The 67,300-nt window shown below is 41.4% G+C and overlaps 1 protein-coding gene and 4 non-coding genes across 9 annotated transcripts; 3 read left to right on the plus strand and 2 right to left on the minus strand.

The window, feature by feature from the left end:
* Positions 1-7,055: 7,055 nt before the first annotated feature.
* On the minus strand, positions 7,056-17,270 carry LOC139042023 (high affinity immunoglobulin gamma Fc receptor I-like). Of its 5 annotated transcripts, none has more exons than XM_070497533.1 (6): positions 17,169-17,270; positions 16,744-16,764; positions 15,705-15,962; positions 11,255-11,506; positions 10,031-10,264; positions 7,056-9,152 (listed from the first exon to the last, which is right to left on the minus strand). In XM_070497533.1, the coding sequence occupies exons 1-6, from the start codon at positions 17,197-17,199 to the stop codon at positions 8,929-8,931; spliced, it is 1,020 nt and encodes a 339-aa protein (XP_070353634.1). In that variant the 5' UTR covers positions 17,200-17,270; the 3' UTR covers positions 7,056-8,928. The 5 variants fall into 5 exon arrangements, with proteins under 5 accessions (XP_070353634.1, XP_070353636.1, XP_070353635.1 ...); XM_070497534.1 differs by having other exon boundaries at positions 7,249-9,152; positions 15,705-15,959; XM_070497531.1 differs by having other exon boundaries at positions 7,251-9,152; positions 10,031-10,315.
* A 20,737-nt stretch (positions 17,271-38,007) lies between these two features.
* On the plus strand, positions 38,008-38,078 carry TRNAG-CCC (transfer RNA glycine (anticodon CCC)). Its single transcript has one exon. It is a non-coding gene; the product is annotated as a tRNA-Gly (tRNA).
* Positions 38,079-43,388: 5,310 nt separating this feature from the next.
* TRNAE-UUC (transfer RNA glutamic acid (anticodon UUC)) lies at positions 43,389-43,460 on the minus strand. Its single transcript has one exon. It is a non-coding gene; the product is annotated as a tRNA-Glu (tRNA).
* Positions 43,461-49,870: 6,410 nt separating this feature from the next.
* On the plus strand, positions 49,871-49,944 carry TRNAN-GUU (transfer RNA asparagine (anticodon GUU)). Its single transcript has one exon. It is a non-coding gene; the product is annotated as a tRNA-Asn (tRNA).
* A 7,172-nt stretch (positions 49,945-57,116) lies between these two features.
* TRNAV-CAC (transfer RNA valine (anticodon CAC)) lies at positions 57,117-57,189 on the plus strand. The gene has a single exon. It is a non-coding gene; the product is annotated as a tRNA-Val (tRNA).
* Positions 57,190-67,300: the final 10,111 nt, after the last annotated feature.

Here is a 67,300-nt window from a genome sequence, read left to right on the forward strand (position 1 = left end):
AGTTAGTCATACTAGCCATATTTCAAGTGCTCAATAACCACATGTGGCTGTGGCTACTGTATTGGGTGGCTCAGATACAAGATATTTCTATCATTGCAGAAAGTTCTATTGGACAATGCTGCTTTAGATCTTTAGGGATGTCATTAATCTCTGTCATCAACCTCAGTATACAGTATTGGTTTTGATTCGCTCTCTTGTTTGGGGTTGGGGGGTAGTTTCAGAAGCTTCCACTTGGCCTTCCCTCCTGTGATGGCTCTTATCCCACAGATCAAGGACCCAGTGTGGTAACTGTATCAACTACCAAGTATGTCAATCCCAATTATACATTCAGGGACCAGGGAAATGACCACTGGGGAGACCTACTGTAAGCTAGACCTTGGCCAGGACTCTATTTATTGCCTGGACTCTATATGCCTCCACTCTAACAAGAAGAATGCCTCCACTCTAACAAGAAGAAGTCCGTGATGATACATTGGTTCTCCAGGTATCATTGTCAGCTCAAAGTCTGGGTTCAGTAGTTCACAAAATGTTTGGGCATTTCTCTTTCTCCAGTGCAGCGTTACATGAGTAAATGACTTTTTATACTTGCCATGCTGTTGCAGGGTCTTTTATCCTGGGGATCCGGACATCTCTTCAATTAATGGGTTCTGGATATGAAAACTGACCTCAGCCTCCCGGTTGTTCGGTCTTGATTTCTTCTGTTGGTAGAAACTCAGTGATATCCTTGTGAAGTGCCAATCAACAGGGGCTTATAGGGATATTGGGCTTATAGGGATACCATGCCCTATTAATCATTTCTTTAACTCTCTGTAGGTCAGGCTTTCTCAGATGCCACTCTGACCTTGTTGGTCATTACAATAACGGTGGTTCTCTGGTTTCTGGTTGTTAGGCACTACCACCTGGTCTTTATTGTTTTGGAGTCTTATCATCTCCATTGCTATCAGTGAGCCAGATTCCATGACTTTCTCTCCTACCCTCAGCACTGCCCATAGGAGTTCGTAGGAGAGCCTCTACTGAACTTTTAAGAGATTTCTTATATCCTGCTCACCAGATGTTCCATATTGCCTTGGTAAATGGTGTTTCCTTTGGGCTCTTCCATGGAACATAATCATCAGGTAGATCTCTGGCCATAAAAAGTATACCCAGTCCAGCATGCCCACTTTCTTAAGCCATTTAATCTCTTCCTTCACTATTTTCCCTTACCAAACTGACATTTCAACTTCTCTCAGCATGGGCCATAACTTTTTGCAAACTTCTAGGTGCTGTCCTAGTAATGAGTTAGCATGGACTCCTGGGGTCTTTGTGATGGTGTTAAACACTGTAACTTAGGAGAGAGCTCCCAAGTCAATAAACTTTTTCCTATCCAATTTTATGTCCTGGTCCCCTTGGTGAAGTACCCTTAGAATCCAGTCCCCTGCATTTCTCCAGGCTTCTGCGGGTAAATAGAGGCTGGGCTTTGTAGCTCTTTCTTTTTCTCTTGGGCTCCAGCTGCATTATTCTGTGACTTAACCCTTTATGTAGCCTTAGTGGCTAGGGGGAGAGATGGGGACAGATCCTGAGGGGGGCATCTGTTGCCTTGTTGGAGAGAAGTCTCTGCATTTTATTCTAGCTGGGGGAGTGCTGGCTCTTACTAGAGCAGTGTGGGCCACTTTTTCAGGCTCAAAAGGGTTAGGACCGTTGCGGGGGGCAGGGTCAAAATTTTTGGAGGCATCTGCCAAGAGGTCTCATGTATCAGGGTCCCAGGTTCTCCCAACCAGGGCCTTGACCAGAGACCTTTGAAGTTTCCCCCTTGGACTTACACCTGGCCTCAGTCCTGGTGTTTCTTTGGCATTCCACTTTCCAGGAGATGAGAGCTTCTTCGTAGGCAGCCAAAGAGGTCCTCTGGTTTTCACCTGCTTGTTACCCTCAGCTGTTCATTATCTTTCTGCAGAGCATCAATGGTGCTTTGCTATAGTCATCCAATTCCATTAACCTTACGTCTACTATTTTCTCCAGAGGCTTCCAACAACTGATACATTGCAACTACTATTGCATTTCCTCCAATTCCCAATTCATCACCACTGTCAGTTTTAGCAACTGAACTGCCACTTTGTGCCAAGGGTTTTCTGTGCTCCATCTACTATCTGTGCTGGGGTCCTCAATGTCAGGCGGGGTGAATTTTTCATCTCTAAAACCCTATCTTACCACCTGCTTTCTCAGACCACTCAGAGTATAAAGAATTGCATATTGGGGTTTCAGGAAACAGACACTGAGGTGGAGTTTAGGGTGCAAGATTTTTATTAGGGATCATCATCTATGAAGAGAAAGAATCGGAAAGGGATGGGGAAGGGAAGGAAGCATGACTGGGCAGTAGAAGTTGAATTGCAACTCAGGTCCAACAAAACCTTAGCCAACCCAGTGGGGTTCTCTGGAATGAGGTTGTATGTCAGAGCATCCCACATCTGGCTGAAATGCCTTGTACCCCTGCTTTGCTCAGGCACCACATGTGGGCTGCCTTGGGAGGGGCACTTGGGTGAGGCTGCTCTCTGTAGCTGCGGCAGGCCCTGCCGGACATGTTAGCTAGAGACTGCCTGCTAACCACACTCCCTGCAGCTGGCAGCAAGTCTTGTCTTGGGATAGGGGGCAGTGGATCTCTGTGTTTATCACAGAAAATAACCTTTAAAGAGAAACACGAAATTCCAATTTATTGTCTTAATAGATAATTTGTTGCCTTGGGAATAATGCCAAAAATAACATTTGAGTTCTCAATGTAAATTCCTGTAAATTATGTGAGTCAAATCAGAATTAGATCATTTTATTCTTCTCTCTTTTAGGCACGATAGAAAAACAAAAGCCAGTGACTGCTAGAGTATTTAACAAATAATTTAGGAGAATACTGTTTCATTTAAATTAACAGGAAGGCTCTGGGCCCTTGATCTGTCAACCCTACGTCTGTTGTAGAAGAAACCTCCCTCCCTATTTTTTTTTTTTTTAACTTTTTCAAAATGAAGCTCCTTTTATCTATAGGAAAATTAATATTATTGTTCTTCAATCAGGCTTTGCTTAAGAAAATTGTGGTACATGCAGCCACATATTTTTAGCTAAAAATAGTAGAAGCTCTTTGCTTTTATCTCCTGATATATTCTTTGAAAAAGACAAGGTGCAGTGGCATGTATATTATGCTACCATTTGTGTACAAAGGGAGAGGGAGGGAAGGATGTCTCTATTTGCCTATAAAAGCATAAAAATCTCTGAGATGACAGAAAACAGCCAATATTAATTATCTTTTGGAAAGGACATGAGAAGGTGCTGTAGACTGAATGTTTGTGTCCCCTCAGAATTCAGATTTTGGAATATAATCCCCAAAGTGATGGTATTAGGAAGTGGGGCCTTTGGGAGGTGGTTAGATCATGAGGGTAGAGTCCTCATGAGTGGGATTAGTGCCTTTATAAAAGAGACCTCAGAAAAGTCCTTTACCCCTTCTGCATGTGAGGACATAGAAAGAAGATAGCCACCTATGAACCAGGAAGCGGGCTCTCACCAGACACCAAATCAGTGAGTGTCTTGACCTTGGACTTCCCAGCCTCCAGAACTGTGAGAAACAAATTTCTGTTATTTATATGGTCTTCTGTTATAGCAGCCCAAATGGACTAAGACAGAGGGCTAGGAGTCTGGGAGGGAAGGAGATTTTTAACTGTATATCTTTTTGTGCATTTTGGATTTGACCATATATTCCAAAACAAAAAAAGTACTAAAAGTAGACAACTTAATGTTAAATGTTCGAGAAATGTTCTCAGCTATTCTAAAAAGAGCATTGTGTTGAAAACATATAAGAGCTTGATTTGTGCTGATGATGTTAAGATTATGGATATTTTTGTTTAAATATTAAGTTTTGAAAGATTTAAGTAATATTATTGGAACTTTTGTTCTTATGAATGGAAAATACCAGTTGGGTTTGTTTAACAAGATACATCTGATTATCCATCTTGAACGTGTAACATGCATTAAGTTATTATTAATGGACAAAATGATGGTCAAACAACTCTGTTGTACATGATCTGGAGCTTTAACTTGGTTTTTAATTTATTTTCTAAAGGGGATTGGTAAAACAGGTTTCCCATATCCTCCAGTAAGTAAAAGCTGCTACCAGGTAAGTGTTCCAACAGCTACCCCATGTAGTTTCCTGGGGAAAGAGCAGGCATAGGTACCATATCCACTAGTGGTTGATGCTTATGACACTCTTGGGGCAGCTAGCACCTTAGGGAATGACTAAGAGAGGTACTGAAAACACTGGGCACCAAGAACAGCATCCTAAGCTGATTGTGGTAGCAAGACATGGAGTCATCTTTGTAGTCTCTTTCTTTCATATAACTGTGCTATCCAGTGCCAGAATCTGGGTGAGCGAGACGTCTGTGCACAGATCATGAGGAAACAATAGCAGAAATCATGACTTGTCGGATTAGATACCAGGACTCTTCCTCTTGAGTGTGGAAATGAGTTTAAAATTCTTTTGAACGCATAATTACCAAGAATTCTTTGATGAACCAAGAGGAGGGAAGAAGCGCCAAGATGATGATTCTTTACTTCCTGCCAATCTTGTATTAAGGGCTTGAGCTGATTGTTTTAATTTGGAAAATAAAAGAGTCACCATATTTGTACCCCAAACATCAGAGAGCAGTTTATACCAGTCATGTGTAAAAGTCACTTACTCCTAGCTATTGTACATATGAACTTGAAGTCATCCGTATTTACTCAAGAGGCCAAACACAATCATGGGAAGGCAGGCCATGAAAGTGCTAGTAATTATGAAAACTGAAACATAATTAATTATATTCACTTCAGTTTCTGGTCAAAATTTTAAAACTTTCTTTTTAGCTACTGTCAATGCACCTCTAGTCAAAGACCAGCAGGAGCACATCTGTGGTTGAATAGGTTGGGCTTATTGCTCCCTGTAGTGAGGGAGAGCACACACCATGGAGAGCCATGGTGGGTCTGAGCATGAGATGGTTTGATTTCTGCTGGTCTTGCACTTCTCACCCATCTGGGAAGATCCCCACTGCCCAGAAGGAGGCTTAGCCTCCCCAACCCTTCCAGCTGCTCGGAGAGCCAGGACAGGTTTCAGTAACTTGTACTTTCTGTTTTGTCTCTTTGGTCCTTGTTCCTGAGGAAGCATTTTGGATGAAATATTTATGGAAGCATATAGATGCAGACCTATTCATTTATTTTTCTCTTCAGGTCAGAACACTTTTGGGGGCAGTAGTACTAGATTTAGTTAAAGAACTGATGGGGGTAGCTTAAGTTGAAGAGATTTTGGAAGTAAATGCAGAATAAGAATAGAATGTAATTATATATTAAAGTACCTGGTATAGCAGGCTACAGAATCTGATTTAAAGGTTGTTATACTAGTATGCAGAGCAAAGGGATACTGGGACAATGAAAAGGGAGAGATAAGTCCTTCCTGGGAGGTTCAGAAAAGTTTGAAAGAAGAGATATTTAAAGAATGAGCAGGAATTCACTAGCTAAAGATGACCACCCATTTGTCTCATTTTTTTACCAGACAAGACTGATACTTAGGGCATAAAAGTGGACGTTACATGAAAGCAACAGACAAAAGATGACTTAAAAACCAGTCATTGGTATCCCTGATTTGGCTCAGTTAAAACAACCAAGCTGTCTTAGTTTAGGTTCCCCAAAAAGAGGACCCTGAGACCAAGATTTGGATGCAAATAGCTTATTTGGGAGGTAATCTCAGGAATCACAGTGATGGGAGTGGAGAAATGAGGCAAAGAAGGGAGGAAACTCAGTAAAGGAGGCACTGATGGACAGGTTGCCACTGAGGGAACTGGGGCTCACTCCCACAGGGGGCCCTCTGAGACACCACAGTTCCATCGAGGGATGATGAAGTGGGGCATATTTGTCTGCTAGCTTCCATCCCTCATTAGTAGAGAATCCATTCTGGGTCTTTAACTCTTTGGCACTCTGAGCTTTCCCCGAATGCCAGTTTGCATAGCAGAGCAGCCTTCAAGAATCAGCGGCATTTTGGAGAAGTGCCTTCAGATGACCTCTGGAGTATGCAGAGGGGGTGTGGGACTGGCCAATGGTGGCACACAAACCACAAGAAACAGAATGGCTTTTTCCCAGTGATAACGCCAAAAGTCCTGCTCCAAAGGTTGGGCTGAGCAACCATCTCTCTGACTCTTTTCAGCAGGTGTCCCTCCCTACAAACTGAAAAACTGGCATGAGGAATCAAATGAATCAGTGCATTTATCCCTATGTCTGAAACAAAATAGATTTAGTAATTCAAAGACTGAGACTATGAGGTAAAGTTTCCCTATAGGTGCCTGTTAATTTGTCTCTAGAGAAGACCTAGAGAACATTTCATGTTCCTTCCCATGGTTTTCTGGTCCCCAAATGGAGTTATTAACCACACCCACCCTCTGCCTACACATACAGGTTTTCCCCAAGAATGGAGGATGGTGAGCAAGGAAGGGATCGGGGTCCTTTGGGCCTCTCTCCCCAGTGGGATCCAGTGATTTCTGTTTGTGTTTCCAGGAGAGGATGGGATAAAAATGAAGAGGAGTGAGCTCTTAGATAGATAGGGGCAAGTGCCAGAGAGGCATCCAACCCCTGTAGGGAAATTGGAGGCTGAGCACCTGCCAGGAGAAGTATGAGGTGTTACCAGGCCTTGACCAGACCCAGCACCAAAGCTAGAGTGATAAGCAGGTAGGCCTTAATTTGGGGGACCCAAGAACCTATTCCTGGCAAGCTGTAAGCCAGAAATCAGGGTAGACTGAAGTACAACTTACTCAATTATGAAATTGATTTAGTCAACTCAATTATTTAAGCATTAACGTACTTATGAGAAAAAATTATGACAAAGATATACGCATGGAAAAATCTGGAGAGAAAGCACAAAAGAAGAGAGTGGGGAAGGAGGAAGCACTTTGTGATGCTTCAGCAATGACTGGTTCCATTCCAGCTTCACCTCAGTGCTCTGCCTACGTCCATGTCTGCCCACGTCCATGTCTGCCCCCACCTTTTGTCCCCAGGGAGCACTTTCCCTGAAATTCTGTCCACCCTGTGAGGGTAGGCAGAGCTTTCTCCTCTGAGTGGGAATGCCACTTCCTGCTTCAATTCCCCATTCCTCAGGCTAGAGTCTTCTACAGGCAGTCCTTCCACAGAGGGGCTTTGGGCCTCTTTCCTGTGGGATTCGTCCCCTGCAATTCTCATTTCCCTGTTTCCCCAGTCCATAAGACCAAACATTATGTGCAAGCAATGAAACTCCTGCTATTATATATGGTGATTTCCTTTAATACAAATGTTGGAGTTATTGCACTTCTATTAAGATGATAATTGTTGTACTTTTTTTTGAAGGTGAAGGGGAGAAGAACATTCTCACTGTCCGCAGACTAGGGAAGCAGCGGGCTAAGGTGCTCTTCCATCTACTTCAAGTTCCAAGTTGCTTGAGGGTGCTTGTAGGTGGTGGGTACTAAAGGTGAGCCCTGCCATGTGGAGCCAGGACAGAGGCTAGGCAGGGATGCATCCTTGTTTGGAAGATAAGCTGCATTTTTTAAGCCAAATAATCTAGAATCATGTTGCTAGGTTAGTGTATACCCCTTTTTGTTTTTTCTAAGCTTTAGTAAAGTCTTATTCACCTATTTCAGTTTTATCTCAGCTGTGTTATAGAGTAGCAGAAAAATATTTTGTTTCCAAAGTAGAGCCCAAGGGGGACAGTAGCGTATCTTGAAGCTAGTTAGTAATCATTCAGAAAATCAGAAAGGTAAAGTAAACCTCTGGAGGTAAGAGCTGCGGCTTTATGATATCACTGCTCCTCCCTACTTGAAACTTCTCCTTGCTGTGCTGTGCTCAGAGATCTGGGTTTGATTTATCAAGGAAAGCAGTAGTTACATTCCGCCTTCCTATAGGGCAAGGGACAGGGACAGACAAGCAGGACCCCTGGTGTCTCTGCACACAGAAATGTTATGAGAAAGCCTCAAATGAAAGGGCAAAAATGAGAAAAAAAATTTCTCATCGTGAGTTACTCCCTTGTATCTCTGTAAGATGCATGGATGTGTTCCCTGCACGTGTATTAAAAGAGAAAAGCCGTGGGGGCTGGCCCCGTGGCCGAGTGGTTAAGTTCGCGCGCTCCGCTGCAGGCGGCCCAGTGTTTCGTTGGTTCAAATCCTGGGCGCGGACATGGCACTGCTCATCAGACCACGCTGAGGCAGCGTCCCACATGCCACAACTAAAAGAACCCACAACGAAGAATACACAACTATGTACCGGGGGGCTTTGGGGAGAAAAAGGAAAAAATTAAAAATCTTTAAAAAAAAAAAAAAAGAGAAAAGCCGTGAGGTAACCCTCCTGAGCACCGCTAAGGTGTGAGTCCTCTCATTCTCATGGTCTCTCAGAATTCATTTGTAAGTGATATTTCCTTCTTTTTGGTCTACACTATTCCCTCTTGTCTGCCTCATAGCCTCTCTTTCTCTTTCTCTGTCTCCTCGTACTCCCTCCCATTCTCTCTCTCTTTCTCTGTCTTAATTTCTTACACATATGCATACACTTATCTTTTAACCCTGTCCCCCAAAATATATTACTCAAACTACCTAATAGGATAATTAGGTTAGACTCGACTTCGAAGTTTTTAAAGATTTCTTTAGAGTAAGTCTCACTTCAAATCACCCTTGCTTACCAAATTTCCAAGTTTGTCTTCAGTGAAGTCAGCTCATTTATTTGCTTTATTTAAGAGTTAGATGACATGGGACTCACAGTTCTAGTGTCTTTCAACTTGTGGATGTTTGTGCCCCAGTGCTTACCCAGAGAGGAAGGGGGAGGGACTGGCTAGATGCCTGGGCACCCACTAAGCTGCCGCTTCTTCTTTCCCTCCGGGGCCTTCTTCTTTCCCCACTGGGGCTTCTTCTGGAGTGTCCTTTCCTGCAGCTGTTCTTCTTATTGCTGACATTTCAGCTCTTCTTCTGACTGTATTTCTTTTTGAAGGTAGGAAGTTACCTTCTTCTCATGACCAGAGCCCAAAGAGATTTCTAAATTCCACTTTTTCTGTCTTTGAAGTTCCTTATGTATTATTGTACAGAAAATAGTGTCCACCAAAAATATTACTCCCACTGCCAGATAGAAAAGGACATGAAACCAGACAGAAGTTGGTGACTGGAGGCCTGAAACAGAAAATGACAAAGAGAAGAAATGCTTTTTAGAAGCCGGAAGGATGTGTTTGAGTTATATTTGGAAGAGGAGGTTGGCTGGGACCTGATATGCCAGCTCCCAGTGGAGACACTGGTAATTTCAGGGGGCAGGAAGGAGCTGGAGGTAGGTCTAGCTGGGCTATAGTGTACGGACTGGGGGCAGGCTCCTCATAAGAGCCTAACTGTCAGGGCCCTGTCAGCGGCCTTACTCCTTAGTCTCAGACAACTGCTATTTCTATGCCATTTAATGCTTGAAATAAATCTGGGTTAAAGATAAGCTTTTTTCCTAAACAGTTTTTTTTTTTTCTGGAGCTTACAATACTTCCACCTCAGCCAGATATAGACACTTGGACAAGTACTTATGTGCAACCCACAAAATCTCTGTCTCACCAATCTACAACGGGAGCTCCTTGAAGTAAGAACTGCACCCCAGGGTCTTTGTATCCCCATACCTGTGACAGTAGATAGGAGGAATTCAATATATTGTTGATTAGATTGTTGGTGAGAAAGAGGGAGAGAAGGAGGGAGGTAAGGAAGGAGGAAGGCGGTGGGTAGAGAGAGACTGGAAAAAATAGAAAATAAAGAAGAGAAGAAAAGAAAAGAAGGAAGGAAGGACAAAAAGAGGGAAATAAATGGAGGAAAGAAAGGAAAAGAAATGAAAGAAAAAGAAAGGAAAGCAAATTTAATGAAGTTTATGAGGAGAATAGTGAAGTTCTGAATGAAGAGCGGAAAGGCCTGTTGATGGTTTTTTCCTAGGCGGGCCACGAAATCCCCTTGAACAGATCTCAGTCTGATAGGAGAAAACAGAGCATCCTCTCTTGTGCCAGTCAATTCCCATCATGCTCACTCACCAAGCACTTGAAGCTCCAACTCAGAGCTGCGCTTGATGACATTTCCATCTTCTGTGGTAGCCTCACACCAGTATAGCCCAGAATCTTCTCTTTTAGCAGTTAGTCTCTGGTATTCAGAGGATGTGTTCCTGCTCATCAGGGTCTTGCTGCCCACGTAGAAGGAGAAGTAAAGCTGCAAATCAGGCCTCTGTAGGAGCAACTTGGTTTCACAACTCAGGTTGACCAGATTCCCCTCTAGGAGCGGGAATGACAAGGAGGCTCTCAGCACTGGGGCTGGAAATAGCTCTAAAGAAAAAGTTGACACGGACAGGGTTGGCTGCCTCAGTGTCAAGGTTCTTTTACAGAGGATATATCCCCTCTCCCTTCAGGAAATCTGCTCTTAGAGAATGCATCCATAACATACATTTTTTCCCACTTCTAGCAGAGAGGCATTCTTGGGGTTTCCTCATAGAGATAGTTGCCAGCTTGCTCACATCCTACTGGGGAGAGTACCTGTACACAGTCCATACTTCCCTGAATAGCCATGTTATTTATTGTATTACCATGCCCTTTTAGTAATAGTTGTCTAAGAGTGGACACTGGCCCACACACTAGCCAGGTCAGTGACTCATGACTGTGTTCCCGCCTCAAAAAACAATCTGGGACAATAATTTATTTCCCATGGAAATGAACTATTTTTCAGTCAGAAAAAAGTTGCTAGTAGTTGTGAGTACTAAGATGAAAGGCCACAAAAGAGTCGCAACAAGGGCCACGTGCAAACTGGAACAAAGGAAGCTGCTTAATTAGCAGATGCTCAGAGAGAGGTGGAACCAGAGAGGCCACGTTTTCCCTGAGAGATAGATGGAAAGTACATATAACCAAGTCGTAATGTCTTCCTGGCTTCTGTTTCTATGGAGCTTTTATGAGATTCCATTGGGTTATTTTCTAATATCTCTCCTACCGACCTTGAGGGAGTCTCTATTCCATGCAACTAAAATGAAATTGATGAAATGGATGCTCACTATGTCCTGGCCTTGACATTAGCTCCTGTGATTATTGATGGTATACTGGAAAGGGCAATGGACTGGGACCCAGAAGACCTCAGTTCTGGTCCTGGCCCAGCCGGTGGTCATTGTGTGGCCTTCAGTAAGGCCTCCGTTTCTTTACTTGCAAATTGAAGCAATGATTTATGATGGTTCGTCTGGTCCTCACAACAACAGCTCTATGACTATTCAGATACCATACCTTTTATAGTGATAGATACTCCTGCTGATGTGTAGCGATGCCATCCCATGCCTGAGCAGTGATAGATGCCATTGTGACTCAGGTTGGTTGTCAGAATGGTGAATTCAGAATCCTGCGGAGAAAACTTAAAGGCTTTGCCATTTTGGTAGAAAACTATATTGTACACCAGCTTATTCTTCCATCCATGACACCTCAAGGCCAGAGGATCCCCTTCGATGAAAACTCTGTTAGAGATCTGGAGTAGTAGCCAATCTGAAAAACATGGGCCCAAATACACGTAGACAGTGGTAGAGGTACAAGGAGGCCAAAGCTGGGCCCAGCGCCTTTCCTATCTTTTTCTCCTTGCAACATCCCAACCTCAGAGCTCTGCTGAATAGGAGGCCTGTCTCCCATTCCTCAAATATCTTTAGCTTTGCTGGGAAGAAAAGTAATCTTTACCAGCAACTGTGTACACAGCCTTTTCTTGTCTTCCCTTTCCAGATAGCAGAAGTTGCTTGGGAGAAAAACAGTTTACTCCATGTGGTAGACAGAATTCTAAGATGACCCCAATGAGCCACACTCTTGTATAATCCCCTTGAGTGTAGGTGGAACTTATGACTAGCTTCTAGCCAACAAAATATGACAAAGGTGATGGGATGTCACTCTCATGATTATGTTACATTATACAAGATTCTGTCTTAGCAGACCAGACTGAGAGTCTCCTGCTGGCCTTAAGGAAGCAAGCTGCCATGTTGTGAGAGGGCCTGTGATGGCCATTTGGCAAGGGGCGTCTAGGAGCTGAGATTGGCTCCCAGCTAACAGCCTGCAAGAAGGAGGGGACCTCAGTCCTACAACCATGAGGAGCAAAATTCTGCCACTGACTACATGAGCTTGGAAGGGCTGCAGGAAGGTACACAGCCCAGTCAATACGTTGATTGCTGCTTTGTAAGACCTTGACAGAGCACCCAACAAACCTGTGCTGGGGCTCTTAACTCATGGAAAGATAATAAACATCTGTTGTTTTAAGCTGCTAAATTTGTGGCAATTTGTTACACAGCAACAGGAAACTAATACATTCTAACTCCTGACAAATTTGTTAATGGGATCACACATACTAAGACAAACACACAGAGTGGCAACCATATCCAGATGAATATATGCTACTAAGTTGATAGAAACACTCACATATGTGCACATCAGTGATACAGCTGGTAAAAACAAGCTCCAAGTCAAATGGGCCCTCCCTTTTGATGTACACCTCTACACGTAACCAAAAATGCCTCCTTCACTTTTTCTTTCTCTGGAGCAGTTGGTTTGGCTAAAGAAGGATGAAGTTCTTAAAGGACAAAAGAGTAGAAGAGACAGCAGTGCTTTTTCCCCCTCCAGAGCTTATCTAAGAACGGAAGGCAGGCATTCCAGTGCTGTATGATCTTTATAGTCTTGGATGCTGCCATTGAGCTTCTAAATATAATGAACACTTTTTCCTCCCTTATTCCTGTTCCCAACCAAGAGGTGCTCAAAGACTGGACTGCCCAAACACACAGACACCTTTGCTTTATACATCCACACATTTTAACATACCTCCAACAGAAACTGTCCAAAATACTAGTAATGATACAACATAATTGAATGACACAATTAACAGACTTGATTTGGGGATTTATATAGAATGCTGTACCTTAGAAAGAGAAAATTCATATACTTTCCAAACACCATGTAACATTTATAAGAACTAAGCACATACTAGGCCACAAAGCAATTTTCAACAAATACCAAGGAACTCATATCATATTTAATACAAATTCTGACCAAAATGCCATAAAATTACAAATCAATAATAAAAAGCCAACCTCCAAAAACACTTCTAAATAATTAATGAGTAAAAAAAATTATAATGGAAATTAAAAATATCTAGCTTTAAGAGATAATGGGAATATTACATATTAAAACTTGTGGGATGCAGCTTGTAGCCGACATCACTAATTTCCTACTCAAAAACCATTCTCCCCATCTTCATCACCTTGGAGTAGAATGGGGACACTCATTCTACTCCAGATTAGGACTTCGGTCCACAAATCAGCTGTATTTTCTTGGTCTCAGCATACATAGATTTAATTAAAGTGACTGAGAATTAGTGTAACTGAATTAAATCCTCCACTACTGACTAACCTTGGCAAAACATTTTTAAAATAGGGTATAGACAGCACTAACCGAAAAACTTGATGTAGTGTACTGTAGTAAAATTAAGAACTTTTGTCCACTGAAAAAACAAAAAAACGCAGAGATAGCAAAAAGGCGAGCCACAAAGTGGAAGATATTTGCAACACTTCCCAAAAGACTCATATCCAGAATGTATAAAGAACTCCTACAAGTCAACAAAGAAAAGGCAGACAACAATAAAAAAAAATTAGCAAAAAACCCCGACAGGCATTTTACAAAAGAGAATATCCAAAAGGTAATAAACATGTGAAAAATGCTCAATATCACTAGTTGTCACGGAAGTGCATATTAAAACCATAATGTGATACTATTGCACATGCACCGGAATGACTAAAATGAAAAAAACTGGAAATACCTAGTATTGATGAGGATGAGGAGAAATCAGAACTCTCACACTCTGCTGGTGGGAATGTAATTTGGTGTAAGCACTTTGGAAAACTAAACCTGAACATATGCATATTTTGTGATCCTGCAATGCCACTCCTAGCCATATTCCAACAGAATTGTGTCCGTAAGCGCACTAAATGAGAAGTACAAAAAATATCCACAGCAGTACTATTTCTAAGATGCCCAAACTGGAAACAGCCCAAGAGTCCATCAATAGAACAGATAAATATGGAAAATTATACAGTAATGAGAGCAAATGAACTGCAACTTCACAATATGTAAGAATCTCACAATCAGCATGAGAAAAGCCAAACAGAAAAGAGTACAAAGTGTACCATACTGCGTCCGTTTACATGAAGTTAAAACATGGGTAAAATGCTATAGTGTTAGATGTCTGTCTTGGGGGACTGTGACTAGAAATGGGCAAGAAGGAGTTTCTGTGATTGTGGAAGTGTTCTATTTCTTGATCTGGCGGCTGTTTACTTTGTGAAAATTCACTGAGGTGTATGTACATTTAAGGTTTGTTGTATGTTATACCTTAATAAAAATTCACATTAAAATATAACAAAAAGATATATAATGTAATAATATAATATGTAACAATGTAAAAAATAATGTAAAAGATATTATTCTCAATAAGTCACCAATGCTGGGAGTTCGAGAGTCTAGGCAGAGGCAAAGAAAATGGCCTCTTTCCGGTCCTAGTTCGTTTTTTTCACTTGAACCATGAAACACTTCTGCTTTTGCTCCAACTACACAAAGTCTCTTATTGTAACAGTTCTGTCAGCTCCCTTGACCTCTCCAGCCTAGGAACTGATTCCTGGAGTCCTAAGAGACACATGAACAACACCTAGCATTTTCTCTGACATTCTCAACATTTCCTTAGGAAAAACCATTTCCTTCAAAAGCATTAATCTCCCAGTCTGCATAAATCTAATCCTGCCTCCAGCATGGATTAACTTTTGCATTATCAGTTACAAAGAAGTTTTAGCTTATTGCTTTTGAATAACTAAATAATCCATTTGAATGGTTTGTCCTGGGTATTGAAACATTTTCCCCTAAAAAGTGTTGCAGTTTCCATCTCTTGACAAATCGAAACTACTTACAGATTTAAGTAGATGGTGGGGTTTTTTTCCTGCTTCTGTTTATCATGGCTTAAGACCTAAAGTCTCATAGTAATTCTATGCCCAGAATATTATCTTACAGATATACCACGAAACGTACCTCATGCTATATGTATAAAGATGTTATTGCAGCATTGTTCCTAAAAGCGAAAGAACGGAAGCACACTAGAAGTTTACTAAGGGGGAGAATGGTTACATCAATGATAGCACATCCATTTGAAAGTATGAGGTAGATCTCTGTTGATATAAACAGATCTCCAAGATATTACAAGTCGTAAAACTAAGATGTGAGACAGTATATAGAGTATTCTACAGCCACTTTTTTAAAAAGTTTATATATAAACAGTTTTTTTCCTGTGGAAGGTGACTGTGGGACTAGAGTTTTGAGTGGGAGGAAGATTTCATTGTTCATCATTGTACATTTGTCTGAATTATTATTTACTATGTGCAAGCATACGTTTTTCAACAAAACTACATAATTTTGAATAACAAAATGTTAGGGTCTGAGTTTTACTCTAGATACCCTACATACAGCTGCCCCAGTTGAGGTGCTGTTGGGGCACAGTTCAAACACCCTAACGTGATGTTTTGAGCATCTTGACTTAATTTCACCTGGTAGGCACATAGAGCTGAGACTCATACTCAGGTAAATCAACACACACACCTCTGGCATCCAGGAAGGAGAAAACACAAAGGAAGGCCTCGTGATTTCCAGCCCTCCTGCTCCATGCCATACTTACCTCTATGGATTTCCAGCTGTATAGGGTCACTTGGCACTGAGAGACCTGTCTGGCACCTGTATTCACCACTGTCACTGACAGTGGCAGCAGTGATTCTGTATCTGGGGGTCAAGGTCTGAATGGTTGTGCCGTTGAGAAACCACCGTGTAGAGCTGTCCTCAGGCAGACGGGGTCCCTCACACCATAAGGTTACATTTTCCTCCTGGAATACACTAACCCAGGGAGGCTGCAAGGTGATCACTGCCTTTGTGGGGTCTGCTTTGGAAGTAAAACAAAAAGAACAAGTGGAATAAAAGGGAAGTCTGAGCAATTGGTAAAGTTTTGTGGATAGCACAAGGGCAAAAATGTATATTTAGATTAAATTGAAAAATCGGTGAGTGGAAACCTACAAAAGCCAGCCGTTAAGAGTGTCCAGACCCTATTACAGAGAGCTCTGTTCATATCATTAAATCTGCATCTGTGCGTTGGAGATTTTGGGTTCCCGAGAAACAAATGACTAATTTAGGTTCATTGCTGGTCAGCAAGGAAGCAGGGTTTCAAACTAGGGCAAGCTGCTTGGAGCCGATTTTCTTATCCTCTGTGCTATACTGTCTCTTAGGGTTAATATCAGGCCTTACTTAGCATCTGCAGTGGAAATCGAGGTTCAAATTCCTCACTTTGAATCCTTCGCTTACGTGCTGGATTCTCTCTGAGGAACAAAAATGTACTGAGCTTTCTTCTAAAGGGGACTTTCTGGAGGGACGTTGGCAAACCCAGCAGAGCTACCTCTGCATTTTTGCAATTCTGGCCCTTTCCTGCTATTTTATATAGATTTAGGCATTTAGTTCAGAGGTTGGGACTGATTCAGAAAAATCTTAGAGAGAAACCTTAAAAACCAGGATTTTATCAAAATTATACTCAATATAGGAGATCTGACAAAATTTGTAAATCTTTCTCCTTTCTATTCTCTCCCTATGCTTTCTTCTTCACGATAAGGGGACCCAGCCTTTGGAAGCAGGAACGTGGCAAAGGAAGAGAAGTTGAGTTAGACATTACTCACCCACTTGCCCACCAACTGGAACTGTAAGAGACCAGAGAATAGACATCAGTTGGTCAGGGGGAGACGACAAGGAAGGGAGAACTGGGGAGACAGGATTAATGTAGACTCTGTCTTCTGCAGGCCGGCTTAGGTCTCCTGAGTTTCTCTCTACCCACTTTCCCCAAATCAGGTACAGCGGTACTGAAGAGCCCATGGCTGGTTGTTGACAAGGTTTTATTTTGACATGGTGCTGTAGGCTTAATGTTACTCAGAGTCTCCCTTCCCATCCTTTTGATATAATAAGCACCTATAAACCATGAAGCACAGATGCAGTTGTCTCCATACTCATGAGCTCTAGCCTGGTACACTAAAGGAAGACAAAAAATCCTGAGTTCCCAGAACCAGAGCCTGTACCCTTCTAGCTACCCCCTCAAAGCCCAACTTACCCCAAAGGAGCAGAGCTGTCAAGAGCCACATGTTATCTCCAAGCTGATGGGAGCAGTGAAATCTGTAACATGCAAGACATGGAAGAGGTTCTGCCGAGGGCCCTGGAGCCAAGATTAGAAAAGAGGAAGGAAATTGTCACCTCTGACTGCTTTCATTATGTTCCTTTTCTGGGAAATATATCCTTAATTCTCGGAGCAAGCTCTCCCCATTCTCATACTTCTCGGCCCATCTCTCCCAGTTCGAAACTCTGGGTTTTGGGTTTATGAAACTCTAAGAAACCAAGGAAGGGGTTAAAGTTTTACTGGCATTCTATCCTGACTATATCCTCCCTCTACCAATTCTGTTTCTTGGGGCTAGAATATGGCAAATCTCCATTTTAAAAATTGGTTCAAAACCTGGCTACTGCCTCCAAAACTTGATCATTTGAGTCCAGATTATTCTATAGCAGCCTGTAGGAGGCATCTGAAGGGTTACTAATCTGCAAGAATTCCCCTAATACAAACCAGCCTCTCTTCCTCTGGGAACACATGCAGGATCCATTTCTCATTTCAGTTTAAAAAAAGAGCCATGTCTCTGAAAGACATTATGAATTTGGGATGTTTATTTTGGCTAAATCCAGGGAAATCAAATGATTAATGTAAATGCTGTAGAGATGAAAAATAGCATATATATATATGAGCAGAAATATCCCGAAGAAGGGAGTTTCAGAGTACAGGTGGGAAGCTCTCCGCCACTAAAGTGAGCTGGAACCTGAGGCAGAGTTGTAAAGATATAGAGAGATTTTTAGGTATTCTGTTAAGAGAGAAAGAAAACTAAACAGAAACTAGGATGAGTCCAATGAGTGCAAAAGGACTTAGGTAGCAATCTCACACTGATTGAGAATTAAAAATGGCGACGAATAATGTTGTAGACTGAATTACTGGCCCCAATTTCTCATCCCTCCCTGAAACTACACTATTTCCACAGCCTCATGAGAGGCTGAGGGTACTTCCTTGACCCTTGGCTTTGACTCATCCATGTGACTTTCATTGGCCAATGAAATGTGGGCGGAAACACCATTGTGCTAATTCTGAACCTAGACTTTAGCAATCTTTACATATTATCTCTCACCCTCTTGTGCTTCTGTTATTGTCATGACAAGAACATGCTTTAGCTAGCCAGCTATATTGTGAGGCAGAGCTGTCCTGGCCATTGCAGCCCAAAGCAGAGCTGCTCCAGCTGCCCTGCAAACTTCAAGTGAGAAATAAATGCTTACTATTGTATGCCACTAACATTTTGAAACTACTATAGAGCAATAACTGGTTGATACAATTGAAAAGCAAGGAAGAAAGGTCTAGGAAGAACTCAGGATATTCTGAGAGAGATGGGAGAAGCCTTAGCTCATTGAAGTTTACAGTCAAAGCCCATATTCATAACTATTACACTGTTTTGTCTTCAAAATTTTCATTGTATGGATGTACCATAATTTATTTCACCAACATTTCTTTAGAGACATGCAGGCTATTTCTAAGGTTTCACTGTTGTGAGCAGGAATGAATAGTCTTGTACCCATCTTTAAATACTTGACTTATTATTTCTGTAGAACACATTCCTAGAACCAGCATTACTCAGTCACAGGAAATGGACATTTCTTCTTTGGATAGATGCTGTCAGATTGTCTGTTATCACTATCATCATCATTGCATATATTCGTACAGCGTTTATTATGTACCAGGCAAGTATGCTTGATATGTATTTTCTCACAATAAACTATGGGTAGACACTATTGTTATTTCCATTTTACAAATGACGGAACTAGTCAAAGAGGAATTTGGTATCTTGTGCAAGGTTGTAAAAAGTAGAAACAGGATTCGAAACCAGGCAGTTTGATCTCCTCTACACTCTCAGCAATAGAGCATAACAGTACCCACCACATCCCTTACAATTTCTAATTTGTAATAAAATAGCTGCTTCTTTGAAAAATGAGTGAATGTGTTTCATTGACCAGGAAAACATGGGGGAATGAGTAGTGTTGTGGAAGAGGAATGAAAGAGATCCATGACGTAGAAGGATGAAAAAGTTTTTTTCTAATAAGCATCTGTAGTTTCCAAATGTTAAGGAAACATCCCCTGATGTAGGTCTGAATCCAGTAAAAAGAACTAGGAGATAATGGAGCAAACATTGTAACTAAGGCAGGGTAGTCTCCAGTATTTAGTGGCTAATGAAAATGATGATGCTCACAAGAACCGTTAGGAGAATTTACATCTATACGTGGCATTTATATTTCCATACACTGGTGATATTTTATAATACCATCTTACTCATTGGCTTCATGCTTTTAAAATCACTTCACAAATACACTTTTCTCAAAGGTAGATGCAAAGTATTATTTGCCTATTTTAATTAAAATTGTTCTCCTCTCTACAATAAAAAATGATTTGTGAACAATTACTTGATATACTTTTTAAAAGGTAGGATAATTTAAATCTCACAAAGAAATGACCCAAAATTTATTTTACTTTTGCACTCTTTACGAGTAAAAAGCAGTTGGTAATATTTTCCCTTAACAATCATGTATTTTAGGAACTACTGAAATATATCAACTAAATTTTAGGTAAATAATTGTATATAATTGTCTACAACACGAGTTAACAACGTGTTTTGTATGCTGTTGTAACATCTCTTGAACAGATGAAATATATTACCTTATATACTTGCTAATGCAGGAAGTGTTTTTCAGGAGATTCAGATAAACTTTACCTGATGTTTTTCTTCAACTATCATTCACTGTAAAAAGTTCCACATTGGTTCAATTTCTAGTTTCCATTAGAAATTCAATTGATTTTTTATTCTTATTCTTACTGCTTCATCTATCAAATCTTTCTCTGGTTCCTGCATCCCTCAAGGTGATTTCATCAACTTAAAAAAAATTTAATCCTCATTTTTGACTTTGTATCATCTAGTCTTTTCAGTTAATTTTTGGTGGTGTTATAATTTGTCTTTTATGGATTGTTTCAATGTGGAATGATTTTGTCCATTTCCTCTTCCCTTAATCGCACTTTTTTTTTTGTCATCATGAATATATTCATTAAGTCCTTGGTCTAATTGTCCTGGGCGCCCTTGAGGTACGTTCATAAGTTTTTTACTAATCAAACCATTATAAATCTCAGTCTGTCTGCTTTTGCATAAATTTTCCATCATCCTCAAGATAGCAAATCACTGCATTTTGATTTTGTTCCTGCGTCACAGCAGCAAGGGGTTCTGGCTGAACTGAAAAGGCCAGAGGGGGAGGGGGAAAGTGTTAAAACATTTGAGTAGCTTATATTCTAAAAATAGGTATCATCTGAAACAGAGAAACTCTTCACATGAACTCCTCCCCCAATATTTGGCAGTCTGATGTGTAAGTCAGCACTATCCTGAAAGGCCTTCATCTAGTACTATAAACAGGGGAGGCCACAATGGTCTGTTGGATCATAGCATGTGAAAGCTCCTGATCTTCCATGTTTCCCAAGCTAGCACCATCTTCCCTCGACCATCTTGGCGTGTCAGGAAAACACCTTCACAGTCATCGTGACAAGAGCAGGAGGAAGTTGGTCAAGATGGGGGTTGGTGACTAGAATGGATAGAGGGTTTAGGAAGGTAGGGAGGTAGGAGGTTGGCCACAAACTCTTCCTCCTTTTTTTGCCCTTGTTCCACCTAGGGGGAGAAAAAAATCTTTATTTCTTTTCAGAACTTAAAAAATGTTATGCAATATTTTATACAAATGACAGAATGTGTAATATATATGTGTATATGGCTTTGATACATAATAAGCAAATGAATACTTGCGAAACCAGCACTCAAATGAAGAACTAAAATATTATTAATAACATATGAGATTTCTGGCCAAGATGGAGTAGCAAAGATTGGATTTATCCTCTCACCTGAAATAAAAACAAAAATGAACAAAATATATTAAACAACGTTTTTCAAAGCAGTGGCCATCAGGCGACAAAGCACGGTCATCCCTGAGGGATGGGAAAGAAAAGAGATGAGCCTGTGATTGCCCCAGCTCACTGCATTGAGAGGGTCTCCAGGCTGTAGTGCAGGGATGGGCGATTCAGGCAAACCCCAGTGGAATCTCTGAGTTGAGAAGATGGAGCTGAGAGCCTGGAGAGACCAAGCTGGCTAGAGTTCACAGGCCAAAAAACTGCAAAGGAGAAAGCTGCACAGAGACAAAAGTCTCCAGGTACAGGGGATTCCCCTCAAGCATTCAGCGGAATAGGGACCAGTTATTTGTGGGAGAAAACTACCTCAGACCTGGGAAAGAACTTGAAAGGATTAGATGGAGTAGCCCTCAGTGCTCACACAGGGCTGGAAATAGCGCCAGTTCCCAACAGTCGGAAAGGAAAACATCGTAATTCATGAGGTATGTGATAGAATACTCAGAAGGGTCTTACCTCAGTAAAGTTGAGAGGTGGAAGATATCACAAGATCAAAATTCAACTTCTAGAGATGAAAACTGATACATTGGATGGGATTAAGAGCAGATTAGACATTGCAGAAGAAAAGATTAGTGAATATGAAGACATTATAACAATAGAACCTATCCAAAATGAAACAAAGAATGAAAAGAAGATAAAGAGGATCAGTGAGGTGTGTTAATGGCTTAATATTGTTACCAGCTTTTAGTTAATATCAGCCCTGATATTGGTTCCCCTACAGTGAACCCAGCATATATGGGTTAAAGCTAAAAGCACTGATTCCCAGTTCCCTGGTTCTTCAGTTACGCTCATATGTAAATGATTGTTTCTTTAACCTCTGACTCCCTGAGCTATAGAGCCAAATAGAAGATACAAATTGTTAAAGTCCAGATGACCTCACACTGGGCTCCCACTAAAGTTGTGGCTAATCGCAGGACATTGAAGTTCTTTTACAGAGAAACTAAGGTCCAGAGAATATCAAGAAACCAAAGCTTCCCAGGCCCAACTCCTTGGCTTCCTGACATCACAGTCTACCTTCCACCATGGAGATAAACAGCCAAGGACACTCATCTGAGAAATCCTTTGTCTCCTCCTCTGGAAGCAGCCCAGACACAGGCTGATGGGAAAATGCTGACCAAGAAGTCCATGGCCCCCATCCCCTACCTAAAATCCCAAATAAAAACCCCTACTCGTTTCTTAACATGGACCAAGCAGTTTTGGGGCACTGGCCTGTGCTTTTCTCCTGCTGCCCGGCAAAGTAAAGTCTTTCCTTTTTCACCCAAGACTCTGTTGTTGTTATTTGGATTGGCATCAAGATCAGAGACCAAACTTTCAGTAATTGGAGTTCCTGAAAAGGGGGGGTGGACAGAAAATATATTTGAAGAAATAATGGCCAAAAATTTTCCAAACTTGGTGAAAACTATAAATTCATAGATCCAAGAATCTCAACAAACCACAAAGCATCCACACACACACAAGCCATGAAGAAAACAACATAAAGACATAATAACCAAATTACTCAAAATTAATGGTAAAAAGAAAAAAAAATCTCAAAAGCAGCCAGAGAAAAAAGATATGTTACATAGAGACAGAGGAATGAAGATAAGGATGACATCTGATTTTTCATTGGAAACAACGCAAGTGAGAAGATAATGTAGCAATATCTTTAAAGAACTGAAGGAAAACAATCTGTCAACCTAGAATTCTATGCTCAGTGAAAATATCTGTCAAAAACAAAGATATTACAGGTCTGTGAATTTTTTATTTTGTAAGATGATGCCAAGTTAGTTTCTCAGTGGCTATACTAGTTTAAACTGCCATCAGCAGGATATAAGGATTTCTATTTTGCTAATGTCCTTGCTAATACTTGATATTGTAGTAAGACTTCTTAATCACTCTTCCCAACTTTATGGTTATAAACTAGCACTCTATTGTAGTATTCATTTGCATTGCCCTGATTACTAATGACGTTGAACACTTTTTCATATGTTTATTCATCATTTGTGTAGTTTCCTTAATGAAATCTGTTTGTTTCTTTTATTTTGCTCATTTTGTGCATTTTTATCTTTTTCTTAATGATTTGTAGAAGCTTTAAGATTCAATCTGGCTGGGGGGTTACATGTGTTGCAGTTATTTTTTTGTGATTTGTGACTTGTCTTTTCACTTTCTTTATGTTGTGTTTGCACATACAAAAGCTCTTAATTTTAATGTAAATTTATCAATATTTCATTTTATGGTTAGTATATTCTTGTTTCTGAAGTCCTTACCTATTCCAAAGTATTTTCTTCTAAAAGTTTGAAAGTTTACCTTTTACAGTTAAGTCTTAAATCTATCTGTAAATTATGTCTGTATGTGGTGTGAGGCAGGTATCCAATTTCTTTTTTTCCACATGTATAACCAATTGTCCCAGCACCATTTAAAAACTTAAATCATTCCCTCTTCGAAATGAACTGACAATTCTATCACAAAACAAGTTTTCATATATATGTGGTTCTCTTCCTAGAGTCTATGCTGTTTCATTTGCAGTTTTCTTATCCCTGCGCCAATACCATATTGTCTTAATAATATGGCTTTATAATACATCTTGACATATGATAGTGCATGTCTCCCTAACTTATCCATCTTCAGTGGTGTCATAGTTATTCTTGTATTGTTGCCCATTCATGTACATATTGAATCTGTCAGATTTCTTAATATTTTTTGTATTTAGATCAGAATTATATTGAATAGGTAAATTAATTTGGCAAGGATTTGTATCTTTACAACTTTGAGTCTTCCAAACCATGGATTTGGTATATCTACTCAAGTCTTTGGTGTTCCTCAATAATTTTCCATAAGTTGCACAGTTTTCTCCATATAGATTTTGCACAGATCTTGTGGGATTTCTTCTTAGGGGTGTGTGTGTGTGTGTGTGTGTGTGTGAGTGAGTGTGTATATTTTTGCTAATTCAAATGGTAGTTTGAAATTTATACTTTCTAAATGTTTGTTTATGGTATAATGGAAATTCAGTTGATTTAGGGAGCGATGCTTTCATATTCAGATACTTTACTAAAGTCTTTAAAATTTTTTTCAGATTATTTATTTTCAGATTCTTTTGTGTTTTTTCATGGAAATTTATATTATCTGCAAGTGTTATAGAGCTTTCTTTATTTCTTTCCAATCCATATATGAGTATTTTCTGTAGGATTTTGGTAGATAAATTTTTTCAGGAAAATCATGCTTTATTTCTTAGTTTGCTAAATCATAAAACGTTGTTAAATTTTATCAAGTGCTTTTTCTCTGCGAATTGAGATGATAATATAATATTCCTCCTTAAATTTGTTAATGTGTCTAATTATGTTTATAGATTTTTCTGCTGTTAAAAAACTCTTAAATTCCTGAGTAAATCTGATTTCATCATCGTTTATCATGCAGTTTTAGATATTGATGGATTTGACTTGTCAATGTTTTGTACTTAAAATTTCTGCTTTATATTCATCACAATTTCACCAGAAGTTTGTTGATGTTGTTGGTCTTTTCAAAGAACTAACTTTAGACTTTGTCGATTCTATTTATTCTATCTTTGTTTTTCTATTTCAATTATTTCTGCTCTTATTTCTTTTATCTTCCTTCTCCTCTTTTTGTTGGATTTGTTCTGTCCTTTTTCTAACATTAAGTCTCATGCTTAGGTTAATTTAACATTTCTTCACTTCTAATATAAGAATATAAGAGTTTCTTTTTTATTCTAATTATGCTTTTAGCCACATCCCATTAATTTGGACTCATGGTGTTTCAATTATTGGTTATTGAGGAGTATTTTAAATTTCCTTGACTTTTAAAAGGTTTTTCCTTTATTTGCTATTTTTCTTTTTCCATTTCCCTCTTCTTATGGTTTGGAATTTTTATATACTATTTCTATTCTTTGGTGATTCTCCTAAAAGTGTATCTTGCACGTTTTATATAAGAAATTGTAAAGATAATCCCCAGAATGAAATCACTAGAGAAGAATCCTTTCACCAATTTCATGCTCTAGGCAGTGGCAACAGAATATTACCAAAAGTTCATAGCCATGGAATCCTAACGTATAGAATGTTTTCTGAAAAAATTCTAGTCTATCACCCTTCCCCTCAAACTACTCAACTTATGGCATACCTATCTATGAAGATGCTGACTATCTGCGTACTCTCAATCCTTTCAACATTGGACATATATGCAAAAGAAATGACCTCCTTTGTGACTACATAACCCAGAATTTCTAAGAACTTTACTATTGGTAATACAGTTCTGTCCCTCAATATTCTGAAGGATTAATGATGAGTAATGGTGGTTATATTTCCCTTGTAATAAACTCTGAGAGGAGGCAGATTGGAGTAGTGGTAAGGAAACGTCACTAGAAGTCAAATCGACAGTTTGAAGCGCATTTTCCAATGCAATACTGTTTCAGCTAGAAGAAACTTCTAGCTGACTCAGCTAGTCCTCCTGCCTACACTTCCTCCAGCACACAGTCCAGACAATAAGTAACCCACACTCTGTGATCAAGGTTTGTGGAGTTTAGACCAGATTTTCTGAACTTTGAAAAGCTCTCAGCTCACAGAACTACTAGGGGTGGGTAGATGAGAACTGACAGACTCAGCAATATTTTGTCATGGAAGAAAGTTATTTGAATGAAAATCTTGTACTCTTGGGGATCAGAAGAAGCACATACAGTGGTCTTAATCCTTGAAAATGTCTGCACAATGGCTTTGTTTCTTAGGGTTTTATCTAGTCTATGTAGGTAAGGTTGACTTTTACTCATAGTCTAGCTTGTTCTTGCCACAACAACTTAGTTTCTCTTCTTCCAATAGCCTCTACACTGATTCTTAGCAAGAAATAAAAACAAAACTTATTGGAAAGGCAAAGTAACAGAAATTTAAGTAGATTCATCCATCTAAACAAGGCTGGGAACACTCCAACATTTTAGTTGGTTGATCTTACTATTATCGCAGTTTTGTGCATGACAAAGCTAACAGAGGTCCAGTAACTTGCTCATGGTCAAAAAGTTAATAAATGGTGCAATGAGACACAAACTAGCTCCAAGTCTGATTTTGTGCAGCAGTGATATAATAATTATGAATTTGAACAGAAACAGAATTATGGCTAATTGACCCTGAGTATGCTTCCTGCTACACTGTAACTCAGGAATTTTTTCTCAGATAATTAGCAGCTTTATCATGTGGAAGGGGAGGGGGCCAGGATTTGGTCAAAGCCAGGTCCTTTCTGGGGAAAATTAGTCCTATTCAGTACAGGTGTGGTGACAGTCAAGCAACAAAGCATTTACACCTTCAAGGTGGCCTATTAGCACTTGGTAAGGGTAGTAGATGTTGTCTTATCTTTTGACTTTTCAGAGGGTAAGCACAGTCTTCATGTGGTCAAAATAGACAAAGGGAGACATTTCTCTTTACAACTATAATTTAAGATATTAGGGTAGAATTCAATAAAGACCCTGTTCAAGACAGAGTTAGAATTCCAGACTGGATCCTCTGGCCTGCCTTCTTCTTCTTCTTCTTCTTTTTTTTTTTAAAGATTGGCACCTGAGCTAACTGTTGCCAATCTTTTTTTTTTCCTGCTTTTTTCTCCCCAAATCCCCCCAGTATATAGTTGTATATCTTTTTAGTTGTGGGTCCTTCTAGTTGTGGCATATGGGATGCCGCCTCACTGTGGCCTGATGAGCGGTGCCATGTCTGCGCCCAGGATCCAAACCAGGGAAACCCTGGGCCGCCAAAGCAGAGGCCGGGAACTTAACCACTCCCGGCTCCCTGGCCTGCCTTCTTCTTACTTGACTCCATGAAGACGTCATACTATCACTGTAATGCATGGTTTGTATCAAAGTTTTCTCTTGAACACTATCTTGGAAGGAAGGAAGATAGCTATGTTTATGCCCACTGCTGAGTCACAAAGGCTTGACTAGAGTCCCTTAGTAGCAGCATAAATAAGAGGATGACAAATACTAACCCAGGGAGGATTGAGGGGGTTCCCAAGTCACAACCATATTCTTTGCCATTCCACTACTCACTTCTGGATCCAAGTCTTGGTTGTCTTGCCCTTAGAAACATTGCTGTCCCCACCATGGCCTGGTCTTCAGTCCTGTCTCTATAGTCTCAAAAATTATGGTCTATGACACCAAACAAAACAGACAAGATTAGAGTAATAGAGGGGAGTGCAAGGACTTCCTGGGATCATATCACTATTCTGCCTCCTTTGATTAGGAATATTGTGATCCTACCTCAAATAAATGGCAATTGGTTCAGTTCAGAAGATTCACATGGGGAAAAGCCATTTCCCATATCAGATGTGTGGTACTCTCACTACTCTCACTTCCCCAAGCTAAGTGAGTTTAAAGGTGGTTTCTCTTTTATATACCTTAAAAGAAAAAACTTATTTTCTCTACTCATAACACTTCTGACATCAAATGTGTGGGGAGTTTTCCCCTGACATTAAGCAATTCTGGTACTAACTGCCCAGAGCTAGCACAGACCCCACAGATTAAGGGCTCTGTCCCACAAAACTGCCCCCACTTCAGATGGCAGTTGCAAGTCCAGTTGGTTGGCCCCTGTGTTTCTGAATAACCAGCTATTAATCAGGAGTTCCCATAACCTCTTCCTCAGGTTTGTAAAAATTATACATAATATCAAGTTGAAAAGAATGAAAGAAAATGCATACTTTTATACACTGTCAAAAGCAGCAAATTGGCAAAGCCTTTAAAAAAATTGTATTTAGCAACATACAAGCAAATTTGAATTTTGCCCATTAGGTTAATATATTACATTGAACCATATGAAATTGTCAATATTCAACAAATGTTGACCTGAAAAATTAACTTGAGATAGATCAAAAGAAATTATCTGCACTGAAACACAAAAAGAAAGAAAAAGTGAAATGTTTTCAAAATTTCAAGAGCATGTGGGTCAGAAGAGAACTGAGCCAGACTAAAGTTTATTTTTCACCTTGGTAACTCGTTTGCTAGAGGATCTGTTTATCGACTGGTTGAGTAAGGCAAGAATTTCCGTCTATATAGGCCATGAAGGGTGGTTGGCATAATTTCAATTGCTCTTTCAATTTCTGTACCTCCTAAAAGAACATTCCTCCTTTCCTGACTTGCAATCGTATACTTCCCTGTCATCTGAGGAAGTATTTTATTGTGTCTGATGTCTCTGGAGACCATTTTCCACCTAAAAATTGAGAATGTGGTCCTAAGCTGTAATTTATGGATCTCCTTTTGAAGCAGGAAATGAGATGACCCTTCAAATAGGAAACAATGGTAATGACCGTTTCCAGATTCAACGTTAGACAATGCATAGACCTGTTGTATGGGCTTTGTGATGGCCAGGAGTGCCAGAAATTAGGTTTCTGGGCTCCTTCCAGTCTAGGATATCCTCACAGCTAGAAAGGATCGCAGGGTTATTGCCCAGTAGGGTCACAACCACCAAAAACATCTCTAGGATAAAGACTGGTGGAGAATTTCTCTATCACTTTCTTAAAATCCTAAGTAAACCCTTTACTTTTGTGCTGTAGAGGACTGCGACAGCAGAGCCACCTTCCTGTGCTTACCCAGCTTCTGTTTGTTTAAATCTCTACTCCTGTCACTTGAAGGCACTTGATGGAACCTGGAGCTCTTTGTTCCTTAGTTCCATGTGACCTGTCCTCTGGTGGGTAGTTGAAAATTTCAAGGACACTGGAAAATGCCAAACAGTATGCTCTCAGTTGGGGTAAAACTAGGCTACGCCATCTTGTTCAAATAGGTAAAGCTGAGGCTGATAGACATTTTTGGCATTGATGGTTCTGTGGTAGTATTCTTGATTCCCACTTGTCAAAAGTTAGCTCAATTTCTGGCCAATATTCATATATACGTCTGTCTACTAGACTCTTCTAACTACACAATAAAATAATAAATGTTGAATTTTAAATAATGTGACTGTTATCTTTTCCAAAGGAAAGTCTGAGCATGTATAGGATTGCCATTTAGGGATGAAAAGGAAAAAGTGTTAGATTTTGAGACTGCAGCCTTTGATTTCATGGCCCAGAATAGACTGGTAGCTGGACCTAGTTAGGAAAAAAAGGGGAAAGAAAATTCTGTAGTAGTTTTCTGTAATAAAATTTGTATTTGTAGTGGCCTGACAGTTTTTACAGTGGTGGGACTGTGATTTATACTCCATCTTGTGGTGTCAGCAACTTAGCTTATGTCAGAGCCATAGCATTAAAATATGACTTTATTTTTTGAGGCATTTAGTATATTTTAAAAGTTGATGATGATAATAGTGGCTAGGTTAGTTATGTTAATATTCCTTCTGAAAACAAACCAAGGGTGGATAAGAAAAAAAAAGGGTGGATAAGAAAACATATTCTTAAATGCATTAAGGTGATGGTTAGACAATGAAGAATTACTAAGTCTAAAGTAAAGGAAAAACTGGAACCCAGAGACATAAGCAAGCGCAGAGACTACATTTTTGCTAAGAGCATTTCCTGATCCTGCAAATTAGGTATGACAGCCTCCTGTGGCGAATGGGGAAGAAATAAAAGACCAGGCTCTGCACAGTTTGGGAAATCTACCAGAAGAGCATTCCTACACAAGGCTAGGACCCCAAACGGCTATAATCTTAGGATGAAGGTGAACTAGAATGAAACATCCCCTGTGTAATACAGTTAAGTTTTTACTTGGTTTAAGGCAATTATAGACTGAGAGTGCTCCCAGCCGCCTGGCAGGAAAGCCTTCGTTGTAGGTCTCAGATTATTCCTAAACTGATTTTTTCAAATACAACGTGTAGCATATACTCAAAGATAACGAACACAAAAGAACTAGACTCCATGAATGAGAACCATCAGACACAGCAGGCAACAGAAACTGACCCTAAAAATATTAGAGATGTCAGAGTTATCAGAAACATTGTAAAATAATCATGTCTACGTTGTTCATGAAACAAATGAAAATTTTGAAAACACTTAACTTCAAAAAATATACACACCCTCATGTCATTGCAGCATTATTTACAATAGCCAAGCTATGGAAACAACCTTGTATACACACACACACACACACACACACACACACACACAGAGGAATATTATTCAGCCATAAAAAAGAATGAAATCTTGACATTTGCGGCAACATGGATAGACCTTGAGGGCATCGTGCTAAGGAAAACAAGTCAGACATAGAAAGACAAATACCATATGATCTCACTTATATGTGGAATCTAAAACAAGCTTGTAGTTATAGAGAACAGATTGGTGGTTGCCAGAGGTTAGGGGGGTGTTGCAAAATGGGTGAAAGGAGTCAAAAGGTACAAACTTCCAGTTGTGAAATAAATAATGGGGATGTAATGCACAGCATGGCGACCATAGTTGAATACTGTATTGTGTATTTGGAAGTTGCTAAGACAGTAAATCTTAAAAGTTCTCATCAGGCGCTGGCCTGGTGGCGCAGCGCTTAAGTGCACACATTCTGCTTTGGCCGCCTGGGGTTTGTAGGTTCGGATCCCGGGTGCAGACATGGCACCACTTGGCAAGCCATGCTGTGATAGGCGTCCCCCATATAAAGTAGAGGACGATGGGCACGGATGTTAGCTCAGGGCCAGTCTTCCTCAGCAAAAACAGGAGAATTGGGAGCAGATGTTAGCTCAGGGCTAATCTTCCAAAAAAAAAAGAAAAAAAGTTCTCATCATAAGAGAAAAAACTTCTGTAACTATGTATGTTGACTGATGTTAACTAGACCTATTGTGGTGATCATTTTGCAACATATACGAATATCAAATCATTATGTCGTACACCTGAAACTAATATAATGTTGTACGTCAATTATATCTCAATAAAAGTTTTAAAAAAAAATTTGGAAGAATGTTGCTCACTAGGGAGTTTTCTTAGCTTCAACTAAACATTCAGGATTGCAAGACCCTCATAGGCCACACACGGCACCAGTCTACTCAGAAAGATACAGAATAAGAACCAAAGCTGTTAGGAGGGCAGCCGCAGGCATTGTTCTGCTGTGGGAGTGGTCCTTGCAGTAGTCTATGTAGCAGTCTGCACTGTCACCCCAGAGATATTCTCTTGGTTCTCTGCCCCTCACTCTCCACTCCAGGACAGCTGAAGCATGAGGTATGAGGGAACAAGACAGATTGCAGCCACCCTGGCTTAGAAACTACAAGTCTCTGAGGAGCCAATATCTCTTGCAAAAACTTTATAGCACAGTTTCCAATGTCCATGCAAGGTTTATGCAAGTTACAAGAGTCACTGCATTCAGGGAAGCTCAAAGTATGGCTTCTCGCCAGATACCTATTACTTTCCCAAGTCCAGCTGTAGCCTATCGATCAGGAATCATTTTTTATCATACGATGTTGCTTATTAATATAGTGATATTTCACCCTTAGAAGGTTTCAGGAAAATAGAGCTGGAAGGTTAATTAAAGGTCAAATTATCATGCAGAAGGGGAAAGCTTTGTTGTTTCATTGCGGGTTTTTTTTTTTTAATATTTTGCCACAAAATGGGAACTATAAAAAGTGATAGAACAGATTTAGAGATGAGTCAAGCAAAAATTCTAAAATGATGAACCCATCGAAATGAGAATGAGCAAAGTCCATTTATTCAGAACTTGTTATAGCAAAGCAGCCAGGCGCTATCACTTGGATTTAGTAGAAACTGAAAGGCAGGCAGAAGAGTGGGAAAGCTTTATGGAAAAAAGGGAAGGTTTTAGGTGTGCAGTGATTGGAGGCTGTCGGCATGGGGAATTAGAGCTAACGAGAAGCAAGGTGTCCTACATAATTATATAGGTTAGGAGTGTGCATATTTTGCTTTCTCTAGTTGATCCTAAGTTGGAAGCAGGGACAAAAATTAGGGAAACTGTTACTTATTAACCAAGTCCTGGCCATTTTGCGTTGATCATTACAGAGGTTATTGTTTGGCTTCCTGTTTGCTTGAGATAATGCTTTAGACTTTCTACAACTCTGACTTACAGGCAGTAGGTTGACTTTCTAGGCTGGTTAGCATAGTTATTGGGTTGGTTTCCCAGGCTAGTTGCTGCAGATTGTAGATCAGAATTCTATTTTTATATGTGGTCTGGCCATTGTCCATTTGCTTATTCAGTCTCTCTTCTAGAACCCATTACGATCATGCCTTTATCTCCATCATCCCCTGTAACTACCCTTGTCAAGGTCACCAATGACTAATTTTGCTAAACCCAATGGTCAATTCTTACCCTCATTTAATCTTATCTATAAATAACATTGGACAGTTAATCCTTTCCTCTTCCTGGAAACATTTTCTTTACTTGGTGGAAAAAAATTCTGAAATGAGATAAAAATAACTAAGAACTCAGTGGAAGAGTTAACAGGAGAGCAGTCACAGCTGAAGAAAGAATTAGTATAGGGGAAGATGAGGAAGAAGAGAAATTCAAAATGTAGAACAAGGAGAAAAAATGTAGTGTTAGACACACAAACAATTAAAAAACAGCAAATAGAATGAGAAGTTCTACCTTACTTTTAGAGACTCAGAAGTAGAAGAGAGAAGAAACAGGGTAAAGGCAATATTTGAAGAAGTAATGTTTGACAATTTTCCGGACAACATGAAAGACACAAATCAACAATTCAAGAGGGCCAAGCAATCCCATACAAGGTAAATAAATGAACATCAGTGCTAGAGACATCATAGAAAAACTGCAGAAAATCAAAAACAAAGACAAAAATTGCAAAAAGCATCCAGAGAAAAAAGAGAGTTTACATTCAAAAAGCATCGCACTCAAAGAAGTATAGCAGACTTCTATACTTCTAGATTTGATAAAAATAGCCTTTAATAATTAAGGAAAGGTAAAGATACTTTCATTAAAAAAAAAAAGCTGGAGCAGTTCTTCACCAGCAGACCAACACAAAGGACATTTCTAAACAATGTTTCTCAGGCAGAGGGAAAATGATTCCACATGGAAAGCCAGACAAAGAAAGAAAAAAAGAGACAGAGAGTAGTAAATACATAGATAAATTTAAATTAACATTGACAATATAAAAATATATAAATAGTCTTCTGGGGTTTAAAAACGGTTTGAACTATAATAAATGAAAACAGCATATACACAGAGTGAGACTAAATGGAACAAAAGTATTCCAAGTTTTTTATACTGTCCAGGATGAGGGTAAGAGTAATAATTACTACTATGCTTGATAAATTAAAGATTAAGATGTAATTTTAAAATTAACCACTAAAAGAATAGAAACAAAGTGAAATACTATTAAAAATATGCAAGAAAAATTTGAAGCAAAGTATATAAAACAATAAAAAGTATAATGTTATAATAGCTTAAAAGATAACCAATCCAAAAAAACCAAGCAAAAATGAGAGAAATAGAAACATAGAACAAGCAGGACAAATAGAAAAAAATAAAGATGATAGATTAAAAATTAATTATATTGGCAATTAAGTGTAAGTAGACCAAATTATTCAGTAAAAAATAAATATTGCTAGACTAGATTTAAAAATTAACTACATGCTGTATTCAAGAGACATATCAAAACCATAAAGCGACGAAAAAGGTTGAAAACAAAAGGAGACAAAAGGAGCTTTATTGAAAACATTATCCAAAAGTCAGCTACATGAATAGACTTTATGGCAAAAAACATGACTTCAGAATATTTCTCTTGTGAAATATAACCATTCATTTCTAAATGCCTTTTTTGCTAAATGGTTATCATGGGTAGTGACATATAAATTAATCTCCATGAGCCATTTTATTAGACAAAGAGCTTTGATATTTTCTTCTTCACTCTCCAAATATAAAGGAATAATAAACTAATAAATATTTAAAGATATCTTATCTTTCAAACTTGTGTATAAGTAATTATTGTCATGTTATAATTTAGGATGATTCCCACACCACAGCCTGCCCTGAGGTCAGCCAACTTCTTCCCTAGGTGAATCCTAGGTTATTAACTGCCTGGCGTCAGGGGAGACTGTAGGAAAGAACCCAGGATGACAGTGCCTTTGGCATGGGGATGGGTGAATGTTGGTGCCACACTCCCTGCCCGCTCTGCCCAGCTTTCTGCTGCTCTTTTGTCTCTGCCTCCCACAGTGTGTGGAGAGCTCATTTCTGTGGCTCCTCTGACGCGAGCTAAGCTTCCCTTATCACTGAGCAACAGAAGAAGATATTCGGACCAGAACAGTCTTCCACCACCCCACCAAACCTCAGACATTGTGTCCCACCCCCTGCCCTTAATTTTCTCTCTTCAGAACACCAAGACTGGTGATGACCATTTCCCTGTCCTTCTTGCATGAGAATGGCCTAAATTACTGTGTTTCCTGTGCTTGTACCAGAGAAGCAGAGGTCTTACACTCTCAGCCTTCTGGAGCTGGCAGATTTGGAGAGAGTAGAGAGAAGGTGGACATGCTCTCTGCTTTGGCATGTGGGCTGTCCACATATGCCCTTGCTGTAGTCTCATTTGTGAAGAGCGGCCATGCGGTCGGTCAGTTAGGGAGTTCAGCTGTTAAGTGAGCGGTGGACAATTACAGCTGATTGGCATTAGCACTTCCTAGCACTTCTCCCACACGTTTCTCTCTCATCCTGAACAGCTTTTATTCTGCAATTGCTATGCCCACCTAAGCCAGAAGTTCTAAATACCCCTCTAATTGTAAAGTTACTTGTCTGGTAGGCTGTTAGAAGAGGTAAATAACTAGTATTCAAAATGAACAGTTGACTTCTCGAATACTAGGTTCCTAGAGTTAACTTAATGTATGATTTTGACCATTTGTGATGTTGTAATGACCTGTGCAGTGACCTGAAGAGAGAAATTTCTTTATTGGCCAGATTCCTCATCTTTCTGGACCAATGTAATATACAGGAAGTTCAAGAAAATTTCATGGAATGGCAACCTAAGGGAGAGGGCGAGACTTTCTCTATGCTCCTCAAATCTCCTCCTAGGGGTACATTTACATGCATCTTGACATTAGAAAATCAGAAGAATATAGGCATGACAAGGGAGGGAAATCTTCTGACCTTTTTCCTAAACTAATTTCCAAAGAGAGAAACACACACCTAGGATTCACCAGGGAATTTCTATATAGAATATAAATAGATGGAAGAAGGTAGTGATGAAGTGGCAGAATATAAACTTATTCTTCATATTCTAGGACTCTGATTTGCTGGTAGGTAATGTCATGGTATCAGAGGTTATGCACATGAGTGTGGCAAGAATATTAGTTCCAAATGTTACATGTCCCAGCAACACACCAGAACTTACTTCCTGCCTTGGAAGCTGCACTCAGAGGAATGGTTGTGCACCTCATGCCAAGCACCAATCCTTCATGGTAATAGGCCTGTCCCAGTCCCAAGGCTGCCAAGTCACTGTGTAGAAACATTCTTTAATAATTTTTGTTTCCAAAACATTGCCCCATTTTATCTTTTTCCTGTCTTTCCTCAAATAACTGCATCTTTGTCCTCAACCGTTGAATCATTGCATGGAGCAGACTTGCCTTTGCAATAAAGACTCAAGTAGAGGTAGCAAATGAAGTTACTGTGATGGAGAAAAAAGAAGAAAAACAGCTATATATATTGGCCTGCAATCAAACTTTGGTTGCTCAGGTGGGAGAAAAGATGCTTGAAACTGAAGCACTATATTCTTAGTCATAGCTCATAACACATCCAATACTTCATGAAGTTGCTTCTCCCACAACCCAGAGCAGGCCCTAGGACTTCATCTAGTGGCTTCCTCACAGAAATGGAGCCACCTGTCCGTACCTGGACTCAATGACCACACAGATCCCAGCTATACTAAGCAGCCTACTGTTTCTGGAGCTTGGTCTAGGATGGAAGAGAACTGCAGGTGGGATCTAGCTCCTTCTAAAGGATATAAATTCTCAGCTGAGGAATCCAAAATTGTCCCTGTATGGAGACCTCTGTGCTTCTAGGACATCTCTGAAGCTTGACTACTAAGAATTCTTATAAAATCAAGTTTCAGAATGTTTCCTCTAGGGAACTTCCTACAGAGGCCTTTTGGTGGCCTTTACCCCAGGTGCTAGGGACCTGACTTGGTGAAATTGAGAAGTCCAAAGGCCAGGTGCACCAGCACAGTGACTTCTTTTTGTCCTTGCTTCCTAATTTCCAATCCCTGCCAGAGACTTGTGCTTCTCTGATATGTACATATGTTTCAAAGCCAACACAAGTCCAGAACACACTAGCTCCAGGGGTTGATCCACTGCAATTCTTTTCCCAGCACCTCCCATGGTTTCCAGGGCTCCAGTGACCAAGGGGGGGGGCGGATTGGGGGAGGATTGCCATTGTTTAGCTAGTGTGTTGGTTGATGTGCATTTAGGCTACAGGTGTGTCCAGATTTACACCAGAGTCAGAGTGCAGTGTGGCAAATGGATTGGAGTAGACTAGACTTGGCGGTCGGGAGGCCAGTTTTTGATCTGCTTATTAATGGAGGTAAGAGGTGATGGATGGAAGAAGGTAGTGATGAAGTGGCAGTGGGTCTGTAAAGAGTCCAACAAATTTAAGCACTATTTATTAATTATACTGGATATAAATTTCTGTGCTGGGAGGCTGAGAGCGTTTATCCAAAAGGAATAGCAAGATATGGTTTGGATGGACAGTGGCGAGGGTAAATGTACGAGCCGGGGGTAGGAACAGATTTGAGTGCTATTTTAGTGATCAACTGAAACACAGGACAGTGTTTTGGGGATGCTGTGTCTGGGTCTGATCTTAGAGTGTTGAGGTAGGAGAGTGGTGTATGATGCTGACAGGGAACTCACTGGTGCATTGAGTTTTAGCATTTGTAACTCTGAGATGTGTATGAGGCATTAACTTGTGAATTAAGAGTTGTGAATTGGAAGTTCAGGTTTATAGTTTAGAAGGAGATGTGGGAATCAATACAGATCTGGTTGATATAGGTGGTAATTGAAAGCCCGTTGGCCAGATCTGGCGTGTGTCTTCGGTGTTGGGTAGAGGGGCAGATAGAGCCAAAGCTCTTCAGAGTCAAAGTGATGGCCGTTTTCCCTGTAGAGCTCAAGTTTATGACTCAGCCTGGAACTAGCTTGACTTCTCAGCAGGAGAAGCATGACTGCATGTCACAGCTCCTGTCTTTCAAAAAGTCATAATGACTCCCAGAGCCAACATGTGGGGCAGCTGTCCAGGTTCATCTCTTCAGTCTAATTTCTCCAGAGAAAATTGAGGAAAGAACTCTCTCCACTATTTGAACTTCACCAAAAGACCACAATGTTATTATTTCAATGATCAATATTTCTTTAAAATAGTCTACTCCTCATACAGCTAATAAATTGAAGCTTATTAATTAGGAAATTGGATTATTCCAAACTATTAAGCACTGATTGGAAACTTAATATTGATCTTTTCAGATCATATATCCATTCCAATGTTTTACACATCTTAAAAAGAAGACATATAAAATTATTATAATGACTACAAGACTGATCATTACTCTTTTACCAGAAAAGCTACAAAGGACTAACTCCATAGACCAAAATTTATTTCTTCCTTATCTCTATCTTGATTCTGTTCTTTTCTCCCCTCTTTCTTTTAATACTAATTCTGGTTCTGATTCTTACTTCCTCCTTGGATGAGAACTTTACTTACCTAATCTACAAGGTAGGTTACCTTCTCAGAACCACTAAAACAACAATGTGAGGCTGAAAATTGCAGATTTAGGAACAGAAACAAGGAACCTAAATGATTTTCTGGTGTTTTTCTATCGAAGTCTGTTATGCAGTTGGAAAGTATTTTTCAGAGTTAAGAGTTTGACCAGACAAATCAGATATTTTGATATTTATAGTTTTGTTAGTATAACTTTCCTGTAAAAACCTTTGGTTTGGATGTCTTTGGAATCTGTTTTGGAGGTGTTGCTAAGGCTTCCTGAGTACTCTAATGACTCCTCCTGCAGACAAAGAAATGCAGGCATTGGTGGTTCAATGGTAGAATTCTCGCCTCCCACGCGGGAGACCCGGGTTCGATTCCCGGCCAATGCACGCTGGTTTGCTCGCGTCCATTCCTTTGGTGCTTTTTGTATTTCTACTGCGCAAAATATACTGCACAAGCAAAGTGCGGTCGTTTAGGGATTTTGGTTGCTGCGGCTGTAAACTGTGGGCAATGCCAACCAAAGTGGTGGGGCTGTAGCTGGAACCTAAGACTTTCAGAAACCAATCTCATAATCAGAGACCAGGCAGTGCTTGGACTCAGCAACCACTTCACGAGTCTGTCTTTGAAAGTGGCAGTGTTTCTGGTGGCTCCGTGATTTAGAATATTTGGACTTAAGACCACTGTTAACTTTCAGCCTTTCTCCTGGAAGATCTTAGGAACCCAAAGAGCCATCAGGTCACTGATTCGCAGGCTGGACCGTGGGCTGATCGCCGGGCCACGTTTCACTATGGAGCGAGGATCAACAGATGAAGATCCTGGAAGGAGAACAGTCGCGGGGCCCGGCAGTCACCCCAGTGGCGGGGGAGGCGTGTGGGGAGGAACCCGTGTGGACAGGACAGGAGCTGCGGAGAGGGGGCATCGCACAGAGGTGGCTGGAGGACCCTGGCGTCTGTACACCAGACGCCGTGAACCGAGTTTATTAACATCGTCAGCCACCGCGCCTCCGCCTGTCCCCACAGTGGGCCCATCGGTGTTCCGGGGATTCCGTGTACCTGGCAATGTGGGTCAAGAGGTGTGAGCCTGAAAGTAATATTTTTTTTTAAAAGGAAAACGAGCTACAGAATCTAGGGACGGTTTATCCGGTTTTCTTTACATTGCATGACACATTAGGAAGCTTCTCAGAAAGATGCCAAGTTTAGAGTAACGGGTGTTAACGGGTTAGAGACAATGGGTCATTAATTTTCTTCCAAAAATTTTTTCATCTAATAATAGCTTAAAATTTGTTTTTTAAACTATATTCAAACTAGCTATATGTCTCCTTTTCATAATAAATTTATTCATGTTCAAAGGTTTCCTTATTCTGACATATTATGTCTTTCTACACTTTGTTTATAAACTGATAGTGATTTCTTTTTAAGTTCTTTGCTCGCAGTACTGTGTTGAAATCATCAGGGTTGTTTTACTATTTTGTTTTAACTTATTTGGGAATCTCTGTATTTGTTGAATAAAAATTGTAATGTAATGCCTAATTTCTTGTTTTTTAAGATTTTTCTCTAAACAGGAATCAGGTTTTAGAGAGAACAATCTAGAAGACTTGATTTATAAAAAGGAAAACAATAGGTTACTTAAGGGATGAGGCACACTGAAAGGGCTCATCAGATATCAGGGAGAATTGACCCCAGATGACCAACTTCAAGAAAATATCATAGTAAAATTATTGGACTTTACAGATAAAGAAAATATCCTCAGTTTCTCCAGGCAAAACTATCAAATAAGTTACAAAAGCAATAGAATTAGATGAGCATTAACATACAAAGCAAGGCAACAAGGGAGGAGCAGTTTCAAGAAATTTATATCAAGAAAGTGCCAATTGAAGATATATCCAGCCAAGCTCCTTTTCAAGGGTCAAGGTACAGGGGAATGGCTCCGCTATGACACTCTGATGACATTATACTTCTCCATGTAGGCCACATAGGCCAGGCTCAACTGTAGTCTGACCCAAGTCTTGGCCGAATGCCCTTCTGGAACACGGAAAGATAGACAATCTTGTGAGGCGCTATCAGAAGGCTATTTCTCACTGATGTCTTGTGGGAGGTTCCCTGTCTTAGAGCAGGCTGCCACTAGGCAGTTTGTCACCTGCCTCCCTGGTTCCGGGGAGACAGGGAAATTTCTACCTTCCCTCCACCCCCACCCCCAGGGTGCAACTACAAACTATAAAACTGCTTAGCTGCAATATGAAATTAGCTCCTTCACAACAGAGCAAGCCACCACTTGTATCTTCTTGTCTTCTGATCCCTCCAGTGTGGTGTCAGGCCGTGGGATTATGGATGTGTGGAGCTGACAATGTGCTACACCTGTTTATGCTGTGTGTGTAAGCAATAAACCACCTCAATTCATTTGAGATTGTCTCCTTATTGGTCAAGTCTACAGAAATGTGACAAGCGCACCTAGCAGCTGCCACTATACTATTGCCTAGGGACTGCTAGACTGCTTGACAGGTTTGGTGTCCAACGTGGGGCCAGTAAGGTCACAATACCCTCTTGGAGAAAATACAGAAGGGACTGTGTGGGCTACGTTAGGGAGTACGAGAAGGCTCTCCAAGGTCTTCTTGCCTAAGTGGTGGCTATGTGTGTGGGGGGGAGTAAGGGTCCTCCAACTGTCCCACAAGTTAATGAACATTTGGAGGCTGAGTAGTGACAAGGAAGGATCGAAAACAGCCACGTAAATGGTGTTTTAGTTGTTGCTAAAACTTTGTTGAAACTGAGTAGGTGGCCTCTTAAAACTGAAAGCAATTGAAGAGCTGTGCTTACTGTTGTGGGGCTGCTCCCTCCATGCCCCCCTGATCCCTCTCTTCCCCTCATCCTGGCCCAGGTAATGAGAGGCCTTCCCACTGTTCCAATTGACTTCACAGGCTGGTTCCACCTCTGCACACCCTGAGCTCCCAGTCAAGGAGATAAAATGGTCCCCTGGCTGCTGTTGTAACTCGTCAAGTGCAAGTGTTAAACTCCTTGGTCTGTGTTCCTGTAAAAGAGAGTGTGAATTCAACTGACAGAGTTTGCGTAAAACTTGCAGTAAAGAGAAAACAACGTCAAAGTTATGAGTGAGGCTTCTGAGCCAATTCAATGTACAGTTGTGACAATGTGTAATTGAAATTAATGAGTTACATGCTTATACCATGAATTCTCTTAAAGTGGTAGAGGGGAGTCTTCTGTTCAGAGTACTGTCACATGTAAAAAAGTGCTAATGGGACAAACTCCCCTGACGTTTGCTACCAGTGGATGGGTCAAAATTTAGCGTGAGTGCCTGTACCTTCTATGTCCCATCTTTCACTGTATAAGTAAGATCGTGTTGGGTGGCAAGTCAAAGATTTTCATCTCAACAGCTCTGACTGCAGTGTTATCAGACCTCTGCTAGCAGGACTGACTGATAAACCACAGCAAATTCAGTAGCTTGCTTGCCAAATAAAGTTTCTTGGAACTATGTGGATAAATCCCTCTGCAAATGCTCAATCTCTCTGGCAGCTGAAAGGAAAAAATAAAAAACAAACAGCTTTTCCCAGAAAGTGAAGAACTCTATATTTCTAGTACAGAAGCCACTACTGCATGCTAGGCTTTTAACTCTTGCCAAAGTTTGGCCAGTTTGTTTTACAGTAAAAATTGTTGTTCCACTGTCTTCTGACCTCCATACTTTTTGATGAGAAAGCTACATGTTGGTTAAAATTTGAAAAATGCAGAAATAGCATTAAAGTAACAATCTGCATGGCCACCAAACTCAACTCTTCAAAATAAACAGTATATAAAATATGGTGAGTGTAACTTCAAAAATGGTAGATTAGAGCACTAACTGGTGGTGTTTGGCCAGAGGAGCAAAGAATTCTGAAATCTCATTCTGCCGATAACCTAGGTTCCTTGGTGGATGTGGAGCTTCCTGAGGGAGATATGTACACAAAGAAAAGTGTATGTAATCATAATTTGTTATAGGTAGGGCTTGTACAACACTAGAGAGAATTCCAGTAAACTGGACCAGAGCATAAGGCTCAGGTTAGGGTCTTAGAGGCTTTTGCTTCTAAGCACAAAACAAATTTTCTTAAATGAATCTTATGATGCAAGTCCTAGGAAAGGAGAGGGCAAGAAGGCAGATGGAGTGGGGATGCAGGGTTGGAAGCTCCCCTTGACACCAGCCAGGTTGACAGTTTTGATGCTCAGGCAGAAAAGGGAAAGGAGTAGCCACACCCTTTTGCATGATATTCTAATAGATGGTGTCCTCAACCACTGGAAAAGGAAGCTCAACCATTAGGAAAAGAAGCTCAATGTCTGTCCTGGTTTGTGAAGAATGAGAAGAGTTTTTGCTCCTCCGTTGGATATTAAGGGTTAGGGATGAGGGAAAGCAGAGAATTTCCCTTCTCTACACGAGTATTTCCTCTTGATCTTCTGATGTCATTCCAAGTAATGATAAGAGAGACAGATGTTAGGTAAGTCCTTCAAAAGGCCGTTTTCTTCCCATTGTCACTCCTCCTGCGTATCATGCAGAGCCAGGAAATGGGCAACACAACTGGCCAGGGAATGCCATTTTAATATTAAAGCATAGTCTTTTAAAGTATGTGAGAACATGGCATAAATTCAATTAATTTCAGGGCTACAGTATCTAAGAGATCACCAACATCCTTCCATTATATTTCCCTTTTTTGAATTATAAATAGTTGCACTATATGTTTACATATGTAAAATATTTATAAAATGGTATGTATTACTACACAGTTGAAGATAATTCATCAGATAATGTTATACAGTGGGCAAACACATGACAGCATAAACCAACTATATCAATGTGAATAATGTAAGATGTGATATTTTCTTATTAAATTTATTATTGTTATTATAATTTCTTATTTTATTATTAACTTTTAATTATCATTAAATTTTCTTTAGAGAAATAAAAATACAGAAAAATTAATGATCTAATAAGGAATTTTCCCTCCACTACTGTCCACATCCAAATAGATAAAGTGACTGTCAAAATGAAAATTAAATGATGAAGACAACTCCTCTCTGGTTGTTAAAAATCTGCTCTGGTTCCAACTAGTCTGAGGTCTCCAGAAGCTATTACCTTTATTTCTGGTACTTATTTATGTTTGCCAATACTTCTAAAGACGGATTTGGGGACCCTCCTGTGTACCGCGTTTCCGAAATTCCTAAAGGTCAAGCGTTCCTATGAAACTATCTGAGCAAGGGCTCCATATCCACAAAATTTAGAACGAGACAGACCACTGCAAGCAAAAAGGCCCAGCCTTACATTTTATTGCGACTAATCTTACCTGAAAGAAAAGAGTAAACACCAATACAGAAGAGAACAGAGAAAGAGTCTTGAATTCAAGTTTGCTGAAATACTGGGCAGTTCTTGCAGTTTATTTGTCTCTTGTAGACAAAGTCTACGGATAAATTGACTTTGAAGAGATAGGCTGATTGTAAATAAAGTTTAAGATTATGTCTAAAAGCTACACGTTGGTGGGCGGTATATACGGGAGTTTTAAATTCACACTTCGTTGTACCTAGCAGTTCCACTTTCTGGAAGGTATCCTCGATAAATAGCTCACCCCATTTCCCCATCAGTCTTGGAAAAAACCTGAACCATAAGCAGTTAGAAAGTGCCAACTCAGTAAATAGGAAAGAAAATGAACCCAACAGCAAGAGAAGTCCTCCTTCCCTGACCGGGAATCGAACCCGGGCCGCGGCGGTGAAAGCGCCGAATCCTAGCCACTAGACCACCAGGGAACTGCGATAGCACTTTCTTTTTCTTTTTCAGTCCTTCTGAGAAGAGCTACACTTGCACTGACCTCTAGAAAAATCCGTGGGTCTATCCTTTCCAGTGTCGCCTGCCCTTTTAAGGAATTGTTCCTGAAGGCCATCTCCTCCCTGCTTTCTCCAAAAGGCGAGCCCGCACAGGACGCATCCAGCCCCGTGCCGGGACACTGATGCGCCCGCGAGGCCCCCAGGTCCGCCAGTCCCAGTCCCACAGCCAGTTTCCTCTTGCCGGCGGCTCCTCTGACCTGCCCTGGAGACGCGCCTCTGTGAAGCGCCCACGTGTGGAGAGAAGGTCGGCGGAGCCGGGGAGTGGACAAAGTTGCCAGGAGAGGGCGGGAGGGAAGGTGCCCAGGGTGAGACTCTGGGATCCCCAACATCATAAAGGACCCTCAGGGATGCGGGAACCGAGACGGCATGGATGGAAAACTCTTTCCAGGAAGGCTGAGGGACCCCAGAACTGCATTCTGGATCTTTCCCTTACAACCTGCTGCACCTGCAGTTTTCCCACCTCAGTTGATGGCAGGCTCAGGCCAAAAGACTTGACGCCGGCCTTTCTCTCACACCGCACGTCCAATTTGGCACAAAATCGTGTTTCCTCTCTGGTTAATTGCGGACTTTAGTCCACACAATCTTTTCTCTTTCTTAGTCTCTGATCTTGGCAAACGAATCTCCTGATAAAGGCGTGGAGATCGAGTCAACTCCCAACCCTCGTCCGTTAAGACTTTAGGGTTTGAGACCTTTAATCTCGGGATCCTGGGGTTGGGCCGCCGTTGAGACTTCCTTTGGCTCTGCCCGTCAACATCAGCCTCTTCCGGTCCTGTCCTCCAGGGCCAGTGGCGAAGCCCCCTCAGCGCGGCCCCTCTCGCCGGGTCAGGAGCCCCACACACGCCTCCAGCGGCGCCTGCACAGAAGCGTCGAGAGGCGTTGATGCAGTTTGAGCCGAGCTCGCGGGGCGCGCGGGCGCCGACGGCGCGTTTGTGGGTTCCGGCACCGCTGTGCTCCGCCCCCCGGTTCTCAGCCGCCGGCAGTAACGTCCGCGTTAGATTGAGCGGCGAGCACGCGCAGGCAGGGAGAGAGCGGTAGGAGAAGGTCGGCTTCCCCAAGTCCTGTCCAGTAAGGATCAAAAAACGATCTTGAAGAGACAGAAAGGGAGACGTAGAAACAGAGCAAAGGGAAAGGAAGAAATCCTATGAGATTTCCATGAAGATCAAATCGGAGTCCTCTGGGACCCGGTCCTCCTGTCGCTGGTGAAGGTGAGTCCAGTTCCCGTCTATAGCTGGAGCCAACGCAGACGAACTTGGCCTGATTACCAGCGAGTAAGCAGCTGCTCTTCCTCCCTCTTTGGGCAGCACGTGGTCTTGTAGCGCTTGAACGTCTCTCTCTGGGTTTTCTACACATTCCAAGGAAGCAATTGGTAAGTTTTTTAAAAATACCCTTATTTGAAGTAAGAGTACTTTAAAATCTTTTAGCAAAGGAAATTATTTCTGATGAGTTTTGAACTGAGGACTCTTAGGTGTGGGGGAAACTAAAGAAAGCAACAACTGTTGAAGCTGTCACCCAACCAGGGGCACTTCAGCAAGGTAGATTTGACACCCCTCACCCCCGTCAGGTGGACCCATTTTACTTTCAATGCATTGTTTGTGGAACTTATTTAAATATGCATTTTTTAAAATATATAACAAGTACATCAAGTCCACCTTTTGCTATTTTTACAAAGATGAAAAGAAGAAAAATCAAACAAATGATAAAGTGTCATAAAATGCCTTTAAATAACTGGTTTCCACTGAAGTTCTTCCTCCCTTTATATGCCCATCCAGCCTCTTCTCTATCCATGGCGATATCCATGGCCAAACTCTAAAATCAGTTTCCTGGTTCCAGCCTATTCTTCCCTGTACTGTATCTAAACGTCTCTCTCATCTTCCTTCATATGCAAAAAAAGAGTCAGCTCTCCTGCAGCCTCCATTTTGCAACCTCATGTTCAACATGTTCAGCCTAGCAAATGGGGCCCTCCATGAAACTCTATCTCCCAAGAATGAAGCAGAAAATTTAGATAACACATTATGTTTCATGGTCAGAAGTGATTAAAAGGCCTAGAAAGTGAGTTATATTTTGTTTTAAGGAAAAATCCAGAGTTTATGCTGAGTGTTGTGGACATTGTGCCTCTCCATTGTCGTTGCACACAATTGAAGACTTATTTTCTTCAGAGGGTACAAAGGAGGATCTTTAGCAAAGGGATCAACCAGGACATGGAAGGGCAATGCCATGATACTGAAGTGAAAGGGACTAAGTAACAGCATTGTTTAATCTGTGTGATGACTACAAATTATGTACATATTTCAATTTTTTTTTTTTTAAGATTTTATTTTTTCCTTTTTCTCCCCAAAGCCCCCCGGTACATAGTTGTGTATTCTTCGTTGTGGGTTCCTCTAGTTGTGGCATGTGGGACGCTGCCTCAGCGTGGTCTGACGAGCAGTGCCATGTCCGACGAAACACTGGGCCGCCTGCAGCAGAGCGCGCGAACTTAACCACTCGGCCACGGGGCCAGCCCCCAAATTTTATTGAGCTGTGCAAAAAATGTACAAAGCTGGTGGGTTTACACTACCTGACTTTGACTTACTATAAACTATTATAAATAAAACAGGGGCAGTAGCATAAGGAAGATAATATAGATAAATGGAACTGAGTTGGGAGACGTAAAATAGACTCACACTTACATGGTCAGTTGGTTTTCAATAAAGATCTAAATTCAATGGGCAAAAGAATGTTGCTGAAACCAATGGTGCTGGAAAGAAACTCTATTCCTGCCTCACCACAGTCACGAAAGTTAATTTTTGATGGATCATAGAGTGAAACATTAAAGCTAAAACTATAAAGAACGAAGAAAACATATGAAAATATCTTTATGACCTGGGTAGGCAAAGATTCCTACACAGAAAACAGAAAATAATCAATATAAAGGATAGTGATAGTAAATTAGACTTTTTTGACGTTTTAAAAAATCTTCTCATCAAAGGGCCCCCTTAAGAAAGTGAAAAGGCAAGCCACAGACTGAGACTAAATATTCAAGAAACAAATCTGACAAAGTACCTGTGTCCAGAATACCTTATAAGTTCTTAAAGATTGATTTAAAAATCAAGCAATGCATTTTTTTTTAAAGATTTTGTTTTTTCCTTTTTCTCCCCAAAGCCCCCTGGTACATAGTTGTGTATTCTTCGTTGTGGGTTCCTCTAGTTGTGGCATGTGGGACACTGCCTCAGCGTGGTCTGACGAGCAGTGCTATGTCCGCGCCCAGGATTCGAACCGACGGAACACTGGGCCGCCTGCAGCGGAGCGCGCGAACTTAACCACTCGGCCACGGGGCCAGCCCCTCAAGCAATGCATTTTTAAAAGTACGGGCAAAGGACTTGAACAGACACTTCAGAAAGAAAGATATACAAATAGTAAGCACAGAAAAGAGTGCTCAATATCATTAGTTGTCAGGGAAATGGAAATTAAAAGCACATTGAGATATCATTACACTCAGTATAATAAATAAAATTGCGAAGTCTGAAAACACCAAATTTTGGTGAAGATGTGAAACACGTTAAAGAAAAAATTATTCATGACTTTTGTTAAAGGACAGGATGTCAGACTTTATTCTGGAAGACTATTACAATGGGATTTTGTAGTAGAAGAGAGAAATCAAACTCAATTCTTAATACAAGGAAAAGTGGAAATTTATAGCAAGGAGCAGGGTGAAGGTTAGTGAGTGGAAAATTACTAAGAGGAAACATCAGGGTTAAGGGGAGATTCTGGCTAAACCAACCTAACGGATTCTTGCTGAAGGTAGGCCACTGTGATCAGGTATCACCTGTTGGACAGTGGAGGATGGGGAACCTGATCAGATATCGTGGATGGGGGAATTCTGGTTAAAATGACTTAGCAGGATTCTTGCTAAAATTGGACAATGCAAAGACAAACTCAGAAGTTTGAAAGTTAGGGCCTACTTGAGAAGAGATTTCAGAGGAAACTGAGCCGAGTTTGGTGAAGAAGAGAAGTTTTATTCAACAACCAGAACTATCATTGTCGGTGTGACTCTAAAATGATACAACCATTTTGGGAAATATTTTGGCAGTTTCTTATCAAATTAAACATACACCTCCCCTTTTGATTCCATCAAATCCTCCCTTAGGTATTTATCCCAGAGAAATAAAAAAATGCATCCACAAAAACATTGTAATAGAACATTGTCATAGAAGCTTTGCTCACAATAGACAAGACTGGAAACAACCCTAATGTCTAAGAGAACAGTAAAGGAATTGTGAAATATCTGTGCAATGTGTAGGGGAGGCAGACATTTCCTCTACCCGCTCTGGGTCCTTCTGGCTGGAGAAGGAGTTAAATTCAAATGAGACAGAATAACAGGAGAAAATTAAACAAAGCTTTATAACATGTATACATGGGAGATGCTCAGGCAACCTGAGCAACTCACCAAAATGGCTGAAGCCACCACCTTAAATATCATCTTCAGCTAAAGACAAAGGAGGATGTTGGGGGTGGGGGGAATCAGTTACGGGAGCTTACCAGGCAAGTACAGTAAACAAGAGTCCAGTGAACAAGAGGAAGATTATTATGCAGATTTAAGTCCTTGCCTTCAGGATGGATTAAGAGTTTCTAGAGATAAGGTCATTCTCCCCTTCTTCCTGGTACAGAGAGGGAGACACCTTTACAGATGGAGATTTCCTTTACAAATGTAAACGTCTCTTAACAAAGGGTAAGTAAATTCTACTTTTCAGAGTTTCTTTCCTGTTTGCAGTTTTTTAAAAGTGACCAGCCCCAAATAATCCTCATGCCAAAGAGACATATCTTGGCGTGGCCAAGTCCAGTCCCCTACAAATGGAATATTACTCAACAATTTAAAAGAAAGGAAAATTTGATATACTCAGTGACACAGATAAAACTCAAAGACATTGTGCAGAGAGAAAGAAGTGGACACAAAAGCACATATACCCTTTGATTCCATTTAGAGGAATTTCTAGAAGAAACAAAACTAATTTAAGGTGAAAAAAAAATCAGGATAGTGGTGGTCAAAAGATTCAGAAGATAAGGACAATAATATTCACGATTCTGCTGCTTATAACGTTATTGATCCAGTAGTTACTAAATCCAGGCATATCTGACAGCAACAGAATGAAGGAGAATATCCTTATTAGTCCCATTTTACAGAAGAAAGAAGTGAGGCACATAAAGTGTACTTTATTTGTCCAAGGCCACACGAGGGCAGAACCAGATTTACAGCCCAGAGCTGATAGTCTTGAGGACGGATTAGGTTGGGTCTTTCTTTTCAGATTTGGATATTTCAGGATTTCTCAACTGTAGGGATGGGGAGAAGAGCGAGAAGGAGAGAGGGCAAGAGAGGGAGTGAAAGAGGGATGGAAGCACAAATTCTCTCCCCGCCCCCCCATTCCTTCCTCCCTCCCTCTGTCGTTTTCTCTCTTGCTTTCTCTCCCACTTCAGCTCTCTCCCTCCTTCCCCATTCTGCTATATACCAAAACCAATTCTCATCTTTATGGATCTGGCCTGGGGTTTCTTGGCTCTTGTCCAAACCCCACCTACCCCGCTGGTTTTCTCTGGGTACCATTTCCCTGTTGGCCCCGCCCCTTTCCCTCTCCTGGGGATCTACTCCGCAGAACAAGTGGCCTAGTGGAGCACCAGGAGCCCACAGCGCAGACTGGCATCGTAGGCCTTTCCCGTTGCCCGCCCCACGAAATCAATTAACCGGAGTGAAGTCCGGTTCTTTTAGAAAGAACTTTCCGCTTTGAAAGACCTTTCATTATTTCCATTCTCAGGATTCTTCATGGAACTAAAAGCTACAGACGACAATGTATTCATTCAACAAGTCCTAGTAGAGAGTCCTGTGGAGTGGCAAATCCTATTGTCGACAAAGGGACACAGGAGCGACCACTGCCCTCGTGGAGCTCCGGTGCTGGACACAGGAACCTGCAGCATCTTTCCGAAGGCGTCTCAGAAGCCTGGGCAAACGCTCATTCTTTTAGGTGAAAATGAAGAAAACGGCAAGAGCCATCACGAGAGCCCACAGGCTGTTCACCTTCCCTAGGCCCCCACGTGGCCCGGGGGATCGCGCACCCGGGCGTCTCCAGGGACGCTGGCCTCTGAGGCGGGTGACGGGCAGGGCGGGACGAGGCCGTTCTGCTGCCCTTCTAGTTTCGGAATCATCAAGTGCACCAGTTTCCAACGCGACAAACAGCATGATTCATCGCTCTGGTCTCTCCGTTTTTCCGAGGCTTTGGACTTGCAGGTGGACTTCAGGGCGGGCGACACATCGTGGGGGCTGAGTAGGTGCTCACATCCTAAGGAGACCAGGAGGCGGAAGCGCTCGAGTCCCTGTGGCGCAATCGGTTAGCGCGTTCGGCTGTTAACCGAGAGGTTGGTGGTTCGATCCCACCCGGGGACGTAAGCCCGTGGATTCCAACTTCGTCCTACGTGTTTCCTGCTCTCCATCTCCTGTGGAGTTTTCTCTTACACAATTTACCCTCCTGTGTTCTGGGCTCTATCCTCCTCACACCTCCACAACCAGATTCTCACACAGTGTCTGCTGGGATGTCAGGTTTCTACATGCAGTAGAGGAATTCCTGAAACAGAGTTCTGCTTCTGGTGTGAGATAAAATCTTTATTCTGCCCTTTACAGGCTTGAAGAGTAAGCTGAACTTTTGGTGCTTCAGCATTTCTCTGTGCGTGTGTGTGTGTGTGTGTGTGTGTGTGTTTAATTTTCTAGACATACTTGCATTCCTTTTTCAAAATGCTTACTTTGGGAAGATTGAGCTTCTCAATTGTGCTTACTTTTTTGTTTTAATTAAGACTAATATTTAGAGCGTTTCGGGTTCACAGCAAAATTGGAGGGGAAGGTACAGAGATTCCTCGCACGCTCCCTGTCTCCCTCCCATATGCATAGCCTCCCTCTTTATTAGCATCCCCTAACAGAGTGGTACATTTGTTGCGGCTGATGAATCTACATTGACACATCACAATCTCCAAAGTCCGTAGTATACATTACAGGTCACTCTTGGTGTTGCACATTCCATGGGTTTGGAGAATTTATAATGACATGTATCTGCCATTATAGTCTCATACAGAGTATTTTTACTATCCTGAAAGTCCTTCCTGCTCTGCCTATCCATCCCCCTCACCCCACCGCTGGCAACCACTGATCTTTTTACATACAGTATGGAGCCTTTTCACATTGGCTTCTGTCACTTAGGAATATGCATTTAAGATTCCTTCATGTTTTTCATGGCTTGATAGCTTATTTCTTTTTAATGCTGAATAATATTCCATTACCTGGATGGACCACTGTTTATCCATTTAACTAGTGAAAAACATCTTGATTGCTTCAAAGTTTTGGCAATTATAAATAAAGCTGCTATAAATATCTGTGTGCAAGTTTTTGCGTGGGCATAACTTTTCGACTCCTTTGGATAAATAGCAAGGAGTGCAATTGCTGGATCATATGTTAAGAATATTTTTAGTTTTGGAAGACACTACCAAACTCTTGCAAAGTGTCTGTACCATTTTGCGTTCCCACCAGCAGTGAATGAGAGTTCCTGTTGCTCCACATCCTTGGCAGCATTTGGGGTTGGTGTGCCACAGGTTTTTCATCTGTAAATATGAGGCCAACGAAAGTTTCCTTCCCCCAGGATGTGCCTGGATTTGGTAACTGCTCTATCAATAATGTTGTGATCTGGTGAATCATCATTATCCTCTGCATTATTTTTGACAAAGGCACTTCTTCCATAGTTTGTGCATTATTTATTTAACCTTTTTCATATTGCTTTTTAAATTAAGTTGACTTCATGGTTTTATGACTACAAATAATGCTGCAACCCTCATTCTTGTTCCCATATCTTTGGCTACTTACACAGGTATTTCTGTAGAGTGGACAACTGGAAGTGCACTGTCTAAATTGTAGTGTTTATACGCTTGTAATTTCAGTAAATCCTGCAAATTTGCCTTCCACAGAAGCAGTACCAAATTACTCTCCAATTTATTTTCCAACTCTATCAATGTCCCCTTCTTCACTTACTTGCCAACACAATAATCTTTCTATACATCCATCTATGATATTCTAAGAAGGGAGTGGTACCCTTCTGACTTATCTAAGGGGGAGGTACAACAGAAGGGTGTTTGAGCATTACACAGAGAGATTCTATTGCGTACGTTGGACAGCTAATGGTGGTTGACAGGGATCTATTCCCTGTTAGGTAGTAGATGACAGCTAATCTAGTCTGTGAGTCTCTTTTGATTGCCTGTTGTGCTGTGGATTCTGGTATTTCCTGGTACTTGAGACCGTAGTGATACTGAGCAATGAGTTCACTCTGTTCTCCTTGATCTGAGCCAATTAATCACAATGAGTTAGGGAGTGAGAAAGGAAGATTTAATTGGATTAGCTGACGTGATCAGGAAGATGACAGACTAATGTCTCAAAAAAAAACCATCTTCAAGGATTACAGAACCTTGAGGTAGTTATATAGGGAAAATGGGCAGTAAGGAGGGGTTTTGTTTCAGGCATAGCGGACTCCAGGGCCTTTCATTGTTCCATTCTGCTGTCAGCTGTGATGGATACCTTGTAGGTGTGTTTCCCACCTGTGGTCAGCCCGTTTCTGGAGACAAACTCATAGAACAAAGTTTTAATTTATCAAGCTGTTGGGGAGTACATATGGAAGTGGAAGCCATAAATCACCAGAGCATGTGAATTTTTTTAGAGTACGTGCAGAGAAGTGAGTAGTCACACAGAGGAGGGGCTGGGGCCATTTGGCGTAACAAGATGGCCTCACTTATGCTCACTTACAGTAGCGATGAGAAGTTGTTCACATCTTGTCTCTCCAGTGAGGGAACTTTATGGGCCCAATCAGTAGTTGTCAATTTCTGCAAAAAGTGGAGTATCTGTAATAAGGATGATCTGAATACACTTGGTCCCTCCACAGGAACTCTTGGCTTTAATAAATTGCTTGAATGAAAGGAGGTGTTAGTACAGGAAGAAAACTGAATTTCTAGCATGCAGGGGGCAACTTTCATTGATTGGTAAACTCAAGTTTCTAAATAGCTAAAAGATTTTTCTTTAATGTTCTTTAAAGATTGTTCAAATGAGACCCAAGAAAGGAGAGGAAAAAAGATATTTATATCATGGCAAACAAGCAATTAAATGAGCAACATGAACAATTCTGACAATTATACAAATCAAGATTTAATACTTCCCAAAACTATAAGCAGTAAGGTCAGCCCTTAGTAAAATCATGAAAATCAATAACTTTGTGAACAGATATATACCCTGGAAAAGACAATGTCTTGCGCGACTCAAAAGGACGTCATGGAATTACTCCAATTTTTAGCAATGAGGGTCCTTCAAGGACCTCATGTTGCTAAATTATTTCCTTTTGTTTCCTTCACCAGTAAGCACTGTTAATAGATGTCATTGCCTCTCTTCCCACCTTAAATAATGATACCACAGTTAGTTCCTTTAGAATGCCCAGTAGGTTGATGGAATCTTTCCCTTTTGTAAATATATTTTCTCAGAGACAAATCGATATGCTTTCTCTTCCTCTGGAGGGAATAGACAAATTAGCTCTCAAAAACTTTAAAGGTGTTACTGCCAGATTAGTTTAAGGGTGGCAATAATCACTTATATAAATTTAAAATAAGAGAATTAAGAATTTCTAGAAAAAATGTTTTGCTACTTATGCTTTAAATGTGATATATCCATAAGGAAAAATTTTGTTGCTGAATTTGCAACATGGAAAAATAAATGATTTAGCTATAGATTGAATGAATGGTCTTGATTGCTTGGTACAAAAAAAGGAAAGAAATGAAGTTGATAGAGAGGAATCTTAATACTTTTCAACAATTTAAGTAATTTAAATATTTGATATATAATGGCATTGAACAAGTTTATGTCATGTTGGATATTTTATTTGTCAAGGTGACTCCTTACAAAAATTAGAATGGTTTAATAATTTTGGTTTAAAAAGTATCATGTATTTTCCTTCAGATTTTCTCATAATGTGGAAAATAATGGTTACATAATACTCTAGTATATACAAGTCTTGGGTTTCTTTTGGCTTGAAAGTCCTAATTCAGTTAAATTTCCTAAATTTCCTATACCGGTTGTACTGCTAAAATAAGCAAACGTTAATTCCAATAAGTATTTCAATTGATAAAATTTTAAAGTTATGAGTTCAAGTAATTAAATATTCCAGACGCTATCTTTAGAAGGGGATAAATTCTTACACTTCTAGCAACCAGAGGACTCAATTATTCCATTTACAACTTTTGATAAATATTTTTAGGTGTCTTCTAATATATGATCCCAACATTCTCACATTCCAATATGTATCAGCTTATTTTACAATTTAAAGACCGATAGTTAACCTTAAACCTTTGACTAATATTAAATTGTTATTTAATGAATAATCTTTGATTGCCTGCAAATTCTCTCTCTCTCTTTCCTGTTTGCTCTAATCTCCCGATAGATTGGCTGGCCACATAAATATCACTTTACTTGGGGAATGTTGTTGTTTGCTGAGTTTGCCTAGATTTCTGTATTTTGTGGGTATGTGGCTGGAGCTGTGGATATTCTTATGTGTTCTCTTGACTCTCTGCAAAGTGCAATAGAGTGGTTTGTTGTTTCCAGTGTTCTGACGTTTGAAACTCACATACCTTGGTGTTGTGCACTGCACAGCTTCTCAAACTGCCACCTACATTTCCTGTTTGACATGGACTTTTTGCATGGTACTTGCTTTTGATCACAGCAACCACCAAAATCCAGCTTTGCAAAGAAATGGTATCATTGAAAAATATGTAGTGTGATCTAATGTTGGTGAATTTTAATTTACGTGACTATCATCTCAATAAACCTGATTTAAAAAAAAAAGAAAAGACTGACAATTCCACGTGTTGACCGGATGGGGAGCCCTGGAAACTCTCATCCATTTCTGGTAAGAGTATAAATATGTTGAACAATGCTGGAAGAATTTTTGGAAGTATCACCTAAGGGTTGTACATACACACTTGTGTGCTGTGGCCCAGAAATTCTACTTTTAGCTCTATACCTTACACCTGCACTGTCCAGTATGGTAGCTACAAGACACGTGTAGCCTCTGAACACTTGAAATGTTGCTAGCATCTCATGTTGCAGTGATAATATTTTTGATACAGTAGGTCTCCTAAAACATTATTAAAATTGATTTCACCTTTTTTATTTTAATTTTTAAAATACACCTACCAGGAAATTTAAAATTCCTATGACTGGCATTACATTTCTATTGGAACGGGCCGCCCCAGAGAAACGTGTGAGTGTGTCCACCAAAAGACATATAAAAGATTGTTCCTACCAATTCGAAATATCCTAAACTGCAAACGACTCATATGCCCAACAACAGTAGAAGAAATACATATGTTGAGGTATGTTCATACAAGGAACACACACGGAAACAAAGAACTACGTGGAAAACATGCATACATTTCATAAACGTAATGTTGAAATGACAGGAGTCACACCCACGCCCCTCTCCCACAAAAAAACCCTGTACATACTTTATAATTCAATTTATGTGGAAGTAAAGGGCAGGAAAAACTAACAGACATTGGTGGAAGTTGGTGAGTGGTGGGGGTGGAGATGACTCTGTGAGCTCTTGCACGGGAAGAGTCACGAGGAAGCTTTCTGGGGTCTGGAAACATGCTACACCTCAGTCCGGGCACCACATCAGTAGTTATTCAGGTCGGTTTACATTGGTAAAGGTTTTCGAACTGTACACGTTAGGTCCTTTATATTTATTACACCACAACAAAAAAAGTTGAAAGCCACTCGATTATTGCTAAAGTGATATTGAGATTTATTCTTCTGGTTTGGCCTAGGCTGTTGGATGCAAAGTAAGTTCAAAATCTTTATTGTGATATTTCTGCTGTCCTCAGGTTTTTGACTTTCCTCTGCAATCTGATATCTGGTTACGTATATGTTGCTCACGACCGTTACTTTAAGCTGATATCCAACTGTGTGAGGGAGAGACCGAAGTGCCCATGGTCAAATCTGCTCTTTTGAGAATAATTGTGACCCCAAAAGGGGGAGAGAGGAGATTGAGAAATCCTGATGGGGAAAATAGCACAATTAGGCTTAACTGACTCAGAGGTGCCAAAGGAAGGACACTGGCAGGTATTACACAAAGAAAGTCACCCCATTCATTCCACAGCCAAGCCTTCGAGAATTTTTGGAGCATCTATAAGTAGCCAAAATTGTTTATCTGATGAGTTTGTCAGCTTCACCAGAACAAGCCATCAGACAAGCCGTTTGATGCCTTTCTGCTCACCCGTTTCCTAAGGAAAAGATAAATACAATTCCCCGTTCCCAAGCTATCTGTGGTTTCTTTTTCCTTTCTTCTGCCTCTTCTATAAATTCTGTTTTTGTCTTTGTTTCATGACAACATTCTAATAACTGTTTCCCATTTTTATGAGTAAGCATGTGAGCTAACACTCAAATCTCTTATTTACTACTACTATTTAAATATAGTTTTCACCCTAACGTCTGTAGACACATCGTAGCTAGCTTTGAACTATATTCCAGGCGGACACACTTCCATGGAAAGTTTAGCCCTCGAGCCGTTGGAAGACAGGTCCTTCTCAGTCTTTAAATAAAGCCAGTTCCCCGTTGGTGTGTAGGTAACAAACCCGTTGCAATTCTCTGTGTCTAAACCTCTTTCCTCCTCCACTCTGGTCCTTGTGTCTCACCCTCTGCTTCTGGTGGATCTGGGAAACCTGTTGCGCTCTTGCTTTGCTCCAGGATGCTCTTTTGCTCTCAGGAGGGACTCGGGAATGAAGGGTAATGGCCACCGGATCGGAGCCCCTGAGGTGCCAGAGCTTCCCCGGGCTCGGCCATTTGGCTCCCACTGAGGGTCAAGACCTCTCCATCACCGCTCAAGTCCTACCTCAAAACTTTTTCCCTATCTGTCCTCTAAGGCCATTGTTTCCGTGACTTCCATTCTTATACTGAAGTCTTGTCTGTGCGATAGAGAAATCCGCTCTGCAAAAGTCATTAAAACGCCGTTCTTGAGGATCAAACGCAGTGTCCTGGAGATGGGACAAAAATTCCACCTGTGTCCCGCAATTGCTGACAGACCGTCTTACTCCTGCATCACCTAATCCACACCAAGATTGCATAGCTCTATGTGGCTGTGAAAATGGCCACGGAGGCGCGCGTCCACAGCCCCGGAGGGGCGACGTCCGGACTCCTGGGCGGCGGCGGGCGCCCGGGGCTCAGACGCACCCACCCGCCGGCTCCTGCAGCTTCCGGGAGCTGCGATCAGCGGGGGCGACTCCTGCACAGGGGCGCCTAGTCCTGGGAGTGGAAATCCTGCGTGTGATGCGGGACCCCGAAGTCAAACTGTGGGGTCCCAGGGCCCTGGCTTCGGGGGTAGGCGCGGAACCCTGAGCCAGGGCCTCTCCGGAGCCGCAGTCTCCCTGCCTGAGGGGTCGCTGGTGCTTCCCGGAGCCTCTCCCAGTTCAAAGCAGTGGGCGTCTGGAATGGTTGCGGCAGGACCTAAGGTTTTCATGGATATGTCGTTACGTCTTCCAACACCCCTCGTTTCCGTAGTGTAGTGGTTATCACGTTCGCCTCACGCGCGAAAGGTCCCCGGATCGAAACCGGGCGGAAACAACCTCTTTTTTCCTCAAACTTACCTTCGTGTTGCAAAAACAAGCAGAGGAGGGGACCGGGCGTGGAGGTGCGGCCGCAGCCGCATTTTCCATTCACAAGAAACGTGGCACAACTTCAGTTACTCAGCCCTAGGCCAGTTACTCGGCCTCGGTTGTCTGCTCTGAGTCACAATGGAGACCGGGACACAGTCAGTGAGTCCAAGGCGGGCGCAGGACTAGGCTGGCTTCGCTTACCTTGAGATCCAGACAGACCCTAACCTTCTCATCTGTCTCTGAAGTATTCTCTACAGGCTGACAAGTATCATGTCTCTAAAAACCAAGAACTTCTTTCCTGTGAAGCACACTTGGCTTCCCCACTCCCAGCACACTTGCACAACAGGTTCATTTGCCTGACGGAGCAAAAGAAAACCAGCCGAAGAAACCGGGTCTCCAGGCAAAGGCACGGAGACGGAGCCTCGTGCTCCCCCGGTCAAGCTGGTCTGGGCACGAAAAGGAGCCTGTACACGTGCCGTTGTCAGGAGAGCCGCTTGAGCCAGGTCAGCGATCAGGGCGCAGACCGGCTCCGCTCCTCACCCCCTCAGACCCAAGGGCGCCCCTTACTCAGAAGGAAACCGAGGTTCGGAAAGAGCACGTCCTTGGCTCTGCCGCACACAGTGCTAAAGCTACACCAGAAGGGAAGACAGACCAGTTCCCCTGTGGTCAGGCCTCAGAGCCCAAAGCGTCCCGAGCGTCCCCCGGGCTGAGAGAGGTGAAGGGTGATGGGCAGCCGGCTGAGGGCTGGGGGCCCTGCACAGCTGCGTTCAGCCCTGGGCCGCTGGGACTCGTCTGCGCTTCTGCTCTCCGCGTCTCAGAAATCGAACCTTTGCTTTCAGAATTGTCACCTGGAGAGGCCAAGTTAGAGCCCTTGTGTGACTCCCCGGTGGCCTGGGGCTAGGAGTAGGCACTTTCACTGGGCTCCGGGATTGGTTCCCCATCAGCGACGTCTCTGGGCACGGCCTCCGCATGCAGGAGTCTTCTCTTCACCCCCAGAGGTGAGGTGGGCCTCAAGCTCCAGACGCAGGGAAGAGCCTCTGCGGGAGGCCAGGCCACAGGGGCCAAGGCATCTACCTCCCAGGCTGCAGAGGTGAGATGTGAGGGGCAGCCTGCGCTCCTCCTCCCTTGTCTCAGAAACCTAATGTCTCACTTTGAGTTTTCATCTAAAGAGAACTTGGGGCTTAGGTTCCAATTGCTGCTTAAAAATAATTGAAACATTCAAAAAAGTTGCAGGCATTGTATTTCTTCACCTAAATGCACCAGTTAGCCGTTTCCCACTTTGGCTTTCTCGCTCTTTTTCCACATATTCGTGATTTGCGACACCCTTTGAGAGTAATTGCAGACATCTCAGAATCATTAGTGGACCGCTGTTGCCCCTTTCCTTTCGCAATGTCCCTTGGAACCAGCTGGAGGACTTTTCCTCCAAGGACAGGGGAGGCCTTTGTCCTCTGGAGGAGACCCCTCTTGTCCTTTCAGGAACCTGACACCCGTTTCCTTCAGGCTATAGAGAAGCTTCAGGCGGAGTTTGATTGGGCTCTCCCCTTCTCCCCGACAGTGCAGGCCAGGCCCGCCCTCTGCTTGGAGGAACAGATAGGTTGTCAGTCTCCCCAGCACCATCTGCCCTCCGGACTCCTCCTCGTTGCTTTGGCGGGCAGTGGGGTCTTGAGTCCGCCTGAGCTCCAGCGCTGCCCACCTCTTCAGGGAGACCCTCCAGGGGAGCGCAGCTGCCCCCTTGGCTCCTGCCTGGCTCTCTCTGCCCTGCTGGGATCTTCAAGAGTTGTGACCCGACAAAAAGGTGAAGGATCCTTTCTTGTGGTGCGAGGTTGAGGGGAGCAGGTGGAAAATGAATCAGAGGGAAGGCGAGAGTTCTCAAGACCTTTCCAGAATCCTGCATCTGGCACTGTCAGGTAGGCGGCTGCCCTGTGAGAATGGTGCTTAGTCTTGTCTTGACCTGACCCTGACCTGGTCCTGGGTTCAGTCTGAGTCCAAGCAGACAGAGGCAAGCTGATTCGGGCTGCGTACCCAGTTGTGCCTCTCCCCAAAGTGGGGTAATGACCGAGCTTCTATTTCCGGGATCCCAGTGGAGTCCCAAGGTGCTGTTGATGGGGGTTTTTTTCTTGCACTTCCTTTCTTGCTGAATCTGTGACTCAGAAAAAAAAGAAAAAGGATTTAGCTGTGGATAAATTAGTGGTCTCAGTGCTGGGTACAAGAAAAAAATTCAAGTTGATGATAAGCATGAATCTCAAATAATTTTAAACACTTTAAAGAATTTTAATAATTGACATATAATGGCATGGAAAATGTTTATGTCGTGTCATATTTCTAACGATGACTCCTTGTATGCATCAGACTGGTTTAGCAATTTTGGCCTAAGAACTACTTTTTGTTGCTGTCGTCCAGACTTTCTAAGAATGTGCAAAATATTGGTGGCATAGTATTCTAGTTTATACAAGTCTTGGACTTCTATTCTCTTCAAAATCCTAACGACACTGAACTGCCTAAATTTCCTACACTGGTTTTACTGGTCAAAAAAGCAAACTTTAACTCCAACCAATATTCCAATTTATAAAATTTTATGATCGGTAAATGAAAGATACCATATAATATCTTCTAAAAGGAGATCAAGTCTTATAATTCTAGAAATCACGATGACTCAATTATTCCACATGCTTCTTTTGAGTAAACGTCTTTAGGTATCATCTAATATATGATCCCAACCTGTCTTTCTTTATTACGTGTCAGCTCAATTTGAGATTTTAAGACCTACCATTCTCTTTAAGTTCTCTGACTGATATTAGATTAAGTTAATTAATGTATATTCTTTGCCTGGAGATCTAATTAAGATAGACATAACAAAACACTGTGTTAATGTAAAGCTGATGATATCATTAGAGATTATAGAGTGACCATATGTTAAGAGGTTAAGAGGAGGTGTGGGTCCCCTTAGGGGGTGTTGGTGAGCTTGGCCATCATCGTCACTTTAACAAATGTACCCACGAGCAATGCCTGCTCCAGGAAGTAAGGAGCTGTCACTGGAGGCCTGCTGTTTTCCTGCGGTGCTTGTTTATTAAAAGAAAGGAAAGAGAGAAAAAAAATCCTGGTTCTTGGTCATGCCTTCCGGATCTAGAGTCATCCGTCTTCCTGTTCTTTGCTGTGCTTCTCTGGTGGTGCTCACCGCTAGCGCCCTTAGGCCCGGGCTGGTGGAAGCACCTGGGAAGAACATGAACCAATTGTGCTCCCACTGCTCCGCCCCCCCCTTTTTTTTTTTTTTTACTTTTTATTAAGATTATGATAGTTTACAACCTTGTGAAATTTCAGTTGTACATTATTGTCAGTCATGTTGTAGGTGCACCACTTCACACTTTGTGCCCACCCCCTCACCCCCCTTTCCCCTGGTAACTACCAATCTGTTCTCTTTGTCTACATGTTTAACTTCCACCTATGAGTGGAGTCATACAGAGTTTCTTCTTTCTCTATCTGGCTTATTTCACTTAACATAATACCCTCAAGGTCCATCAATGTTGTTGTGAATGGGATGATTTTATCCTTTTTTATGGCTGAGTAGTATTCCATTGTATATATATATATACACCATATCTTCTTTATCCAATCATCACTTGATGGGCGCTTAGGTTGCTTCCACACCTTGGCTATTGTAAATAATGCTGCAATGAACAAAGGGGTGCATGGGACTTTTGGAATTGCTGATTTCAAGTTCTTTGGATAAATAGCCAGCAGTGGGATGGCTGGGTCATACGATATTTCTATTTTTAATTTTTTGAGAAATCTCCATACCGTTTTCCATAGTGGCTGCACCAGTTTGCATTCCCACCAACAGTGTATGAGGGTTCATTTTTCTCCACAACCTCTCCAACACTTGTCACTTTTTGTTTTGTTTATTTTTGCCATTCTAACAGGTGTAAGGTGATATCTTAGTGTAGCTTTGATTTGCATTTCCCTGGTGATTAGTGATGATGAGCATCTTTTCATGTGTCTATTGGCTATCCGTATATCTTCTTTGGAGAAATGTCTATTCATGTCCTCTGCCCATTTTTTGATCAGGTTGTTTGATTTTTTTTTTTGTTGAGTTGTGTGATGTCTTTATATATTATGGAGATTAACCCTTTGTCGGATACATAACTTGCAAATATTTTTTCCCATTTAGCTCGTTGTTTTTTTTGTTTCAATCCTGTTTTCCCTTGCCTTTAAGAAGGTCTTTAGTCTGATGAAATCCCATCTGTTTATTCTTTCTATTGTTTCCCTTGTCTGAGAAGACATGGTGTCCAAAAAGATCCTTTTGATACTGATGACAAAGAGTGTACTGCCTATATTTTCTTCTGGAAGCTTATGGTTTCAGAACTAATCTTTAGGTCTTTGATCCATTTCGAGTTTATTTTTGTGACTGGTGAAAAAGAATGGTCAATTTTCATTCTTTTACATGTGGCTGTCCAGTTTTCCCAGCACCATTTGTTGAAGAGACTTTCTTTTCTCCATTGTAGGCCCTCAGTTCCTTTGTCGAAGAGTAGCTGTCCATAGATGTGTGGTTTTATTTCTGGGCTTTCAATTCCGTTCCATTGATCTGTGCACCTGTTTTTGTACCAGTAACATGCTGTTTTCATTACTGTAGCTTTGTAGTACGTTTTGAAGACAGGGATTGTGATGCCTCCAGCTTTGTTCTTTTTTCTCAGGATTGCTTTAGCAGTTCAGGGTCTTTTCTTGCCCCATATGAAATTTAGGATTCTTTGTTCTGTTTCTGTAAAGAATGTCATTGGGATTCTGATTGGGATAGTGTTGAATCTGTAGATTGCTTTAGGTAGTATGGAGATTTTAACGATGTTTATTCTTCCAATCCATGTGCATGGAATGCCTTTCCATCTCTTTATGTCGTCATCAATTTCTTTCAGGAAAGTCTTGTAGTTTTCATTGTATAGGTCTTTCACTTCCTTGGTTAAATTTACCCCCAGGTATTTTATTCTTTTTTTTGCAATTGTGAACTGGATTGTGTTCTTGAGATCATTCTCTCTTAGTTCATTGTTAGAGTATAGAAATGCTACTGATTTATGTATGTTGATTTTTATACCCTGCAACTTTGCTGTAGTTGTTGATTATTTCCTAGTAGTTTTCCAATGGATTCTTTGGAGTTTTCTATATATAAGATCATGTCGTCTGCAAGAAGTGAGAGTTTCACTTCCTCATTGCCTATTTGGATTCCTTTTCTTTCTTTTTCCTGCCGAATTGCTCTGGTCAAAACCTCCAGTACTATGTTGAATAAGAGTGGTGAGAGTGGACACCCTTGTCTTGTACCTGTTCTCAGAGGGACGACTTTCAGTTTTTGCCCATTGAGTATGATGTTGGCTGTGGGTTTGTCATATATGGGCTTTATTATGTTGAGGTACTTTCATTCTATAGCCATTTTATTGAGAGTTTTTATCATAAATGGCTGTTGGATCTTGTCGAATGCTTTCTCTGCATCTATTGAGATGATCGTGTGGTTTTTGTTTCTCACTTTGTTAATGTAGTGTATCACGTAGACTGACTTGCCGATGTTGAACCATCCCTGTGTCCCTGGTATACATCCCACTTGATCATGGTGTATAATCTTTTGAATGTATTGCTGTATTCGGTTTGCTAAAATTTTGTTGACGATTTTTGTGTCTATGTTCATCAGTGATGTTGTCCTGTAGTTTTCCTTCTTTGTGTTGTCCTTGTCTGGTTTTGGAATCAGGGCTATGTTGGCTTCATAGAATGTATTAGGGAGTGCTCCATCTTCCTCAGTTTTCTGAAATAGTTTGAGAAGGATAGGTATTAAATCTTCTTTCAATGTTTGGTAGAATTCTCCAGAGAAGCCGTCTGCTGCTGGACTTTTATTTTTGGGAGGTTTTTGATTACTGTTTCGATTTCTTTACTTGTCATTGGTCTATTCAGATTCTCTATTTCTTCCTGCTTCAGTTTTGGGAGGTTGTAAGAGTCTAAGAATTTATCCATTTCTTCCAGGTTGTCCAGTTTCTTGGCATATAGCTTTTCATAGTATTCTCCTATGATCTTTTGTATTTCTGTGGTATCCGTTTTGATTTCTCCTCTCTCATTTCTAATTTTATTTATTGAGTCTTCTCTCTTTTTTTCTTAGTGAGCCTGGCTAAGGGTTTGTCAATTTTGTTTATTTTTTCAAAGAACCAACTCTTTGTTTCGTTGATCCTTTCGACTGTTTTTTTGGTTTCAATTTCATTTATGTCTGCTCTAATTTTTACTATTTCCCTCCTTCTACTGACTTTGGGCTTCGTTTGTACTTCTTTTTCTAATTCGGTTAGATGTCATTTGAGATTGCTTATCTGAGGTTTTTTTGTTTATTGAGGTGAGCCTGGATTGCAAGGAATTTCCCTCTTAGGACTGCTTTTGCTGCGTCCCAAATGAGTTGGTATGGTGTGTCTTCATTTTCATTTGTCTCCAGATAATATTTGATTTCTTTTTTAATTTCTTCAATGATCCATCGCTTGTTCAGTAGCATGTTGTTTAGTCTCCACATTTTTGCCCCTTTCCCAGCTTTATTCTTGTGATTGATTTCTAGTTTCATAGCATTATGGTTGGAAAACATGCTTGATATTATTTCAACCCTCTTGAATTTGTTGAGGCTTGCTTTGTTTCCCAAGAGACGGTCTATCTTTGAGAGCATTCCATGCGCACTTGAGAAGAATGTGTAACCTGCTGTTTTTGGATGGAGTGTTCTAAATATATCTATTAAGGCCATCTGGCCTAGTTTTTCATTTAATTCTATAATTTCCTTGTTGACTTTCTGTCTGGATGATCTGTCCATTGGTGTTAGTGGGATGTTGAGGTCCCCTACTATTATTGTATTGTTGTTGATATCTCCTTTCAGCTTTGTTAATAGTTGCTTTATGTACTTTGGTGCTCCTGTGTTGTGTGCGTGTATATTTATAAGTGTTATGTCTTCTTGGTGGAGTGTCCCTTTTATCATTATAAACTGCCCCTCCTTGTCTCTCTTTATGTGTTTTGCTTTGAAGCCTACTTTGTCTGATATAAGTATGGCGACGCCTGCCTTCTTATGTTCCTTATTAGCTTGGACTGTTGTCTTCCATCCTTTCACCCTGAGTCTGTGTTTGTCTTTGGGGCTGAGGTGTGTTTCCTGGAGGCAGCATATTGGGTCTTGCTCTTTAATCCATCCTGCTACTCTGTGTCTTTTGATTGGAGAGTTCATTCCATTTACATTTAGAGTGATTATTGAAATGTGGGGGCCTAATGCTGCCATCCTATCGCTTGTTTTCCGCTTCTCTTGCATTTGCTTTGTTTCTCGTCCCATGATTTTTGGACTACCAATTCAGGTAGGTAGTTTTCTACATTGGCTTTCTTCTTATTTGTAATTTGTGTCTTTATCCTTGATATTTGTTTAGTGATTACCATGTGGTTTGTATAAAACATCTCATAGATGAGATGATCCATTTTCTGATAGCCTCTTATTTGCTTAGATTAAGCTGTTCCATCCCTTTCTTCTTCCCCTTCTAGGTTGTTATTGTCAGATTTTTTTTTCCCTTCTTGTGTTGTGAGTTTGTGGTTAAAATGACAAGATTATAGTTATTCTTGGTGTTTCCCTTCCTTTTATCTTTAATATTGTACTTGGCCTTTGCTAACCCGTTCTGATGGAGAGCCGCAACTTTCTGATTTTGTCTTTCTACTTATTTCCTTTGTTCTGGGTTTTGTAACCCCTTTACTTTTTTTGTTTTTTTCAGGTATGAGGGTCTTCCTGAGCATTTCTTGTAGGGGAGGTCTTGTGGTGATGAACTCCCTTAACTTTTGTTTATCTGGGAAAGTTTTTATTTCTCCATCATATTTGAAGGATATTTTCGCTGGATAGAGTATTCTTGGCTGCAAGTTTTTGTCCTTCAGAGTTTTGAATATATCATTCCACTCTCTTCCAGCCTGTAAGGTATCTGCTGAGAAATCTGCTGACAGCCTTATGGGGGTTCCTTTGTAGGTTATTTTCTTCTGCCTTGCTGTCCTTAGTATTTTCTCTTTGTCATTGACTTTTGCAAGCTTCACTACTACATGCCTTGGGGTTGATCTTCTCACATTGATAAAGTTTGGAGATCTATTAGCTTCTGTCACCTGCAGTTCCATCTCTCTCCCCAGGTTTGCGAAGTTCCCAGCCATTATTTCTTTGAACAGGCTTTCTGCCCCTTCTCCTTCTCTTCCCCCTCTCGGATACCTATAATCCTTATGTTGCATCTCCTAATTGAGTCGGCTATTTCTCTGAGAGTTTCTTCATTTTTTTTAGGCTTAGTTCTCTCTCCTCCTCTATCTGCAGCATTTCTATATTCCTATCTTCCAAATTGCTAATTCCATTTTCCATATTATGGACCCTACTGTTCAGAGAGTCCAGATTTTCCTTAATCTCCTCCATTGTGTTCTTCATCTCCAACATTTATGATTGGTTCTTCTTTATAGTATCCAGCTCTTTTGTGACATAGCTCCTGAACTCATTGAGTTGTCTATCTGTGTTCTCTTTTATCTCATTCAGTTTTTTAATGATGGCTATTTTGAATTCATTGTCATTTAGGTTATAGATTTCAGTGTCTTCGGGATTGTTTTCTGGGTACTTGTTGTTTTCCTTCTGTTCTGGAGATTTAATATATTTTTTCATACTGCTTGATGGCGTGGATTTGTGCCTCCACATATAGGTAGGGTTGAGTTACTGCTTCCACTCGCTTCTACTGGTGTGGGGGGTGGGGCAGCAGCTGTGTAATCTGCACTGACCAGGATCCCTGTCAGCTGTTGCTGACCAGACCTGGGGCCCTCCTCGTGATCACAGTGGCCTTGTAGGGTCTCACGTCAGCTGTGTGGACAATCGCAAGGGGGCCTCAGGTTGCTGGTGCCTGCTGTCACAGACCACCTAGACATGCTCCCTCCTTAGGGTCTGCAGCGGTGTTATGGGCTTTCACAGCTGCCAGGAGCAGGTTCACCTAGACTCGCAGCTCTGCCACCGTCAGGGCCCACAAGACCTCACTTGTCCACTACGGGCTGCAGCAGAGCTATGGGTATCTACTGCAGTCTGTGGTTGGCTCACCCAGGTGTGTTACTTCTGCCCCAGGGCCTTCCAGCCTTGTGATTGCTGGGCGGGGCCTCTCCACTAATGCTGAGTACAGGCTTTCCCTGTGGCTGCTGTGGGGCTGTGGATTTTTCCCCTGGACCACAGAGCAGACTCACTGGGACTCCAACCTGCCGTCGGCCACTCAAACGGTCTCTCTGGGTCTCCCTTCCCCCCTCAGGGCCTCAGCAGGACTTTGAGTGTTAGAGGTGGCTGGCGGGTTGCTGCTCAGGCTGGGCAGCTGTTGCCCCAGGGCCTCCCAGCGTTCTGAATACTGGGCGTGGTAGAGGCTTTCCCTGCAGCTGCTGTGGGACCATGGGTTTTCGCCTTGGGGTATGGAGCAATCGATGGGTGCTTAGGTAGGGCTGTAGTCACCTGTTTCCACCATCACACCGCTGACGTGCATGGACGCCAGCCCTGGGTCTGTGGCGATGCTATGAGTGTGTCAGCCAGTAGAAAGTCACTTGCAGGTACTAGGCTGTCTGGTGGTTGGAGAGTTTTCACCTATCTCCACCTCCTCCCCTGGGGGAAGTCCGTCCACCTTCCGATGACGTATAGCAGCGCGGGTCTCTCAGGCATCCTGAAACGCTGTGTGGATATCCTTAGTTGACCGATGAATGTCCAATTAGTTGCAGTTTGAAGAGGGAGAGACAAAGAAAACTGCTCACTCTGCCACGTTGCTGACGTCCTGCTCCGCCCCTTTTTGATGCCTCCAGGTGTCGGTATCTTGGGGCAGGGATCTTCTATTTGCTCAAGATGCAGCATTTCTCCCCGAGCAGGGCCTGCCACCTACTAAACACCTAATGAACACTTGAAGATTGAAGGCATTCTAATGCAAGGTCCTGGAAAGCTGAAAAGGAGGACAAGAAAGTGGGTAAGATTCGGGGCAGCCTGGAGTATGAGAGACGGAGAGAGAGACAGACAAACAGACACAGACACATACGTGGAGAGGGAGAGACACGGAGAGAGAGAGAGAGAGAGA

The sequence above is a fragment of the Equus asinus genome, chromosome 25 (assembly GCF_041296235.1).
Source record: "Equus asinus isolate D_3611 breed Donkey chromosome 25, EquAss-T2T_v2, whole genome shotgun sequence".
NCBI lineage: Eukaryota > Metazoa > Chordata > Mammalia > Perissodactyla > Equidae > Equus > Equus asinus.

Bases quoted from the DNA above. Each gene is read 5' to 3' on its own strand.
- LOC139042023 (XM_070497531.1), bottom strand. From the start codon at position 17,199: ATGTGGCTCTTGACAGCTCTGCTCCTTTGGG. The intron at 11,507-15,704 runs GTAAGTATGGCA...CATGTTTTTCAG, and splicing joins ACAGCTGGAAATCCATAGAG to ATTGGCTACTACTCCAGATC. The intron at 10,316-11,254 runs GTATGGTATCTG...CTTTTTCTTTAG, and splicing joins AGTATCTATCACTATAAAAG to AGCTATTTCCAGCCCCAGTG.